The sequence below is a fragment of the Ixodes scapularis genome, unplaced genomic scaffold, assembly GCF_016920785.2.
Source record: "Ixodes scapularis isolate PalLabHiFi unplaced genomic scaffold, ASM1692078v2 PGA_scaffold3__209_contigs__length_174095766, whole genome shotgun sequence".
NCBI classification, from domain to species: Eukaryota; Metazoa; Arthropoda; class Arachnida; order Ixodida; family Ixodidae; genus Ixodes; species Ixodes scapularis.
This window is the reverse complement of record NW_024609868.1, coordinates 161,690,896-161,762,984: the sequence shown is the minus strand read 5'-3', so window position 1 is coordinate 161,762,984 and position 72,089 is coordinate 161,690,896. Positions and strand designations below refer to the sequence as shown.

General features: G+C 46.4%; 1 protein-coding gene across 1 annotated transcript; it reads right to left on the bottom strand.

Annotated features, from left to right (window-relative positions):
• Positions 1–40,610: 40,610 nt before the first annotated feature.
• LOC120840251 lies at positions 40,611–41,902 on the bottom strand. Its single transcript, XM_040210663.2, has one exon. The coding sequence runs from the start codon at positions 41,896–41,898 to the stop codon at positions 40,999–41,001; it is 900 nt and encodes a 299-aa protein (XP_040066597.1). The 5' UTR covers positions 41,899–41,902; the 3' UTR covers positions 40,611–40,998.
• Between the last annotated feature and the right edge of the window lie 30,187 nt (positions 41,903–72,089).

Below are 72,089 nucleotides of genomic sequence, written 5' to 3'. Positions count from 1 at the left end.
ACGAAATCCACGCGTTTTGCGTAGCACAAAGAAGAAGTGTACGGCCAGTACTCCATTACCTCTTTGTGTCGAGCGTGCCGACCTTTTCGCGGGATTTCCCGCATCGCCGCAAACAAAACCCATAGTTGAAACCCCACCTCGATTGAAATGCAGATCGCGCGGCGTGAGACAGGGACGGAGAACACGGACCACCCCGAACGTCGCGGGATGCAGCCCGGCGCCCGGCAGGTGACTCCATCTCGCGGAGGTCTCGAACGTCAGCGACACTCCCTCCACTCCGAGCTCTCCCCGGGGGCGACCGGACCGTTCGTCTTGAACGGCATGTTTGGGCACGGTGGGTGAACCGGAGTTCGAACAATGGCTGGGGGCGGAAAGCTGCACGGCGCGTGCCCATTGTCGGCGCCAGAAGGGGAAAGCGTCGGCGAGGGGCAAGCTCGGCACCCGAGGTCGGGTTCAACCGGGCTTGTGGCAGCTTGGCGAGGCGGGTTCGGTGTTCGCTTGCCTTTTAATATGTTTGCCGCGCTACTTGAAAGTCAAGCCGACCGTGTTAGTAGCTACGGAATCCGAGGGGTCTCGTCTCAGGGAACTGTTGGCACAGGTACTCACGGTGGCTTGCGCGTGTACACAAAACTCCACAATCCTTTAAACGCGTTTTTGCTTGTTCGGGATTCATCGAGCACTGCAGTGTTTGCTCAGGGGATCAAAAGGCGTTTCGGAGTTGTCCAGACTAGAGGCCATCACGTTTCTTGTACCAGGCTGTGTACAGGCTGCATCTGCCACGGTTGATTTTTTATAATGTAATCTTGAAGTATATATAACGTTGGAGTTACATAAATGGTATGTAAAAACTTGTGTTAGAGGGATCTTACGTGTTCCGGCATATAATTGACCATATTTTCAACATAATGATTCCTGTCTTGTTGACAACTAGCGGCGTGGAGTGAGCGAATCCCGTAGCGCTCAACGCAATAGCAAGCCACATCTGTCTTAGGCCAGTGGTTGAAAAAAGTAGAAAGAGCAAAATACGCTCTGGTACCCTTATCTGATATCTGCTTTCTGATATCTGATATTTGATTGCGCTCAATTATTTTCTAAATTTCATCTGACAGACTCGTTTTGGTTCAGTGAGCCCGCACGTCAAAGACGAGATGTTGTGAATTTTATTTTTTTTATATTGAAGTGCTATGAATGTTTCGGGGCATAAAAAAACAAGGGCTTGAGATGATTTGAATGAAAAAAATGACGAGGTTAAAAGCGGAACACGAACACAGCGAGTGCTAAGAAGGAACAGCTACGATTGCCAACACCAGAGTATTTACTCCCCCAGTGAAACTGATAAATTCATTCCTTGGCTAACCAGTCCCTAATATGAATTACGTAAAGATGTAATGGCGCCGAAGCCCAAAACTGCAAGCCAGGAACGACCCAGCGATAACAAAGTCGGTATCTGAACGCCGTCAACGAGCGGACACCATTCACTAAAGTTGATCGAACCTCGGAACGAGATCGGGGTAGGTAGGCCATTTCATCAACGGAATTTTACGCTATTTATTTATTTATTCAAAATGCACTCAGGGCCATGAGGCGTTACAGAGGCTAGTGAGTGATGATTCACAATGATGACTATAGATTCACGAAATCTGATGGGACCATCAATGGTAGCGTCGTCTTTAGCATGGCCATTCTAGTCCACAATTGAGTCGGGGAGAAGAGTGTTTTGGTGTGCTGTAGAAAAACATCGCCGTCGGGTAATTTTGTTACTATAATCTAGTCTTGCTGAAGAATAGGTTTGCTGGAAAGAGAAGATATGGATTTAGCACTGGTGAAGAAAAGACTTTGTGTAGAAGGCAAAGACGACAAAGTGTTTGCTAGGTAGAAAATTGCGGGAGGGAAAGATTTGACTTATTTAGAGAAACACTGGCAAAATGTGATAATCAGGTTGAATGAATAATAAAGTACGGCTTTGAACCGTGTCAATACTGTCCGTGAATGTAAAAAGGCGAGGTACCAGATTCAAAATGCGTATGCTAATTTAGGTCGAACCAAAGAAATGTAAAGGAGCCGTTTTACGTAAGAAGGGGCGGGTCTGAAGTAACCACGAGGGTAACTCAAACTTAGGTTGGCAGAACACACTACAGAATGAATATGGCTCTCCTAAGAAAGGTTTGTAATTAGGAGAGCAGCGAGATATTTATATGCATCAGTTTGTTCTAAAGGAACCCTATAAAAAGTAACAGGAGGAACGAGAAACGAGGAAGGAGGGACGAGAAAGGAGGAACGAGAGAAGCGCATGCCTCTACATTTGTTCGCATTGAGGGATATCTGGCAAATTTTAAACTAGCTAATAGTAGAGTCAAGGTAATTTTGTAGCGTTATTTAGTCATGGCAAGATGTTGTTTTATCATAAACGACAGAGTCGTGTGCGAAAAAGCACATTGACGAAGCTACGTCAAGCGGAAGATCCTTGATGTAGATGGGGAAGAGTAGTGGGACCAAGTACTGGTTCCTCGTGGCACGCAAGATGCTAATGGAGCAAAACCAGAGGAAGAATCTTTAGCATAAACAAACTGATCACGTTGTGAGAAAATATATAATCAAGAAGAGTATGTTTGTGCCGAGGTTTCATCATAGAAGTATAGGAGCAATCGGTTATGCAGTACTTTTAATAAATAAAGTCAATAGTTAGGCAACGTTTCAAGAGAGAAATTTCTACTGAAGTCGTACTGCGCTTTGGTGAAAAATAAAATTTAATCTGGAGGAATAGATAGCTGTTTGTGAATTATGTGCTCAAGAATTTTCGAAGGTACAAAAGTGTGAAGAAAGGCCTGCAATTTAAAGGAGGTGATTTATTACCGCTTTTGTGGACATTTGATGACCATGCCGATTCTCCATTCCTCACGAACGTCTGCCATTTGTAATGATTGCTGAAACATATAGCTGAAAAAAAGTCTCGAGGAAATTTTCCTGCAGTGCAATATTGCCACGCGCATGGCCGAGCAAGCAGCGCCCACTGACGAAATTCTAGAAGATTCGTGCTTATTCTTACTAAGGGCGTGACTTTTACCATTTCGTCTTGCTTTCTTGTTCTCGAAAGTGCCTGTTCATTCTCACCCCGAATGCTCCATGATCGAACCTTCTGGGACCAATTTTCGCGATGCCGACGCAAACCAGATAAGCAGCGACCCGTGACCTTGTGGAGTCAATCTCGCTATCACTTGCTTTTACGCCGGCAAATCACCGCCCCCTTTTCTATTGCCTAGATGTTCGTTCTTTATCCTGTTTGGCACAAGTTCGCCGATTAAACCTTTATTTTGAGTGCACAGTTCATCCTCTCGTCAACTTCATTCGTGACATTTCTGGTGTAGGTGCAATGTACCGAAATTTTCGGTACATTGCACCTACAACCGAAATTTTTGTCGGTTCGGTTCCGGTTCGGGTTCACGGCTTTCGGTTCGGTCCCGGTTCAGTTCCGGGGATCCAAAAATAACGGTTCAAACCGGTTCGAACCGGTTCGAACCGGTTTGAACCGCTAAATTGAGAATATATTTTCCGCGTTCTTTTGGCAATATACACTATTTCCGTTGTGAAACGATTAACTATATAGTTTCTTCGATCGTCCGTGCAATTTACTTTTGTTCTTAGGTACCAAAAATATGAAATTCAGTTATTTAATTTTGACGCAAGAGTAGAAGAAAATCTACATTAACATACATAACGTCGTGTTCATACGACTCAATATCTATTTGTTTACGAGTAAAATATATTTTGCCTGAATCAAAATGTTTAAGTACAAGAGTAAAGAGTTGAGCTTGTTGGTACATACCTGTAAAAGGATCAGCTTCTAATTTAGAACTATACTGTATTTTCTTGTCCTTTCTTCGTGTTAAAGTAAAATTCTCAAGTTCAAGCTGATCTATTTACACGGTATAAAATGTTGTCGCGAAGTGTGGTATTTCGTCTAAAATACCCGTGATTGGTACAACTTTGTGTGTCAGTATTAAAAAAGAAATCATGTCATTGAACTAAGGAATTAATTACATCACATAAATATATGAAATGAGCATGCACCTCGTGGCCATATATCATGAAATAAGGTTTACGAAATACACTTCACAATATATATATATATATATATATATATATATATATATATATATATATATACATATGACGACCGAACTGAGCTAAAAGCAATGAAATTTTCGAAATGTAACAAAGTTTTAGGAGAACTTTTTTCAGGCTATCTTTTATAGAAACACCGAGCGGCAATCCAAATGCCTGTTGTTCTAACCAAACATTATTTACACTCAGCACCGCACGCATGCGACTAATCATGGAGCAAGGAGTAATTGCAATTGTTCACTCTAATATATACGCACCTTCCCACTCAGATCGAATCTGGCCCAAAATAGCGCTTGCGCAAGTGAACATTTTCTTATACAGAATAAGCTGGCATAGCCTGGCTGTTGAGGTTTGTTGTTGACAAAATGCCGGACAATTTAATTTGCAAATGAGCATCACCCTTGCTAATTGATGATTTTAACACGATAGCATTAACGAGCACATGTCGCAGAAAAACCGATGTCGGCGGCGTGACTCGAAAATCCTGATGGGTCGATAGGTTCATGACGTCAGAGCTACATACCCTAGCACAAGAATTTCAAACAACCCACAATGCTTACGTGAAACGTGATATCACGCGTGGAATGATGGTCATTAAAACATGATATTGTCACGGGTGGTGACCAATAAACAAGAAATAAACAGGAATAAATAAACGTTTAATGTGGCAAACTTGTGCCAAAAATAAAAAGGTACAAAATATAATATGAGAGCGTCGCGGGCGTCGAAGTCGGCGTAACAGCAGAGTCGAACGCTGGGGCGAAAAAACTGACTCCGCTCGCCTTGCGGAATCCCTCATGTACCCTCGTGGGTTTCTGGATCGTTCGGCGTAGAAGGTTCGGTGTGTAGAACATTCTAACCTCGAATCAGCAAGACGGTTCTCGAATTCACTAGAACATCAAATTACACTGTCAACAAAAATGTGTAGACGCGGCCAGGAATCGAACCCTAGCCTTCTGCGTGGGAAGCAAGCGCGATAACCGTTAGGCCACGCGCGCGCTGCCTACTTGGCCAGCGTCGCCCGCGGCAATATGTAATGCGAAATAAAGGTCACCGTATGTTTCATATGATTTCACTTTTGATAGTAATTCCTTTGCCTTAAAGAAAAAATTAAAAATTTTAGGCAGGATTCGAACCCACAACCCTTTAGTTGCGAGTCAGACGCTTTTCACTAGGCCACGCGAGGCACGCATGCGCGGCAAATGAGAATGCGATGCAAACGAGGCCCGCTGACGCGATCGCGTTCCACTTTTAAAGGCGAAGATTGAGCGTCCTTCAACATTCTTTTTTGTTTGGTAAAACGAAGTAGTATTTCACGTTCTGCTCGACACGGCAGCTACTTAATTGGACACTTTCTGACGGTTTGCGTGCGTAATCATCATAGTTCCACCGCGGGCCCCTGTTTACTTTCTTTTCGTCCAGCCCACAGACACATAAAACTGATGTTCACCAGATAAAAAAGGCAATAACAGACGTCCATATGTTTGAGAATTTATTTAAATTAGCTTCAAAATCAGAAATGTATGTAAGGCCGTCCCATATCACTTACAACGTGCCTGTCGAGGATAAAAACGCCGGAAAAGATTGGCAGAACCGCTTTCAAATAATTTGGGGGGCATTGTAATAAAATATATTTTATATTGATAAAAAAATGTACTTTATAAAGTTCACATAACCGCTTGAGAACGACGCGGAAGGACGATACTCGAAACTACGCGAGCTGTGGAGTCTACGTAAAAGTGTTTTTCTGTTTGCTGATTGGCAGTGTGAAACATCGGGTTGCAGGGTACGCTAAAAAGAACTCTATGCTCACATGATGAATTGGAAGTCAAATACACAAAATGTTCAAAAAGAGAGAGATAATTAATGTTATGTTTTCCAAATAATCCCTTCCAGAACGCCTTACTGCAAAAAGAGATGCGTAAAGATGCAGGCAATGATATTCATGATTTTACATAAATAGCGCGAAGGACAGACAAAGATTCTTGAAATCTCAGTATATTACATTTCATCAGCTTGCGTGAGCTCGAAACTTCCGAAATACTGTCTCGGGAGGCAAATGTTATATTCGGTTTTACCTGCACTTGTTTTGGGCCCTCACTTTACAGCGCTATGCTAGAATAGTCATGCGTTCTAACATTTCTCTAGGCTGCCATATCTCATCGCGAGACTGCTATAAATACTTCAAAAATTTACAATTAGGACATCTATGGGTAGTGTTGCGAACATTATATTTCACCAGAAAGCTGAACTATTTAGCATGGTATGCACGTGACGTTATCACACTATAGGCTGGTGGTCATTCTGATTCCTTCTTGCTGAGAAAGTCGAATTCGACGGTGCAAAAGGCACGCTGCAGGAGGTGCAAGCTCAGTGAAAGCAAAGTATTTGAAAGGCTAGTACCATTATTTTTAGTACATCGTCGTGAGGAACGGCGCCAGCGTCTGGCACGACAAAAACGTGCTTTTTGGCAAGAGCGCTTTTCCAATCAAAGTAGTTTCCAGGGTCACGCTTTTTGGTCTGCGCCAAAGATGCAGGGAAGAGGAACCTTTACAACACAGTATGTTTCTAAAACTCCCCCCCTCCCCCCCCCCCGGCCCCACACACAGACGCACTACTTTATACAGTGGTGCTGTTAAGGGCTAGTCATGCGTTACCGCCATCTATAAATGGCGACGGCAACCAGACAGCCGGCTTGCCAGTTGTTTGGTTGCCACCGTCGCTCATAAGTGGCGGCAACCCCTCCAGCCTTTCCAGTCTGGCTTGCCGACTTGCGGCCGGCCGTTACTTCATTACCACCATAGTACAGCATTTCTGGCCGTGGAAAGGCTGAAAGTATTCCTGAGGAAATGCCTCCTTCGTTTGTGTCTGTTAATTCGACAATTTTATTTGACACTTGTTAACCGCAACCTTTCATTGCTTTTATCTTGCACCCCGTGAAGTTTAAAGGGGTCATGAAACGATATTGGGTTGGAATGTGCATGACTTTTCCGAGGCATACTGGTCCCCTGGTCCAAGTGCACTCGCACAGGGCGCCACTGATTCAGAAGCTTCTTTGTCGCGGTGAAATTGCGAGGATTGAACGAGACTATTTTTTTTAGTCTTGCCTTCTCAAAGATTGATGTCGTAATTGTGGGGTCAAAACCACCCGCCTGTCGACAGTCGAGCGCGACTCATGGATTGGGCAGGAGAACTGTGTGAGCACCGTACATCGGCTCGTAATATCAATGCCTCGGCGGACACTTGGGTAGTGGCTCGTGTCCAACCACTGTGGTGATGAGAATATTCGAACTCTAACATAGCCTGGAGCTCCAGCACGCGTTTTCTTCCTTTAAAACTCCAGCGCGGGTGTATGATTAACGTTGGCGGCATAAGATAGGCACCAGGCCACGTGGCCGCTTCTGGCTCCGAGTTGAGGGGATGAACGATGCTCATATTTCTCTAATTTTTTCGGCGACTACCATTGCCTAGAAAAAAGAGCAAAGCCAAGTTCAATCAGTTATTAACGTTAGGGACTGATTCTGAGTGGTATTTAGTAATGTATAGAAATATGTTATAGCTCATTTAAACAAAATTCAGAGGGGTCGAAACTTGGGCAATAAGTTGAGAACGACGCTCGTGTGAGACTTACAGCGACTGCCACCGTTCGGCTGTTCCTCTCACGTCGCTAAAATATCTTTTTTTAGGTGTTCCTTCCGTACACACGTGTAGTTCTATGTAACGTCATATTAGTAGGTCGCATTTAGTCATTTCAAAACTTCTATTCTCAGGGACATCTTTCGGATATACTTCAGCAACAACGAAAAGATGTTTCAATGCCTCAATAATGTAAAATTGGTCTTGCTACATTTTTTTTGTACTTTCAATAAATAGTGTTAAGAAATAACCCGTGAAGTTGATAGGTTGCGGAAACATCCATTATTTTTCCCCTAATAACAGATCCAGAAAAAATGAAGGACAGAGACCAGCTCTCGATATCTCCTCAATTCGCAATTTGAACAAGCGGCCACGTGATCTGACCCTAATTATATACCGCCAGTGTTCATCACAGTCATGCCCTAGGCTGCAAGGGTTTGCAAAGCAAAAGCTTGGGCTGAGCTTCAGATATTGTTAGTGTTGGGCTATTGATTATCATATCTAATTGACATGAGCCGTTACCTTAATATTTGGCCATGCTGACTGTCATGAACCCGAGCACTCGACTAGGGGTTATGAAAATCGCTTACGTCACGGTGTCACGTGACTCTCGGTACGAAATCGTTATGTCATGTTACATCATGCTGTCAACAAGGTTAATACACCTAGTGACTTCCTCAGATTAAATCGATTTAACGCAGTGAGTTACTTGACATCACGAGGCCACGTGACATTACTTGACAACATGTATTGACACCATGACGTCACGTGACAACTTGACACATGATTAATCATAGTGCCAACAAAGGTGCCATGAAAACCCACGATTTATCATATGTTGCAATTATGTATATGACGATTCGATCAACAGATAGAAATACAGCCGCCAATTGTTTATTCCCATATGTTCATTTTGTGATACTAGCAAAGAAGAAAAAAAAATATTACTTTGAACCGTTTTGAACTGGTTACCGTTATATTTATTTTCGGTTCGGTTCCGGTTCAGTTCCCAGATGGCGGCGAAGATTTCGGTTCGGTTCTGTTCCGGTTCGGCTAAAAATAACGGTTCTGTTCCGGTTTTCGGTTCGGTTCGGTTCCGGTTCGACACCCTGCCGCGGACTCCTAGGACGATCACATAACTGAGATTATTTTTCCTTCGACGTGTATTGTCTCGGGAAGGCTGATCACTTTTAATATAAATACGATGAAACTGATAATGACAAAATTACTTCCCCTTTGAATGGTGACCCGAAGATTTCTTCATAGAAAGATAAGCCAACAGCTTAAAAGGTGCCATTTGTATTTTTATAGTTTTTTTTTCATTCGCGCTTGATATAATGATATACAGTGAATGCCTGGATTGTGAGACCGATCTGGTTCCACATTTTGCGGATGCGATTTGGATACGGATACAAAGTAGGCAGATGCGGATCGGATACGGATACGATAATGTAAAAAGTTTACGGATGCGGTTCGGATGCGGATAATCAAACTGTTATCCGAGCAGGGCTCTACAGAACTGAAATCAAGGAAACTAGACGAAGATCGCCCTAATTGTTGTCCCTCCGCTCCCGGTCCTCCGACGGGGTATCTGTCGGGATGTTGGGCTGAATTAAGTAGCGCACGTTCTCGGTAAGTTCTATCCAGAGGTTTAGCGGCCGTACTCCATGTTAATCTGCTGTGAGGTAGTCGAGGCTTCGTCGACTAGCTGGTGTCGTCCATTTTCACAAGCTAAACGGGGGTCCCCTCTTTCGTCTCGTTGTCGACTTTCTTCAAGTGCTCCGAGGTACGGGTTGGATTTCATGTGCCGGGACCAGGGTGTCGAACCGAAATTTTTATCGGTTCGGTTCCGGTTCGGGTTCACGGCTTTCGGTTCGGTTCCGGTTCAGTTCCGGAGAGCAAAAAATAACGGTTCAAACCCGTTCGAACCGGTTCGAACCAGTTTAACCGCAAAATTGAGTATATATTTTCCGCGTTGTTCTGGCAATATACACTATTTACGCCGTGAAACGATTAACTATATAGTTTCTTCGATCGTCTGTGAAATTTACTTTTGTTTTTAGGTACCCTATTAAAAATAACCCCTCAGCCTTGATGTGTTATGGGACCCTCTTAGCCCTTCAAACCCTTTAGACCCGTCAACCCTTTCGACCCGTCAACCCTTTAGACCCACAAACCCTTTAGACCCGTAAACCCTTTAGATCCACCAAGCCTTTAGACCTATCAACCTTTTAGACCCATTAGCCCCTCAGGAATTGAGTTCTGTATACTCCGTTTCATAATTAGTGTAAAACACTGTCAAGGCTACTAACACGCGCATGTGGCTTCATCAAGTGCAAAGGCGTGCACAAAGCTCATCATATAGTCACATGCCCGTGCCAGTAGCCTTGACAGCATTGCGTACCAAGTATGAAATGGAGTATAGGTGGTCACAAACCTCTCGAGCCAGTAATACAGCTTTAAAAAAGCTGCATGGCAGGCCCAGATGAATTCAAACAATTGACCAAGACAATATTTCAACGCAGGATGGAAGCAAAATTTTGTTTGAATGTTATACACAGAACAAACATTTGTACTTAAGTTGTAGGTCACACAACATAAAACGTGATCATATTCTAACGATTTGTTACAGCAAGTCGAGATAAACACAGAGATTTAGTGGCAGATGCTGCACGACGATGACCTAGCTAATTATAATGTAGGTAAGAACTCGGAACTTCTACACTTTAAACTTCTGTTTGGGTTCAGTGCCACATGTTCAGAAACACACTATTTTCAGCATATTCACTGCTATGCTGCAATAAGAAGGCATCAGTCAGCACTGGTTTACTAAAATAATGAATATCCCACTTTCGATGGCACCATCTCTTTAAAAACCGTAAAAGCCCAGTTTGTCATTCTGGAATCTCACTAAAAAACAAGTTAAGATGCAAAGTACAAAACACGAAATTATCTTCAATCAATATTCACGACCTGCACATTGGTTACCAAGCTCTGTTAAAATATTCATGACTGCTGTATCACATAAATTAATTACCATTAAAGGGACATTGAAGTGATTATCACAGAAGTTTGGGCTATTTGGTGTGCAGACATAATTAAAAACAAAACAGTGCAAAGACAAGGACAAAGTGAAAAGTCACCGACAGGACACAACACTGACTGTCATGTAAAGATTTATGTTGGCATTCAATATAAATAGCACACATGGCATACCAAATAAATGAAGGAAAACAATAAATACATATCACGTGTTCAATACAAGATTGTCACTGATTTGCCCTCCTCGCTTTAAGTATTGCCGCTCTTTATCAGAGAGCACGACTAATTACAAATGTACAGTTGCAATAAAAAAGTTCTTCTCACAATCAGTCCCGTTGACGGTAGGTTTGAAGTTGACCTCAGCCTTCAGGTTCTTGGTCGATATTCGAAGGTCCTCACTTCCGCACCTGGTCAGTTTACTGTCGAAATCCGTCGCTTCGGGAATTGGTCAGCTCACCGTCGAAGTTCGTCGCCTCGGGAATTGGTCAGCTCACCGTCGAACTCGGTCGCTTCAGGAATTGGTCAGCTGACTGTCGAAGTTCGTCGCCTCGGGAATTGGTCAGCTCACCGTCGAAGTCCGTCGCTTCGGGAGTTGGTCAGCTCACCTTCGAAGTTCGTCGCCTCGGGAATTGGTCAGCTCACCGTCGACGTCCGACGCTTCGGGAATTGGTCAGCTCATCGTCGAAGTCCGTCGCCTCGGGAATTGGTCAGCTCACCCTCGATGTCCGTCGCTTCGGGCATTGGTCAGCTCACCATCGAAGTCCGTCGCTTCGGGAATTGGTCAGCTCACCGTCAAAACTGTGGTTCAGCCCGCCGGTGCCTGCTCGGAGCATCGCCAAGCACAGCCGGTCGCTTGTTCGGATCGCAGCCAGATAGTCCTTGCCGCGAGCTTTACCAGCCCGAGCCTCTTCGCTCTTCTTCCACCTCTACTTCTTCAACGTCTTACAACATGACAACCAGCGTGCGCTTATATTGCTACGGTTATTGAGTTTCCTTGAAGTTTTTCAGTGAATGTATCGGTGCATTTTATGTACCTTGATTTTGTTAAACTCGTTAAATAAAACTGACTGACATATGCACACACATTGAATCAGGCTTGTGCCTATTACTTCAACTATGTAGTGAATTACAAATTTACATTAAAAGTAAATTGATACAATTCCTGGTTGTAAACGATAATTGATTATTTACATTGTTACTTAACTGAATTAGTTCTTGTTACTTTAAAATAGACACGCAAAGTCATAATTTTTGCTGAGTATTTTAGGCACTAATGATGTTGAATTGGAAATTGCATACAAATACAACTGGCAGGCTACAGTTTGTCTTACTTTAACAAACTTCTGTGAGTTGCTTGTAATTGTTTGACGGGTGTGTTTGAAGGCTCCACAGGCATTTAAAAAAACCTCTTAGAACTTTCTAAAGGGCATTTCAAACCCTTTAAGAAAGATTCTGACGTGGCCCAGAACGCATCGAGGAATTTTAAATAGCCCTTTAAACCTTTTAAGAAATCTATGTAGTCCCCCTTAGACCTTTCGAAAGGTTTTGACGGGCCCTTTAGACTCCCTTAAGGGGTACGTCAAACCCGTTAAAAATTCTTGAAGGCCCCCTCAAACCCTATAAAAAGATTTGAAGGGCCATTTAGACTTAATTTCAGTAGGGTACCAACAATATTGACATCAGTTATTTAATTTCGACGCAAGAGTAGAAGAAAATCGACATTAACATACATAACGTCGTGTTCATAGGACTCAACATCCCTTTGTTTACCAGTAAAATATATTTTACCTGAATTGAAATGTTTAAGTACAAGAGTAAAGAGTTGAGTTGTTGGTACATACCCGTAAATAGATCAGCTTCTAATTTAGAGCTTTACTGTATTTTTTTGTCCTTTTTTCGTGTTTAAGTAAAACTCTAGCTGATCTATTTACGCGATATAAAATGTTGTGAAGTGTGGTAGGTCGTCTAAAATACCCGTGATTGGTACAACTCTGTGTCGCAGTATTAAAAGTGAAATCGTGTCCTTGAACTAAAGAAATAATTACATCACATAAAATTATGAAATGAGCACCTCGTTTCCATATATATCATGAATTGATGTTTACGAAATACACTTCACAATATATATGTATATGATGACAACCCAATTGAGCTAAAAGCAATGAAATTTTCAAAATGTAACAAATGTTTTAGGATAATTCTTTTCAGTCTATTTTTTAATAGAAACACCGAGCGGCAATCCAAATGCCTGTTGTTCTAACCAAACATTGTTTACACTCAGCACCGCATGCATGCGCCTAATCATGCCGCAAGAAGTAATTGCAATTGTTCACTTTTATATACGCACCTTCCCACTCAGATCGAATCTGGCCCAAAATGGCGCTTGCCCAACTGAACATTTTCTTATACAGAATAAGCTAGCATAGCCTGACTGTAGAGGTTTGACAAGATGCCGGACAATTTCATTTGCAAATGAGCATCGCCCTTGCTAATTGATGATTTTAACACGATAGCGTTAAGAAGCTCATGTCACAGAAAAGCCAATGTCGGTGGCGTGACTGAAAAATCCTGATTGGTCAATAGGTTCATGACGTCAGAGCTACATACTCTCGCGCAAGAATTTCCAACTCACAATGCTTACGTGAAACGTGACATCGCGCGTGGAATAAGTGATTAAAACATGACATGTAATGCGAATGCCGTATGTTTCAAATGATTTCACTTTTAAAAGTAATTCCTTTGCCTTAAAAACATATAAAGAATTTTGGGCGGGATTCGAACCCACGACCCCTTAGTTGCGAGTATAAGACGCTTTTCACTAGGCCACGCGAGGCACGCTAGCGAGGCAAATGAGAATGCGATGCGAACGATGCCCGTTGACGCTATCGCGTTCCACTTCTAAAGGCGAAGCTTAAGCGTCCTTCAAGATTCCTTTTTTGTTAAGTAAAACGAAGTAGTATTTCACGCTCTACTCGACATGGCAGCTACGTACTTGGACACTTTCTGGCGGTCTGCATGCGTATGTCATAGTTCCGCCGCGCGCCCCTGTTTACTTTGTTTTTGTCCAGCCCACAGACACATAAAGGTCATGTTCACCACATAAAAGAGGCAATAGTAGACTTCTGTAGGTTTGAGAAGTTATATGTGTGAGGAACACATAGTCATTTAAATTAGCTTCAAAATCAGGAATGTATGAAAGGCCGGCCCATATCACTTACACCGTGCCTGTCGAGGATAAAAACGCCGGAAAAGATTGGCAGAACACCTTTCAAATAATTGGGGGGGGGGGGGGGGGGCAGTGCTTTAAGGTGGTCGGCCTTCTATTTATGTTGTCAAATATCCTGTTAGTAATTAAATATCTTTTACATTGACCAATATATTTTACTTTATAAAGTTCACATAACCGCTTGAGACCGACTGGGAAGGACGATACTCGAAACTACGCGAGCTGTGGAGTCTGCTTAAAAGTGTTTTTCTGTTTGCTGATTGGCAGAGTGAAACATCGGGTATCAGGGTACACTAAAAAGGACTCTGTGCTCACATGGTGGATTGGAGTCAAATACACGAAATGTTCAAAAAGAGAGAGAATCAATGTTATTTGTTTCAAAAAAATTCCAAGCAGAACGCCTTACTGCAAAAAGAGATGTGTAAAGATCCACGCAATCAAATTCATGATTTTACATAAATAGCGCGAAGGGCAGAGAAACATTATTAAAATCTTAGTATAAATTACATTTCATCAGCTTGTATAAGCTCGAAACTTCGCGAAATACTGCCTCCGGAGGTGAATGCTATACTCGGTTTTACCTGCACTTGTTTTGGGCCCTCACTTTACAACACTATATGCTAGAATAGTCGTGGCGCTCTAACATTTCTCTAGGCTGCCATATCTCATCGCGAGACTGCTATAAATACTGCAAAATTTTATAATTAGGACATCTATTGCTAGTGTTGCGAACATCACATTTCACCAGAAAGCTGAACTATTTACAATTTAGCATGGTATGTACGTGACGTCATCACACTGTAGGCTAGTGGTCATTCTGATTTCTTCTTGCTGAGAAAATCAAATTCGACGGTGCAGAAGGCACGCTGCAGGAGGTTCAAGCTGAGTCAAATCCAAGTATTTGAAAGGCAGGTATTATTATTCTTAGTGCATCGTCGTGAGGAACGGCGCGAGCCTCTGGCACGACAAAAACGTATTTTTTGGCAAGAGCGTTTTTGCAAACAAAGTAGTTTCCGGGGTCACGCTTTTTGGTCCGCGGCAAAGATGCAGGGAAGACGAACCTTTACAACACAGTATGGTTTTAAAACTCCCCTCTCCCCCCCCCCCCCCCCCCCCCCACACACACACACAGAGACGCACTTCTTTATACAGCGGTGCTGTTAAGGGCTAGTTTCCCCAGTGCCGTGTCTGTCAGCAAACAAATGGTGACACTAAACTCTGGAGGGCTACCGCCATCTATCAATGACACAGGCAACCAGACAACCGGCTGGCCGGTTGTCTAATTGCCGCCGTGGCTCATAGATGGCGGCAACCCCTCCAGCCTTTCCAGCCTGGCTTGCCGACTAGCGGCCGGCCATTACTTCATTCCCACCATAGTACAGCTTCGCTGCTCTTCCTTCTTCACCAGAGTGGAAAGGCTGAAAGTATTCCTGAGGAATTGTCTCATTCGTTTTTGTTTGTTAATTCGACAATTTTATTTGACACTTGTTAACCGCAACTTTTCATTGCTTTTATTTTGAACCTTTTAATGGGGTCATAAAACGATATGGGGTAGGAATGTTCATGACTTTTCTGAGGCGTACTTGTCCCCTGGTCCAAGTGTACTCGCACAGGCCGCCACTGATTCAGAAGCTTCTTTGTCGCGGTGAAATTGCTAGGATTAAAAGTGACTATTTCTTTTAGTCTTGCATTCTCAAAGATTGATGTCGTAATTGTGGGATCGACACCACCCGTCTGTCGACAGTCGAGCGCGGCTCATGGATTGGACGGGAGCACTGCGCGAGCACCGTACATCGGTTCGTAACAATCAATGCCTCGGCGGACATTTGGGTAGTGGCTCGTGTCCAACCACTGCAATGATGAAAATATTCGGACTCTAACAATGCCTGGAGCTCCAGTACGCGTTTTCTTCCTTTAAAACCCCAGCTCAGCGGTATGATTAACTTTGGCGGCATAAGATAGGCAACAGGCCACGTGGCCGCTTCTGGCTAGGGTGACCACCCGTCCCGCGACTCGCGGGACTGTCCAGCATTGAGGGCTCGTGTCCCGCGTCCGGCAAGAAATTCCCAGATCTTCAAAATGTACCGCACTTCACATTGTTGTAACATTTACTGCTCAAATTATGGCGCTTCCGAACAACGGGCAACGAGGAACCGCGGAGGTCGCTGGTAAATATGTGAATCTCGATGGTATGTCATTTTCTTCCAAACACTGCGGGAAGGAACCGTCGTTCTTTCAGGAGACTGACGCACATGCGCCGTTGTGCCTCTCCCCTTGATGGCAAAATATTGCAAGCGAAAATTGCTCGCCAAAAGCTGAAAAATAAACTATTGTAATTAGTTGCAAATCATACTGTATCATACGAAAGGGTTGTTGTTGAAAGCTTTTTTTTTCAGTAAAGACGGCCACAGAAGACAAAAAAACCTGCAACTCACAACTGTCAAAAAAACTACATAAGGTTTTATTTTTGTGTACGAGCATGTTAATATAAGAGTAAGTATCAACAGGAAACAATAAGCCGAAAAATATTTACTGTTTTAGAGCGCAGCTCTTAGGGGCCCGTTTACAGCCTGTGCGGCGTCGCCGTCGGCGTCGCCGTCGCCGTCGGCGTCGGCGTCGGCGTCGGCGTAACCGCGCCCCTCCCTCTCCTCCTCCTCCCCCTCCTCCTCCTCTTCCCCTCCTTCTCCTCCTCCCCTCATTGTGTAGTATGGTCCGGGCGGGTCACGTGACCTCGGGGGGAGGGGGTCACATGACCCGTTTCCAGCCTGTGCGGCGTCGGCGTCGGCGTTGGCGTCGGCGTCGACCCTCCCCCTCCTCCTCCCCCCCGCTCCTCCTCCTCCCCCCTCTTCCCCCGTCCAGGTCACGTGACCCCGGGGGGTGACTCCCCTCCCCCCGCCGAAGTCACGTGACGGCCCGCCCAAGGTCATGTGATCCCGTCCCCTCGAGGTCACGTGACCCCCCGGACCTCTGCCCTCCTCCTCCTCCCCCTCCTCCTCCTCCCCTCATTGTCTAGTATGGTCCGGGGGGTCACGTGACCTCGGGGGAGGGGTAAAGGAGAGGGAGGGGGAGCAGGAGGGGAGGAGGACTAGCAGGCATGATCACGAGGGAGGAGGAGGAATATACCCTCCACTCCTCCTCCTCAAGAGCTGCGCTCCAATTCGGCGTTACAGGAAATTGTAAACGGCTTTCACTTTTTTTTTATTTCCTTTTGATGGATTGGGGTCTGGTGCCGTCGATCTTTATATGTTCAACTTAGATACTTTTAATAAAATATTTACCATTACAAATAAACAAAGTATATCACTGTGAGTGAAACTTATCTTAGTTTAATTGCCGCGGAAAATTTTCAGGTGTATAATACGCTTTCGGACAGCACAGAATTTCGGGGCGTGCGCGTTGGTGAATTTCCCTTAATAGTTATTTCTTGAGTCGCGAAACTACCGTCCTCTACTTACTCCCCCCCTCCCCCGGGTCAGGGAAAAAAATAGCAAAGTCAAGTTCAATCAGTTATTAACGTTAGGGAGTTATCCTGAGTAGTATTTAGGAATATAATACAGAAATATTTTTATAGCTCATTTAAGCAAAATGCAGAACGGGTCGAAACTTGGGCAATAACTTGAGAACGACGCTCGTGTGAGACTTACAGCGACTGCCAACGTTCGGCTGTTCTTCATAGGTCACTAAAATATCTTTTTTTTTAGGTATTCCTTCTGTGCGCACATGTAGTTCTGTGTAACGCCATATTAATAAGTCGCATTTAGTCATTTCAGAACTCCTATTCTCAGGAACATCTTTCGGATTCAGTTCAGCAAGAACGAAAAAATGCTTCGGTGCTTCAATAATGTAAAATTGGTCTTGCAAATTTTTTTTTGTACTTTCAATAAATAGTGTTAAGAAATTACCCCTGACGTTGATAGCTTCTCTAAACATCCATTAATTTTCCCCTAATAACAGATGCAGAAAAAATAAAGGACAGAGACAGCTGTCGATATCTCCTCAACTCGCAATTAGAACAAGCGGCCACGTGATCTGATACCGCCAGTGTTCATCACAGTCATGCCCTAGGCGGCTAGCGTTTGGAAAAGTAAGGCTTGGGCTGAGCCTCAGATATTGTTAGAGTTGGGCTATTATCATATTTAATTGACATGAGCCGTTACCCGAATGTTTGGCGGTGCTGATTGTCATGAACCCGAACACTCGACTAGAGGTTAGGAAAATCGCTTACGTCATGGTGTTACGTGACTCTCGGTGCGAAATCGTGAAGTCATGTTACGTCATGCTGTCAACAAGGTTAATACATCTTATGATTTCCTCTAATTAAATCGAGTTGACGCAGTGAGTCACGTGACGTCACGAGGCCACGTGACATTACTTGACATGTATTTACACCATGACGTCACGTGACAACGTGACACTTGGTTAATCATAGTTCCAATACAAAGGTGCCACGAAAAACCACAATTTATCAAACATTTCAATTCTGTGTATGACGATTTGGTCAATAGATAGAAATACAGCCGCCATTTTTTATTCCCATATGTTCATTTTTTGATACTAACAAAAACAAAAACAAAAAGAAATATTACCTTGAACCGTTTTGAACCGGTTACCGTTATATTTTTTTTCGGTTCAGTTCCGGTTCAGTTCCAAGATGGCGGCGAAGATTTCGGTTCGGTTCAGTTCCGGTTCGGCTAAAAATAACGGTTCTGTTCCGGTTTTCGGTTCGGTTCGGTTCCGGTTCGACACCCTGCTCGCGGCGCAAGCCCAGTCCCCGGCTGAAGAAGGCTGTCCGTGGAGACGTCCGACACCCGAGGAACCTGCCGTGTTCAAGGCTTGCCAACGGAATTCGGTCCACTGCCGAAGAAGACCCACCAGTCGACGAGGCCGACGGTGAGCAGCCAATCGTCGAAGATTCCCGCCGCTGCCTCCCCCGTCGTTTACTTGCCCGTCGCCCCTCGAACTCCGGCGACCTTCCAGGGCGAGATCTACTAAGACGTCCAAGGCTGGTTGCAGCGATACGAACGCGTGGAGGTGAACAACCAATGGACCCCCGAACAGCATCTTAGAACGTCTATTTTTCTCCCAAGGGAACCGGGCAATGCTGTTTCGAAAAGCATGAAGCGTCGGTTACCAACTGAGATCTCCTTAAGGCAGAGCTGGGACAAAGCTTCCCAAGCCAGCAAAGACCGGAACGCGCCGAAGAGCAACTGCAGTCGAGGGCTCAAGGGCTAAACGAAAGCATGGAGAGCTTCGTCGAGGACTTTGTTCGGCTATTCAAGCGCGTGGATTCTCAGGTCGCAGAAGAAAGGAAATTGAGGGTCCTTATGCGTGGAGTCAAAGAGACGATCTTTGATGGCCATGTACGAAACCCGCCTACCACCGTCAATGAATTCGTAAAGGAGGCAACGAATATCGAGCGGGCCCTTGAAGCCCGTGCCGACCACTGACAGCGATGCCGAACGTCGCTGTTCCTGCGCTCGCTAGCCCAGACGTCGGTTCCACTTTCGCGGGTATCCAAGAGATGATTGGCGACGTCATCCCCGAGAAGCTAAAATTATTTCTGCCGGCTGCCTAACACGCCACCTTGTTCTCCGTCGCCGAAGCAGCCCGAGAAGAGGTTCAGCGAGCTTTCCAGCCAGAAGCTCCCGTCGCCGTGGCAGCACCGGAAGAGCCCACTCCCAACTTCCCAGCAATTGCGCGACGACGGCCGCCTCTTGTTGACCCGTATACGGCGCCACCGCGACGTGTACCTCTATAGCCGCAGTACTCCCGACGTCATGAAAACGTCAGTAGGTGCGCCCGGGACAACCAGCACCCAGGAAGTCCGACGTGTGGAGGACGGCCGACCGACGCCAGTTGCGCTACCACTACGGGAAAACGGACCACATTTATAGCCGATCCCCCTATCGAAAACTTGGGATGCGCGGGTTCCACCAGAACGACCCGCGCCCAAGGTACGGTAAGCGCCAACATGACATCACTGAATATATTCGCCGTCCACCGTCTCCTGTGGCTGCTTCACCCCGAGTGGCTCGGTTACCTTCACCACAACGCCCTGCATCGCCTCATTGTAGGTCCCGCCGTGGAAAGCCTGTCCTCCCTGCATCGCCGGGATAACTCAAAGCACCAATAACGGGAGGTGGTGTTGCCGAGCACGAACAGAGCCAATAACCTCCACCAACATCGGAGGGTTCCCATACTAGCGACGAGACGCATCGGAACGATGCTTCTGTGGTGTCGAATAACCTCGACGCTACCATCGACGGCCACGACGCGAAAGCACTCATTGACACCGGAGCAGACTATTCCGTTTTGAGGGGTAGCTCTCTTGTCGCCTTCGAAAAGTAGTGACGCCGCGGGATGACCCGAAAGCATGAACTGCCGTGGAACATCTCATCACACCAGTGGGAACGTGTACTGCACACGTGGACATCTATGGGAAGACCTGTCCAGTGAAATTTGTCGTCCTCAAGGACAGTTAGAGAGACGTCATCCTAGGCATATGCTTTCTGTGTGAGTACGGTGCCGTGATCGATCTTGAAGCAAATTGGTTGTCGCTGCGAAAGCCCGCCCAACCTCCGGAGGGATGCAAAATGACGCCAGCAGCCTTCCGAGTGATTGCGGACCACGTGAACCTGCCGCCGCGGTCAAGTGTTCTTGAGCCCGTCGTCACCGATGCATTCCCCTGCGGGGAAGTTCTTGTGGAGGACGACGTCCAACTGCTTCTCAGAAGAGGAATAGGCTTCGCAAGGGGCTTGGCAGAGCTGCAGGATGAACGCACTGTGGTGCTCGTGACGAACTTCGGGCAGGAGGCGCAGCACTTCACGAAAAGTGCCGCAGTAGGACACGGCGATGAACTTCAGAACACCGCCGAAATCGCCGCGATCTCATTTGAGTTTGTGGCGAGAGCGCATCTGGCTGATCCCGATCTTTCTAGAAAGCGAGTCACGTGATACTGTGTGCGTTATATATGCCGCCTACCGAAGAATGAAGGGTTCTTTCTTTCGTTTCCCAAGCTATCGGTGTTCCTGTGTGTCATTCTTGCAGCTACACCAGCGCGCGGCGCAGGCTATAACGCTACAAGGCGTCAGAAGCGGAGCACGACTAATCCGTAGCTGGCTCATTAGCGAAGACTGGGGGCATCGGCTCGCAATATACGAGCGATGGCATATGGCGGAAAAACCACGGTTCAAAGAACCTGGGCGGAATGTTCGCCGTCCACGCACCGCCAAGCTTCGACTTCGAACGGATTTCGGAGTGGCCTGCCTGAAGCCAGCAGTTTGTCGATTACCATCTTGGACAGGGACTCAACGAACGAAGCGAAGAGGCCCAGTGACCAACTTTCCTCTATACCATGGGAAAGCAAGCGCGACAATTTTTTCGAACCTTTGCTCTTTCCGTGCTGACGCGAAGAAGTACGACGTGCTTAAGAAAAGTTTCGATGACAACTTCGTCGTTGCACGTAACCTGGTGTACGAGAGCGCATGTTTACACCGACGCACCCAGGAACCAAGAGAACCTTTCGATCAGTTCGTCACCACTTTACACACCCTTGCGGACCACTGCGAGAATCAAGAATTTAAGGAACGTATAATCCGAGACCGCTTTATTATTGGTCTTCGAGCTGCGAAGTCCGGAGACCTCGGCGCCGTCAAGAAACACGGATGGCCCAAGACAAAAGACTGCTCACCCCCTCAGCGCACCTACAATCAAGTCACGGAGCGAGACGACGACGGAAAGTGTTCTTACTGCGGACAACGTCCTCACGCCAGGGCTGTCTGTCCGGCAAAATTGGCCAAATGTTACTGCTGCCTGCCGTAGCACCCAACATTTCGCCGTAATCTGCCGCAAGGAAACTGCTCCTGACCCAAAAGAAGGTACGACCTTCATGTCTCCAAAAAGGTGATGGCGCGTATTTTGTTCGGTCGGTGAGCGGTGCAGGTTCGAACGCAGCTGGGGTTAATTCAAGTACTCGTTAAAGGTACCTCAGTATTTTCTAAAGTACACCCTGGCGCGGAGGTTTCTTTAGTGGCGTCCACAATCTTCGGACTGCCTTCGGCTTTAGAGAAGTCTGACGACGTACTGACAGGTCCTAGCAATGAGCCCCTGAATGTTCTCGGGAAGTTCACTTCCACCATACAGTGGAAAAAAAAACTCAGTGAAACAGTGCGTATATGTAGTCACTCTGTTGCGCTCCGTTCTACTCGCGCTCCCCGCTATCGAAGCGTTAAATATGATTAGGCTTGTCAACGCGGTCACCACGAGAACGTCAGTTGAAGCCTGCTACCCACAGCTCTTCAACGGCTTGGGGACGATGGCGGGAGGCTATAAGCTGAACTTAAGGCTCGATCCTGTTCCGTTTGCGATTTACACGGCGCGTCGGATGCCTTTCGCTTGCGAGACGCTGTTAAGCAAGAGTGGGAGCGAATGGAGCGAAACAAAGTCATTCGCAAGTGGATGAACCGACAGAGCGGTGTGCAGACATGGTACCCGTCATGGAACCGTCATGAGAAGTACGAGTTTGCGTTGTTCTAAACCAGCTAAATAAATGCGTACGCGGAGAACGGTGCGTTATGCCCACGATAGACGACACCCTGGGTTTGCTAGGTGGGGCTACTGTGTTTTCCAAGGCCGACGCAATTTCAGTCTTTCACCATTTTAAGCTGTCACATGAAAGTGAGTTGCTTACGACATTCATAACGCCATTCGGAAGGTACTGTTTTGAGAGAACTCCGTTTGGCATAACTTTAGACCATGAGTACTTTCAAAAGAGAATGTCTCAAATATTAGGGGGCATTCCAGAAGTGGCTAAACTTGGTGGATGACGTGCTCACCTTTGACTCTGAGAGAGCTCAACACTACTAGCGTTTGCGTTGAACCCTGGATATGCTTTGTCCAGCTGGAGTTGCCCTGAAGAAAGAAAAGCGCGGATTTGATGTTACCAAGATAACATTCTTGGCCTGTGTGCTGAGTCATGACGGAATTAAACCAGACCCGCAGAAGATCCGCACCATCCAAGAAATTAGAGCACCTGCCAGCACCACGGAGGTACGAAGGCTACTGGGAATGGCCAATAACCTGTCTAGATTTATTTCCAACTTGGCCGCGAAAACAGAGCCCTTACTTCAGTAGCTTTTAAAAGACTCGGAGTGGGTCTGGGGACCAGCCCAGGTAAAAGCACTGCCATATCTCAAAGACGTTATCTGTTCACCCAAGGTCATGGCTAACTAGAATGCCAGTTATCCAACCATTCTTTCTGCCGAGCAGCAAAAAGATTCGGAGGGTACATCACTGGTTTCGATGTGTAATTCGAGACCGGTCCTAAGCCACTGGTCACGCTTTTTAGGGTAATCGCCTATAGACCTGTTGCCGCCTCGAATTCAACATTTCTGCGTGAGATTAATGCGTTTAAACTACACCGTTGAGAATGTGCCCGGTACTAGATTTATGTCGGCGGACGTAGTGCCTAATGCACCCCTTCGACATCAGCGATTCGGTTGTAATTTTCTTGCTGTAAGCGAAGTGACCAAGTACGTCGAGGGCTGTGTGGTCTATGTGGTTGAGCCCGACAACTTCGAAAAAGTCTAGAAAGCTCAGGCAGGGGACGAAGTCTGCCTGACCTTGGGGGCATTCTGCAAAAGCGGGTGACCGAAGTCTTTTACGGTGCCAGGCGTCTTGAGACGATATGGGAAACAAAGAGCCACGCTGACTCTTTGCGTAGGGATGCTCCTAAAAGGGAGAAGGCTTTTGATTCCCATGAGTTTATAGATAATGTCTCGAAGCATTTGCACGAGGGCTATCAAGGGATCGGGATATGTAGAGCGAGAACTTGATACTCAATGAGGTGTCCTGTCTAAGTTCCCAGCTTGGTAGCTTTGCAACCAGTTGTCGAGTATGTGCTGAGTGGCGCGACCAAAACGCTAAGCCGATGATTTCGACAGAGACACCGCAAAGACCGTGGCAGAAAGTAGAAGTAGATTTGTGTCAAATGAGAGGGTCCTACTACCTAATTGCCGTTGATTACTTGTCTAGGTACTAAGAAATCGCTCTTCTGTCATTCACAAAAAGCGCCAATGTCATTCTGCATCTGAAAGGTTTTTTGGGACAGAATATGTTTCTGGAGAATTTAAAGCGTTTGCTCGCAAGTACGGCTTCCGTCGTGTGACATTAAGCCTGAAGCATGTTTATTCCAAAGGGGTAGAGATATTGTTCAAAACTGTAAAATGCGTTACTGCAAAGGCAGATGACGCCTACCTTGCACTGCTAGCTTACAGGGACACCACAGGTCTCTTGGTAAAAGTCGAACAGAACCACTGATGGGCTGGCGCCTGCGTATTACACTTCCTTTGCACTCTCAAAGCCCCCCAAGCAGTGAGCCAAAACAAGGCGAGAAATAAGGACTGTACGTTTCCAGAGACACCGCGCTCACGTTTTGACCGCCGCCATGCAGCCTGTCAGCTCCAATCCCCGAGGCCAGGAGCCTCTGTTTTGGTAAAGGAATGCAAGCAAAAGGCAACAGTCCTTCGTCCGGCCAATATACTAATAAAACTGAGCAGGTGCACCACACGGTCACACACACACACACTGGCAGTAGCACGTTTAGCTAAAATCACGAACGCGCACCAACATCCGCCGCTGTTGAGAATAAATCATGGGCAGAGTCACGATGTCGCCACTGATGCCGTCGCCGCGGGTGCACCATGCGGACACATACTCACTGTCAGTAGCGCGCTTAGCGAAAACCACGAACGCGCAGAACGAACATCCGCCGCCGTTGAGAAATCCCGGGCAAAGTCACGAAGTCTCGGCGTCCTATTCGCTCACTGGTTGCTTCTGAAACCGGACGGACAAAGAGGCGTAAGAAACTGGTCTCTGAAAGATATTTTCTTTTTATCCACACACCCAGCTGCTCTGAATGATACAGGTCGCACGCAGGGAACGGGAAGGCTACACTGAGCATCTCTTCGCGGCCGCTGCTCGTTGACGGAAAAAGGAACCGGTTTTCTTTAAAAGAGCAAAACGACCTCCTCACATTCTCCCCATGAACCCAATCCGAGAAAGAGAGTGTGAGTGGGGACTCGTTCATAGTACGTTCTAGGCACCAAAATTACACACCCCGTCCTCGGCTTCTCTCGGCTTCCCCCTTTCCTCAAATTGGCTGCCAGTGAAATTCGGTAAACGGGGAAACAAGTCACTCGTTTCCGGCAACATTTCCAAGAAAACCGGGTAGTCTGGTAAACGAAAGTGGCTGTCGGTCGCATTCCAGCAAAATCTGGAAACCCGCTGCCCGTGAAGTTCCAGTGAAATCTGTTTGCCGGCAAATATTCCAGCAAACACTGGTAAACTACGCTCGTTTCGGATGAAAACGGCTGAACTTTAACAGCTTTCATCGGATGTCCCTGGAAGTTCACCGGTTGTCAATGGAAGTTCACCAGATGTCACAAGATGTTTTTACAGCATTTTTCAATAGGGCAGACCTATTAAAGTGGAGATTTGGGCCGGTTGGTTCGTTGGAAACAAAAAGCACCGAAAAAATACAGGGACGCAGATGAAGGGAAACAGGACAAGGCGCACTCTCAACTGAAGTTGAAGTTGCGGTAGACCTCTGTTTTTCGTGGTCGAGACGCGCTCAGGAGTGATTCTTGAGAAACAGCGTGGGTGTCTGATTGTCTTGAACCCTGCAAAAAACCACCATGAGAGTTCCGACGGAAGTTATGAGATCCGAAGGGAGGTACCAAGCTATAATGTGCAATCTTTGTTGCCTGCTACTCCTGAAACTCGTGTCGCGCGTTAGTATTCGTTGCGTGCTACGTCTTCAGACTATATGTCAAGGTACGGACGCATGGTCCGAAAAAAGTTACGCTGCGAAGCTGGCAGCTAGTCTGCTCAGTAGGTGTCAACTTGCTTGCTAAAAAATCTTTTTTTTTTTTTTGGTACCAGGCAGAGTTTCATAAATTGATATTTGCGCGCCAGAAATAGCTTTGTTTAAAGTGTTTGATTTAGGCGCCTAGCAGTCGGGCGCCTCAAGATTGTTGGGATACGACCTTAGCCTAGAAGGGAGAAAAGTATATGACGACAACGCATCTGATTTACCCCGATGTTTTTAGAATGCGAGTCACGTGATACTGTTTGTCTTCTATATATGGTTTTTCCCCCGACATCCAAGACATGTAGTATTTCATCCCACATGCAAGCCTCGTGAACATACATCGGGAGTCCCTTGATGAGCAAGGCATAGCGTTATTCCAAAACAAGGCGGGGATGTCCCCAGACGTCTTTTTATTTTATTTTTTTTTATTTTATTTCAAAATACTATCAGTCCCTACATCGGACTATGATAGGGAGGGCATGAACAAGAACTTGATAAACACTGAAGGAAAAAAGTAATAAGAACACAACAAAAACTTTACAACTGCATTCGTTGCAAACCTGTCCTAAAAATATATTACTGAAGAATCATTCAGCGCTGGGAAAGAATGTAAAATCAATACAACAATGAAAGAATGACGCTGGCAGGAAATCATGACGCGACAAAAAGAGAGAAAAGTAATTAAATAAACATGCAATTTCAAGGATTGCTGCCCACGTCATCAAATGCAAGATATGAACAAAAAGATTCCAGCGATTGACACGATACTGCTTGTTCTGGGAGAGAGTTCCACTCGCTTATCGTTAGGGGAAAATAAGAATACTTAAAACAGTCTTTTAAGCAGCAGGGCTGGTGAAGGGCACGACTATGTTTGTTACGTGTAATTCTAGACGCATCGGGAATTAAGTAAGCTGTCTTGTCTATCTGTAGAAAATCATTAAGAATCATGTAAAGCAATTTTAACTTTTTTCTGTTTACACCTAGTATTTAGTAGCGAAAATTTGGCTCTCGTGTACAAAGCCGTTGGCAAATCTAATCGACGATATTTAGAAAATATAAAGCGCAAAGCGAGCCTCTGCACTCTTTCTAATTTAAGGACGTCTTGCTTAGTGTGGGGGTCCCAGATTTCGCATGCATATTCCATAACCGGCCTGACGAGCGTTTTATATGACAAAAGTTTCGTGTTAACTGAACTCAGTTTTAAGGACCGTCTTAAGTACCATAATTTGACGTTCGCTTTTTTAACAACATTATCTATGTGCGTTCCCCACCGTAGATCGTGAGAAAAAGTCACACCCAGATATTTGTATTTGCTAACCTTTTCAATCGGGTTTCCTTATAACTCATATGCAAACACACTGGGTTTAGTTTTCTGAGTAACTGTCATAAGGTGTTACGTGTCGCCATAAGGTATTTATGGCGAGGGTAGTAACCCATCAAGAGCATCAATTTGCTCAGAAGAGCGGGGTGAGCATTGACTCTAGATTGTCCTCTTACCACAGTTACGTATTCCTGGCAGCATGCGGAATCGCCATCCAACAAGTTATAAAAGATCCCCGGATTTAAGTCGTATTTTGGTATGTTGACGATTCCTTGATGCATTGTAATAAGGAAGCGGACGCGCCAATTAATGGATGCCAAGAATACGCCATGATATGCGTTGAACAAAGATGAATGGGGATTCACGTTCACCCGTGAACTACCTGTTAGTAAAACAATTAGGTTTTTCGATCTTAACTTAGATTTCAAAGCAGGAGACATTTGTTGGAGACGTGAGGATTGTTCCTGCAAAGAAGTTCTACCGTTCGACTCCGAACTTTCAAAAAACGCAAAGAGAGAATCGCCACCACAGCACTAACATCCGCCTGAAAAAATTCATGTGCGCATCAGGTTCATAGAAGTCTAGACATACAAATATTAAGGCTACTAAACTGGATATCCGAACGCGCTTCTGACCGAAATACGCGAAACGAGTCTGAAGAAGTTAAAGCGCGGTCCGGGAGACGTACAAAAAAAAAATGTCTGAAAGCCTCATAGTCGTAGAGCAACATCTTGAAAGCATTACCCACAGGCTAAAGAATTTAACAGGCCGTCAAGGGGTGCATGTCGTGTGTTCCACTCCGAAAAAGGACTATTCCATATGCGGAAAAATCAACAAGTCACAAAACGCAGACGAAAAACAATGTGAAATAGCTCACAAGAACAAATATGTCCAATGTCAAAAACAGGTCATCCATAAGATTACTATGACTAGCGCGAAATGTTCTATAGGCCAAACCGAACGCTGTATAAACAATATAACAAGAAATCCTGCAGCTTCTTTACGAACCTTAACAGCAGCAGGGCACCCAGCAGCTCACTACCGTACTATCGTGGACAATATGAGCTGAAACAGCGCTCCGGCCTGTGCACGGTACTACCTGCGCCGCCTGTCGCATCGCTCCCGAAACACGGCGGACGCTGAGGCCGAGATAAATTATCACTTGCGCTCACTGCGCCACTGCGCTCCTCCGGCCGTCTGCTAGCCCAGTGTTCACGTCTTCAGCTACCATGAATTTCAGTTTAATTCAAGAAATCGCCGAAGTGGAAAATGCGCTGTCACGCTCGTAGCTCCTCGAGGAGCGCTGCCTGACGAAGCTGCCTTGGCCCCTAAAAGGAGCCGATATGAATATCATCGAAAACATTTGGAGGCGCATCAAGGTAGCTATGTCACGGCGTCCCCTCCACCGCGCCACTGCCTACAAACTGTGGAAAGCAATGGGAGGTGAGTGGGAGTGGCTTCGGGGCTGAGCCAGACTTCGTGGCCGCGCTCTATGATTTCCCACCAGACAGGATGAGAGTCGTGGTCCGGAGTCAAGGGAGAATGACGCGGTATTAAATTATTTTGCAAGTTTTACTGCATTTTGGGACCCCTGAACTGGACTTCTGCCGATTGGAACAAAGCTTGATCTTACGGTTGTGGCACCCTGTTTGACGCCGTTAACCACGCATACTTTTGAGGGGTGCCTCCTTCATCCCGATCTTCTTGTATAGTGCAGTTAAACTTCCACGTCGACTATTAATCTTTTATGTCTGACAATGTCCTCTGCAAATATTTTTTTGATTAAGTTTCAATCTCCTTCTCTTGACAAACATATGACTGTTTTTCCCACCTTATTAAGGCTAAAAATTCGTAAACAAAAAACTGGTGTCTCGTCAGCAACTTGTTTTGCTTGAAACAAACATGTGAGCCCAGTAATGAAGAAATAATATTTTTATACCTTTTCATACTAATCAAGGTTACAAAACCTTCTCAGTAACTTGTATGCTTACCGTTTTTTGAACATATGTGATCAGTGAAAGGGAAAAAAATAATAAATACATTGGAGCCGGACTAAATCCGGCATACAGATTTTGGCCTCTATTTTACGATGTCCCCGTTTGTGCATGCACCTATAATCAAACAAAAACAACCTGCAGCGTATTTTGATATGACTTTCAAAAACGGTAATCGCAGTTGAAATTTAGGACACTTCAATATTTTTTCTTCCCGAGTCAGCGTTTTTTCTACGGGATTTTACGCGATACAGTAAAGTAAATCAATCCCAAAAGGGGAACGACAAGTATAATCTTTTGTTCTCGCAAGCCGGCCGTGTCGCGGCGGTCGCCTATTGTTCGCCGGGACCTGGCGGTAGCCGCCGCAGGAGCATCGGGCAGCAATGGCGACGAACAGCAAGGCGGACAGTGTCCCCGTAATGATTACGACGGAATTTAAGGTAGTTACGAGTTCGGAAAATTCCTTCGGAAGCCGGTGCCGCCGGCTCAGAATCATCGCGAAGTAATAGCAACGAACAGCACAGAGGACAGTGGGCGACTAAGAATCCAGAAAGCTTCTTCGGTAGCCGGTGCAGAATCATCGGGGGGAAGCAGTGGCGATTAGCAGCACAGCGGACAGTGTTCCCGGGGTGATTACGACGGGGTTTAAGGCAGTTACGAATCCAGAAAGCTTCTTCGGTGGTGCCAGTATGACGAAGAGAAAACTGTTTCATGAATCTGGCCGCGTGTGCGACGTGAAGGAGGTCCGTTTCGACGGACAAGTGGATGTCACGGAGCGCCATACTCTGCAAACAAAATTAAGCGCGCCCGCAAAAAGGTTTGTTGGCGTTGAGTGGACTGCGGTAATTATTACATTTATTTCTGAGTCAGCTTGACAATAACTGGGCGATTTTTTTTTCGCGCCGTTCCGCGATTCTTTTTACTCTCTTCCTATAGGCTGTTGGAAACATCCAACGGTAGGCTTAGGAGGGCGACCGCATTCCGCTTCTCGATTTCGGTGAAGTATTTGCAGCATACTTTAGAGTTTGCCGTCGGTGTCGATGCTGTTCCATCGTCGCTAGAAGAGAAAAATATGTTAATTGTAATATTCGTCAGCAGCTTAAACAAAGCGCGAACTGGAAGTTAAGAAACACCATGCACTAACCTGTATGGACGCACAAGTCGTACCCAGGTCGCGCAGTACTCCGCCTCGTACGGCTTCGAAGGAACGATGTATACTTCGTGCCGTGCGCGATCTTGCCGACCACGCAGCAATTGTTGCGGCTTTCTTGGTGCAGAATAGCCATCTCAGAAATTACAGCCCTAACCCACTACAACGCACAACCAACGCAGCGACTGGAAGAAGATGCCCGATGCAACGGACCCGTTTGCCACTAGGGGCGCCCTGGTCGCATGCCCGCTGTCGCGCCCACAGTTGTCGCGCCCACAGTTGTCGCGCCCACCCTCTCGCTTGCAGACAGCCGGAAGAGCGTTGTGGCCCAGCGAGCGCAAGTGAGAAAATATCCCGGATTCAGGGTGCGCCATGTGTGCGGAGCAAGGCGACAGGCGGCGCAGGTAGTACCGTCCGCCGGCCGGAGCGCTTTTTCAGCTCATATTGTCCGCGATAGTACATACCAGCGTGAAGTAAGACTAGACGAAGTTGACATTGTTGGGCGAAACAGAAACCAACTCGCACGCGAATTACTGGATGTTATAGCCATCAGGGACGATGGGGAGGAATGTCAGTGCCCCTTTAGTTTCACTCCACCACAAGGGTAAAACCGCCTCATCCCAAAAAGCAAGAATTAAAATGTGGCTTAAAGGAAAACAAGGATCTAAAGAATAAAAGAAAAAGATTCTGAAAAACTTATTTACTCGAAAAGAGAAAAAGAAAAAGAGGAGCATAAAACAGTTGGAAGTCCAGCAGTGTGAATGGTGTTTTTTGTGTGTGATGTCATATTTATTCAGCTGGCACGTTGCCAACATAGTTCGTACTCTGCCTTTTTCCCCAGCAGCCAAGGCAGCTATACAGTGTCTGCTAGTGTCATGCTGGAAGGACTGGCAAACCTCCTACTAGAGTACGCAGATCTGCTGCTGCTCTCTTTTTTTCTATCTTTTTCGCTGAGCTTTCTTATCTAAGTCTGTGGTGTTCGTAGCTCACTTCTGTTGACAGTGTTTCGGCGGGGGCGCTAGTTCGTACAGCTCAGGCATGCACACCTTTTAACAAACAGGCCAACTTTCGACTCCCAAGGACTATAAAAAAAACGACTGGGTGCCCACCCAGCGTTGGGCTAAAGACGCGGTAAACAACACCCGCCCTTTACGAGACTCTTCCGCTTGCATACTGCATGTTATAAATCTTTTGAGTTTAAAAGTTCAGTGTACTGAAAATGCCTTTCAAAAGGAAACTTCGTGGTGTGTCGTGCATGCGAACGCTGTAGCATATGCACTATACACACCCCATAGCGACTGCGTAGTCGAGCAGCACACGAGCGGGGAATGCGTCCGCGTCTTCTTCTCAGCACCTGGTGATGGCGGGCAGTGGGCGGGAATAGGGGATGTGACGCCACATGAAAATTATGTATGCTATTAGAGTTTTACAAAGGTCGACCATCGATAGTTTTACAATAGTCTATTGATAGCATACTGTCGATAATAGTACCCATTGTATACTCTTGTTATTAGTATTTAGAGTTTTACGACAATATACCATCAATAGTTAAATTTAGCTTCTACTATAGTTAGTATCGATAGCACTATCGATAGTTTTGCATCACTACATGGGAGTCCACGTCATTTGTTGTTCACATATCTGCGCTCTTGAACATACACGGCGAAGGTTCAAGTGGTTCAAAAAATTTCGCTTTGTGTATAATGAAAAAGCAATAATTCCCACCTAGCAGCCCAACGGTCTAGGCCCTAAAATATATCTGTTGACCTTTGACCTGGAGTGCAATGAGAGTTACGCGCTCGGCGGAGCAATCAAAGGTCTCCCTTTCATCGCCTGACCCGGCCCCCTGCGTCTGTGTATGGACGAACGCATAATCACTTGGCTAAAGATAGATAAAGTACCGGTCCGACGACCACTTAACGTCCACTGTACTGTCAGCTGAGGAATGAAAGGAGTACATGGTCCTTCCCGAACTGAAAATCGTGAGCCCGTCACAAAATAACCTGAAAATTAATCCACGGATCCGAACCGAGAGATAGCATCAGTCACTTTCGCTACTCATTTCCTTCCAGAGTGACTAATCCCTGCTCTTCGCGTTTAGGGAGTGGTAGACAGCTTAGACGCTTAACACGCAAGAAGGACGTAAAGAAGTGAGATGAAAATTGAAGGGGGAAGAGAAGGAAAGGCGATAAACCTACTACCAGTTAGAATTTATTTTTGCGCGTCGGGCCTCAACCGAGCTTTCGGTTTCACGTAAAGAGATCCCCAGGTGGCAGAAATTAATGGTTAGTCCTCCGCTGCGAAGTGCCAGATGTCCATTGTTGGGTTGGCACGTAAAACTCGCAAATGAGATTTTGGATGTCTAAGTTTATTTTAATGCATTGTTTTCAACGAAGGTTACTGACTAACAATTGCTTGGTAGTTGTTTCGAGTCCCGTCGAGTGTTTCCCTTTTATATTCATTTCTAATGGGCCTTATAGGCTTATATATTATACATGTGACTTTGAGCTCTTTAATTTGGCTGATAAAACATTAAGTAACAAAACAGAATAAACCTACATTTATGAACAAGCGATGTAAGTCCTCATTATCCCCGGTATTTATTCTTATTTTTTTAAAGTAAGAAACTGATACTTCCCTTCTGGATTTCGCGCATAAAAAAAGGTAAAGCTCAGAACTTGGTCCTTCGAAGAGCCTCTGTCGACGACCCCAAAGTTCCTCAGTTTGACTTGTCCATGGTTGGATGCCCTTCCCCAACGTAAGCGTTAAACAGTCACGCCCTCCACAGTTTCTTTTTTTTCTCTCGCGCAGATTTTGGTCCTCTTTTAGTCTTGATTAACGATCGACTCGCAAATCTAACGACAAATGTATCCGGATCTTTGCGTAGCCAAGCACCTCGTCGTGTCCGAACGCGAAGGCACTCCGTTCGGATTTGCAAGGATCATTGAAATCTCGAAACAGAGCTCCCCTGCCTTCGAGTAGGGCGTTCGGAAACCTCAAACTGTATCCTACTGAGATACGGCCACATTTGTTTGGAGAAAACGGCTAGGGTGCCCGTTCTTTGTTTTAAGCTAGCACTGGTTTGTGGTACATAAATAGAGGGCTAAGACTCTACCGGAACGACTCTCCTTTCGGGAATTTTATTTCCCCCGGAGAAGGCAATAAAAAATAAAGCAGTTAAAAATAAATTGGTACGAGGGGTTCCTATGTAAGTAAGTGACATATTGGCAGCACTTGAAAACTGCCTATGTTCAACTGACGCGCAGCCCTCACATCTGCCGATGTTCTTTCGCATCTTCTTAATTTATGTATACTAAGATGCGACGTGCATTGCAAATGCATATTACCTTGGCAATATTATAACCCTAGTAGCTTTAGAACGGCCGGGCATGTGATGCTCCCGCTCCCGGCTTCATGATACGTTCATCGGCATTTTCGTCAGCTAACACGCCCATTGTCTGCCAATAAATAATGAAATATCCCCGGGCATTGCATTTGTGGAGCTGCCGTAACTAAAAGTGTTTCTATCGAGGATTGCCTGCGATATTCAACCGACGGCCAAAGTCTCAAAATGGCTATGTACAACTTTCGAGGGGAGCGCAAGTGGCATAGGGATAAGAACAACGTTTCGAAGCAACGACGCTCGTCGCGAAACCGCCCTCTTTTATAGCCTGCGACATGGCGAGATTGGTGTCTGCCACTAATTTTAGGAACGTCAAGGACCAACTCTTGGATAGCGGAAGGAATTACACTCTCTCCCTGCCGTGCCTACGCTTTCCCAGCCGTACCTAAGTGGTGCCAACTCTTTCACCGAGTGTATGTTTCTCCGGCAACTCGAAAAAATTTCCTGATTTTTAGCTGAGCAACGGCAGCCATCCTTTTGCGAGCTTGACCGTCGCGTCGCAACTATTTTAAACTAAACGTCCAACAAAACGCTCCTTTTTACGTAAAAATTGTACCTAAACACAGAGTGCCATGTAAATAAAAACTTACATGCGGGGCTGAATCTATCGTGAAGGTCGTTCCGAAGGTCCGAGTCTCTGCATCAGATGGTTCGAAGCATGACGAACGCCCCATAGAAAGCAGCAAAAACACTTTTGCAGAATTGTGGACCGAAGTGTATTGTTGTTGTGACACAACCTTGCCTAAAAAAGCTACTTCACAAAACTAAATCAAGAACTCAGCGACTATCGGGACCGTGTTTACAGTTTCCCGGATCACGACTTCGCCAGAATAATGTGGCGAAGCGCCTAAATATAATCCAATCTTGCTTTCCCAAAATCGTACGACCAGAGGCTGACACATTCTCCACATACACTAGAAAAAAAAAAAAAAAAAAAGAACGGAGTATACGCCTGCGATCGCGCTGCACTTGCTGGGACAGTCTGCTGCCTTTCAGTTAACTGAGAAAACACAACTATTACTAATGTACTATCTTGTATATTCGCTAGCGCGGGAGGGTGAGCTTGCTAAATATCGCATTTGCGCAAGCTCTCTTTCAAGGGCGAGCAAAGGTTATGAGCATCATCTCCTTGTTTTTTGAGGTTCATGAGCACCTGAAGTGATATGAAGGCGGCGTAGAAAAACGTGTGATCGCCGCCGGCGCGGTTTACTGTTCTTCTCTATATGAACAACTGGGCACAAGCAGTGAGGAAGATAACAGAACACATTGCACTGACTCCCAACTCATGTATTTTGAAAAAAGATCTGTCTTGAATAAGATGACATCGTAGCATCTAGCTCAACTGTCCTCTTTACTATATTTTCTTACCAGGTTCAATTCAGGGACACAGATAACAGCATCACCTAAAGGACAGTCTGCCCGAGATGCTTCCTTGCATGACATCACATTGGCCATACTCTCTGCAGACATGTTCCAAGTATGACCAAAGCTTCGAACATGCTTGACGCGTCTCCGCATATACTGCAGCAAACACTGTGTCTTTTGTATGTTGTACGAGCAGTGTGGTTCTGTTGTTCTATAAAAAAGCATGCATCCTCCGCGGTATCTGTAACCGCTTCGCAAAGCTAGCACCTTATTCACAAACTATAGCCATTACGCCTCTTAGAAACTGTACACGAAAGCATTGTTTTCTTTGCGCATTATCTATTCACGACACTGCTATATTATTAACAAGCATTCGAATCACCTTTCACCTCCTGTTTTATGGAAACTAATTACAGTATTTTTAGGTTTGCTAGTAAGAGCTGTGTCAAGCTCAATTCACTGTTGGTATAGCATGTTCACTACTCCCTATGGGATGCACACATAATCATGTTAAGTGATGTACGCTGTAAGTCAATAATTCTTGTCTTACAGTTATTTTAAGCTGAGTGATTGCCCAGCCAGTGTGACAAAAAGACAGAAGGTTTCAGTCATCGCCCAGATATTCGAGCTCCAATTAGTAGTCTTCATTCCTGGGCCGTCTCGAGCTTCAAATCCTGTTCGGCCATTGGTCTCTTCAATCTATTAACCTCAAAGTGCACACATTTTGTGAACTTTGGTGTTTCACTGTGTCATGGGAGTTAAGCCAAAAAACCCTCCCGTGAAATTTGAACCTTAAAGCGTCAAGCTATTTGCAAGCAAAGCAGAAAAAGTAACGACCATCTTTTAATAAAATAACATCCAGAATGGGTATACTCTCATTTATTTCGGACATAACAGACGGTAGCTCTACTGGCTGCTGCTGTCACGAGTGCCACACCACGGCTGTCTGTCAAAGTGCCGGCATTTTTTGTAAACTCGTCAAGCAGCAGGAAGTGCAAACCTGACACTCTCGGACAACTGCAGATATCTGGGAGCTGAAATAACCAGAATGGGAGGGGGGGGGGGGGGGGGGGGGGAGGGTGTAGAAGTCTTCGGGCAATATGACGCACCAAGATCAAGGTCCTATGCACGACACCGGTCCGAGACTTGGAATAGATTGACACACGGGGCATCACTGATGTAACCTGCATAATTAATTAGAACACTCTCGTAAAAAAATTTGAGTAGATAGCATGACAAAAAACCTTGAGACTGCGAGTAAAAACGACACACACACTAAATTATATTTTTAGATACCTGTCATTTTACGTGTTCATTTTCCTGCATCTGTGTTTTTTTCCTTGTGCGTATTATTTACCAGTTCCTTTGCGCCCTTACAATCAGTTCATGAGTGACTAGTTCAAGCTAAAACCTTGAGCAGGGACCATCATGTTCAAGGACAGTTTCCATGCAACATTCACCGTCTGAAAATACTGTGCCATCTAGAACTTCTCCCATCATACAAATTCTCAATATCTGTGGTGTGCTGAAAGCATCTAGAAAATGGAGAGAAACATATTACTAGATAGGTGTAGATTACTTTGAATGCCCTAAAATGTTGGGACATCAAGCAAGCTTGCGCCGCGATTATAGGTGCTCGCGAAATTCCACTGTGTCGTGCTACAAAAGAGAAATTTGGAGCAGAAGAGAAAAATGTCGAGGAAGTAGGTCCAAGGAGAAGTAGGCTAAAAAGTGGAAGAAGAGATGTTCTTGTTCGGCGGTAACCCGACCAGGTGGAAGCACACCCGGCGACGTACCGAGGGTGCTACTGTCGGGTGAAGCATCAGCTTGGCGGTGTGCAAACCAAGGCGTCAACATCCGGCATGAACGAGGCATTCGGCAGCGACCCTAAGTAGCCGCTGGTGGGAACGATTAACGACTTCGGCGGTGTCCCTGAGCAGAACATCTCAGACCAGCCTCAGGGAACACCCAAGGAACATCACTGGGAAGGACTTGGGCGGTGTCCCGGAACAGAGCATTCCAGACCATCACCAAGGAACACAAGGAACATCACTCATCAACAACCAAGCTCTGCTGGAAACCAGACAGCACCAAGACCTTCAACCACACCACGACGGACTGAAAGTGAGACAGCTTCTGACTTGTACATTTGTGTATAACTGGAATGTTTATATATATATATATATATATATATATATATATATATATATATATATATATATATATATATATATATATATACATATCTTGCTCAAAGCTCACGGTGTGACCAAATACCTCCTTCGGCGGTTTGACCTGAACCCATAACATCACACACTGCAACGAATTTATATTAAATACTATTTTTTGCAGCAACTAATTTGCTGAATTGAACCGAATGTTTGAATGGACGGTAAAAGCAGCACCCGTAGCACGTCATAAATTTATTCGGGCACGTCCCAGACGTGGTGGCGGACTCCTTATTCATACAAAACTGCGCACAGGTCATGCACGCTTTCGGATTCCCATATGTCAAGCAAACATACGTAATATTACTGTTTCTATTAGTAGTATAACGAAAGAACACTAGTCTGACGACAAATTACTATTAATATACTCTTCGCTTACGGCTAAATCACTCATTGAACAGGGCACTAACTACGGAGAGAAATTACACGTACAGTGGTCGTGACGCCGGATGGCCGGTAACTCATCCGCAAAAGTTAGCACTATCGTGAACCCAAATACAGGGTCCACGGCAATTTCGATGTGCCCTGACGTCAACACTTCGTAGTATGTATACTTGCACTACCAAGACTAAGGGTAGAACAATATATTTTGTGCTACCTCTAGAAGTATCCCAGCATTGTATGCTACAGCTGTAAATATCCCAGTGAAACACCAGCGAAGCTGAGTGTTTCGTTGGAATATCCAAAATCGACGCGGTAACTACACGACACCAACACAGCCTTGTATGCATACCGGTTAAGAGGTAAAATGAACATGATCCAGCAGGAGACAGGCGTTGCGCCACAGCCTCGTTGGCCTCACCACTGTGCTGTCGACGACGCGGTAGCATAATCAATTTCGAATTACATTTTGCCAGTGGCAGATACTCGTAAAACATTCTTTTTTTCCTGTCACAAACCCCAAGAAACACAAGCGAGCCTTGTTCATGATACAAAAAGGCACCAATCACTAAAATGAGACGGAGTCCATCGGCTTCAAACCGAAAGAGACAGTCGATGAAGCGTCTTTTTTTTTCGACAACAGAACAAGGAAAAAAACGACATCTCCGAAGGGGGCGGCGCACGCGGTTTTCTGTAGCCGCCCTCATTTTCATTGTTTAATTTCGTCATTTCAGTCTCTAGCAAAGTAGCACACTGCCTCGGCCCACGTTTGGGCCAGACTGGCGTGACCTAGAGCTAACTTGGCTCAAGCCTGGCACGAGCTTATGAGCCGGGGACGCGTGCTGCTAGGGTATTAATCTGGTGTTCCTCAAGGATCGGTACTGGTACCTTTCCTATGTTTCATTCACATGAATGATATAACTCAAAACGTTACTGTAAGAACCCGCCTATTTGCTGATGATTGTATACTCTACTCATAAATTAAAAACGAGCAGGATCAAATCGACCTCAACAATGCACTTCAACGCATTGTACATTGGCGTCACGACTGGTAGATGATATTAAATTTAGATATAACTGTATCTATGAGCACAACTAGTAAACAGCAACCCGAATCGTTTTCCTCTCACATAAACCCCTCGCGAAAGTCACAGAGTCAAGTGACTTAGCTTTCATATAAGCCATGATCTCAGTTGAGAATTACACATCGACTCATAACCCAGAGAGCAGGAAATAAAGCTTAATTTTATAAACAAAAACTTTAAAAAGGAGATCAACTGAGATGATATTATCAGCCTACAAAACACTGGTCCGCCCTATGCTTGAGCACACCGCAGTCGTCTGGTTCGTATACATGGCCTCTGGGGTTAGCAAGTTAGAATGGAAGCAAATAATGACTGCAAGGTTTATACAAGGTATATGTATAGATGGTAGCGAAGCTTCCATAGAAGCCCATAGGCGCAAAAAATGGCGGCTCATGGGGCGCAGCGCCATCTGTTAGTTGCGCGGCATTGTCATTAGTCATGCTCGCCCGTGACGTACAGGAAGTGACGCTTTATTAAAAAGGAACAAAGAAACACGATATGACGCATTTTCCTCAAGATTTTGACGTCACGATTGTTTTCGGCGCGAAATTTAAATGATTTTCGCCGGTGGCGCGAAATTTAAAGTTTTTCAGATGTTCTACATGCCTGCTACCGTCCTCCCAACCTTGCTTCACGCATAATAGCCTTGTTTGTATCAGTCACTCCCATGTAATCCCTCTTCCAAAAGAACCAGTTTTTTATCAGTTCTGGGAACCACCAATAAGTTACTATCTTCAACTAAGCAGTGTGTTACAGCACGCCTATGAAGGCGTACTTATTATTGTAATACCGGCTTGTTCGCCAAGAAAGACAAAAAGGCACAAGCTTGGTTTACACAGTTTATTATATACAAACGTACAACACCACCACTGAACACTTGAAGATAGATATGGCATTAAAAACGAAGTGAAATAAGGTCGGGACAACCCTATGCAAGCACTTAATACTCTCAACGGGAGGCACGTTTACGCATTTATCTTGTACTGTTCACATTGAGAGCTCGTAACTAGATTTAAGTATATCAATCACAGGCGGAGGTGCGGGGCTATGCACGTCTTTTGCATTGAAATGTCCGCATGAATTAATGCTTCAAGAGATTGAAAATTGAGACGTTTCGTTATAGCACATGCGCTCGTCACACACATATTGTGCTCCACAGCTTGGCTATTTATGTGAGGATTAGTACGCAGGAAACTGCCACAAAATGACAGGAAAGAAAGCATTAGAAAAAAGATAATAATTCGCTTTGTGGCAAATTGTTAGCACCATGCTGATTCACTGAGTTACGTTTCATCGCAGTTTGATATACTTTTGTATACCTCACACAACCAAACATTAATCCAGGTTTATGTCTCAAGTCGTCACACTGCACAAGAAAACATCGAGGTCAACGCTTCTTCTCACACACTCCTCAATAATGCACAGGGTGTGTAGGGTGTCTACCAACCTGGAAAACTTAAAATATTTAAGTAAGGCGGATGATATTTAAAGAACAGGGTAATATAAAGGGAACCGTAAAAAAGTGCCTAATCAGTAAAAATGATACGCGAAAGTGGAACGGCAGCGTGCAACGAAGCCCGATGATTGCACAAGGATTTCACGGTGGTGCCGCTGCACTGAATAACGTTGCCCGACATGTCATTAGGCAGCGCAGGCCACTAGGCACTCCCTGAACCGAAGTAACGGTCAACATTTTATCGAAATAGAGAGGAAAACCTTGGGAAAATTGGGAAATTTGGAATAAGTGATTTGGTAGACCCTGTCCCATCATTCAGTGAGCGACGTCATCTAGCACTATACAGCGAGGGTCGAATGAATCTAACATATTTTACTTAGAACGAAAAAATTAGTTTTGCATGCTGTGACACTGAAATTTTGATATTGATTCATTGAAAATTCAAGTTCATCTAGCTGAACCTATACGTTGATTGCACTGTCTGAGCATGCGAAACAAACTTTTATACTTTATTTAAAGTATGATAGATTCATTTGGTCATCGCAGTAGACAGTTTCGGCAAAGCGTGTGATAATTTAAAGGTATGTACTCGCACAATCCGGTATGCCAGCGTGATCGTTGAATGCAACACGTAAGACAAACTAAAGGGACTTCCTGTGGGCATAACGCAAGTGATGTCTCATCTGCACAGCCTCTGGACTCGTTGCTGGGTTTTGCGTCTCACAGCTGCATCAAGGAACTCAGTATTTTTTTACGGGCGAACCAATGAAGCCTCACCCTTGTAAACAAAGCAAATAAATCACCATAGACATCCTCACTGCAGAGTGTCAGCAGCTTTTCGACCTTCTCACGAAGAGTGATGCACAACGCCTTCCCAACGCCTTCTTTCAAAACAAGACTGTCAATTGACGCCACAAAAACCTTCTCACAAGCTTGAACGAAAGAAACAAAGCAAGGTGAGGGGACCGAGAGGCTTCCAAAGTCTCCTTCAGCCGTTCCTATCACACTCAAATACAACAACACTTGACTGTCATCAGAAAAAGTGGCATTCTTGATTTGCAATTCACATTGCTGAGTCACGTTTTGACATGTGTGATATTTGATAAACATTGTTACAAGCCATCCAGCAAAGTAAACCATGTTGTTAAGTGATAATGAAGTGGGATAACTAGAGGATGTGAGGTCAGCTGCACATCGTGGAAGTGAGCTTCCTAGACTATGTGAAGCTGAGGGAGCTGAGAAACCAACCGGAAGAGCCGCTAAAAGAGTTGCCATGTCCTCTTCGCAGTTGCTCTTGTCAGACAGTTTAAACAAGTTGCTAACTAGGAGATGTCTAAAGGCTGCCTGAAACTGCCGGCAAGAGGAATTGGCGTTCGCACCAGACTTTGACCTTATTACGGAGAATGTGTTTTCGAGTGCATCTTGGTTGAGATGGCGAGTCAGGAAGTATCTGAAACCATACTCAGATGTCAGGTGCTCACAAATCAGCATAATCGACCGAATGGTCAAGGAGAATCCGCGAATGCAAGCAGGCTGCCGTGGGCACCCAAGAACGGTAAGGCTTTCGAACATATGAAGGCATTCTTTCAGAAACTCCTTGTGAACAGAGCCTTCGTGCATTGCAGACACATATGCAAAGACGATCCATTTTTTCAATAAACCGGGCCGTGTGGATAGCTTCAACTGGCAGTTGCTGGAAAGTTACCATGGAAAACATTGCAGCAGCACAGTCATTACTGAATATTTGCGCTGCTAGTTTCACTGACATTTTGGAGGCAAAAATCAAATTAAAATGCTTCTCACTGAGCCTTGGCATGGATCGGATTTCAAGCTGTTTGTCTTTTTCGTAAGCTTCCCTGAGGAAAGAGCTTCTCAACGTGTGGTCCCCAACTTGAAAATTGTACTTGAAGAACATATTTCGTAAGCACTTCAGCAGATGTGGAACATCAAATAGAAAAAAAGTGGCTTCTCATTCACAGTTACGTAGGGCTTCTCAGGGGTAACAAGGCCATTAAAAAGAGCAACATTTTGATTGCCTTGGTCACATACGACAGCTACTGGCTCCAGGCCGGCTTTCACAAGCAAATTGTGGCACTGGAAAAGAAGGTCACGCAAAATGTTGGCAGGTGTTCCCCCATGAGCAAAAAAATAGCCAAGTGGCTGCTTCCATGGCGTACGAATGCCTTTAGCGATAAACACAAGAGCTTTGTTTGCAAGGTTATGGCCTCTTCCAGCGTTACTTTCTTCGAGCCCTTCAAACCTGTCCACAGAGGGGTTGTACGAGAGCTCTTTCGTGACGTGCATCTCGTCAAAGGCAATAATGCATGGCTTGACTTCTGGTGAAAAAGAAGCTGCACGTCTTTTGACTAGTTCGAAAACTTCTGGGTAAAAACCAACCCTCAGGGGAACACGCTGAAGCCAAAGCTGTAGCGACCTAACGGATGGGAGCCTCAACAATTGCCTACAGTACCGGTAACCCTTAGGGCTGTGAAAGTACAAGCCCAAGGCAAAGGCTTTGTTCTGGCTGCACCACCGCCTACCGAACCTGCTCGCATTGGTCATCTTCAGCTGAGCTTCCACAAGGGCAGCAACGGCTGGAGAGACGAGGCTGCGTACACTTTCAACTATCTCAGTGACAGTCAGCATATGACGCCGTCGCTGCAGTCGTTGCTGGAGTCTCTTGTTATGTTTCCGAAGCTGTCGAAGTCTGGCCCTCAACACGTCCATCTTCCCCTTGCCCTCGGTGTGGGTGGCACAGGACCCTGCAAGGAGAAAGCAAAAGCATTTATGAAACATTTCGAGAAATAATGAAATAAACAATGTGCCTCCACTGTAGAAAATGTGGAAGTACAAGTAAACCTTGTGCATCATGACGGACACCTACGTTGGTGAGGAACCGCAGAAGTCGAAGACACCGACGCATCATAATCGCTAGGGGAAGGTTCAGGTGCCCACACATCGTTTCCTCCAGACGGCGGGCCATGTCCATCCATCGCGCCTTGCATCGCGTATGTGTGATCCACTACAATAAACAAAACAAAGGAAACAAAGTGACAGAGTGGTTGCAAAAAGCTGAACCAGCTATGACTGGTCAAGTACTACGCAACAAAGTAATCTTCAAAGACTGTCCTAAACAACGCACACTATAAAAACTTACCATGAACTCTGGTTGGAGGGCTAGTCTTCGTGCCAGAGGTCGGAGCCGTGAGACTGCTCCCCACATCTGCAAAGCAATGGCGAGGCAATTAAAAAATCTGTCAAAAACATCAGTCATTGTATTGTTTCAGGAAATTCCTGCGGCATGTGACAAGCTGTAGCCCGTTGCAACCTAAGAACGAAGGGCGAGGGTAGGACGGGCCGGGGAGGAAGAAGCAGACGGAACGCTGGAGAAGAGAGAGGAGAACCTCCTTCTCTCTTTAGCGTTCCGTCTGCTTCCTCCTCCCCGGCCCGTCTTATCCTCGCCCTTCGTTCTCAGGTTGCAACGGACTATAGATTAAAAACATGTTCATACATGTTTTACATGTTTCCCAAAGATGGCTACTACACTACAGTCCGAAATATATAAGAAACAAGGCCTGCAACACTTCTCTGCCAATATGCAATTGCTTTTACCTTCTTCTGTAGTGTGGTACGTGTGACACCGTGATGATGTGGGCCCATCGGTGCTACTGCTGCTGGCCAGTGTGGGCTCGCCCTCGCTAGTCAATTGGCCAGGGCTGCTGCGCTGGACGGCATCTCCGGCACCTATGCAAAGTTAAGCACACATGTAATGTACACTAAAAAAGTTCCCTGTATCTGCATGTAAAATACTTTCTGAATAAGCTCATCTTTTCAAAGTTGGTCAAAAGACCAACTTTTCAGAGAGCTGCGTGTAGTGAAGATATTTGATCACTATGCTTTCAAACTTAGCATAAAGTATAAACAGGAATGTCGCGAGTTAAACCGTTTTTTATTGTCATTATCATCACTTCGAAAAAAAGCTGCAACATATTCCACCCGTCACTCCGATGTTTGGGCAGTAGAAACATCACGAACAGATTATGGCCTTAAAATGAATAAAATAAGCTTGCCAATATTACTGAACACTCTTATGGGCTCTAATTTTGATGTCGAATCTTACAATATCTGTGCGCTTAGGGATTATTTTCTTTATAATTAAACAATCCTTACTGCTGTTGATTAGCTAGAAGATTTTTGCTTTTGTTCTTGTTTCGTTAATTTTTTGCTGTTAAGTATTTTGTATTATATAAATTCTTGTGTATGACTTCCCCAGTGCTGTGTACCTGTGGGGGGCTGAGGACCAGTCAAGCTGCTTGCACAGCTTTTTTCCTCAGCTCCCACCATACTTGTATGGTAAAATAAAGTCAATGTTATTCTCAGTAATAATGAAAACAATATTTCGTGCTCACCCTCAGTGGTCAAATATGCTGGTATTGCATCACGACGCAGCCTTCCTCGGTAAAGAAATGCAGAGGGTTTGAAGTGCCTGGAGCATACCGCTCGTTCCCGCAGCTGCTGTGGTGTCTTGTTCTCTAGGCTTCTGTTCCGGCAGAACTCAACCCAGACCCTCCGCCTGAATGTGAAGCAGTGTATTACTTTACATACCCTTGGCTAAAGTGGACATTTAAGAAAGAAAAGATTACACGATAATGTTAGCGATAAACTAGTGACACCATTGTACTTGGTCTCCCGTCTGGGTCCAGCGAACGCCATGAGCGAGGAGCACACCTCTGTGCCCGTGAGGTTAGATAATTTCACAACGCAGACGATTACATTACTAGATTCCCGAGCACGACATCCACAGCAAGTAGACCTGATAGTCGCCAGCACGTTAGAGGGACGACACCAAACACGTTTCAAGCAGAAAGGATGTTTTAGTGTTATTCACACCATAATATGAAAGTTCGTTAAAACTGAAATGTTCAGTCATTGTTTCTGATTAGGTTTTTGGGGTCACGCAGCCGTTCAGCAGAGATCAAGCAAAGCCGCCACTAATATCTAAGATTAGTTTCGTCTCGCGAAGCTTGGAACGGAGACTGGGCCCAAAAAAGCTCGATCAACGGGTGGTTATTACTAAATGAGCATGCATGAGGGCCCATAAAAGAGGTCAAGAGCTTACCAGACATCACCGGACAACGGACATCAGGACATCACACATAGCTGCAGTGCACACAGCTGCTACAAGCTTCACCTTGCAGCGTCTACAGGAAAACGATGGAGTGTGATGCCAGCGGTGCAGTCATCACTTGGGCATCGCGCTACCGCGCAGCGCCTCTTTACATGGGGCGGGCGTATAGTCCCGACGACAGAGCTTTGAACGCGCCCGTCCGGCGCTCGACGACAAAAGCAACAGAACGGCGCAATAGAATTCAACTAGTCCAGACCGTTCTTTGGAAAACTTAAGACCACGAAGTCGTTTTAAACTATTGCAAAAAGTGAAAGTTCGACGGGAGCTACAGAAACGTAGGCACACTGGCGAACGCAAACAATGCAAACACGAGGCGTATCAGGACTGCGAACTTCTGCCGACGGCGAAACATAGCGACGTTGTAGATGTCGCAACAAGTATGCACAGCATAATACATATTAAACATAACCTGAAAAATTCACCACTCTAAAGATGTTTAAACTAATTTATTGTTAATAAATAATACTTTGATTTAAAGTCAACTATATAAGACACTGAAAGTGTGTCTTTAATATTTTATCAGCTTAGTGTTTGGCCGCGCAAAACATAGTCGCGCTGCAGTAGAGCGGCCTCCAGGGTGATGAAGCTAACGATTGGTTTTGGGCCGCTTTTTTGCTCCACTTTCGCGACCTATATGAATTGACCTTGGTTAATATGTAAAAATTATAGTTGGTATGATTCCTCCTCTGAGCGATGTAAGCGATTGGAAATGTTGTCACTAAAAAAATTGCGAAAGTTGCAATGCTCAAGTCTTGATATGAATTAGCTAAGAGCAACTCCAACGCTCCCACAATTATCTAACCCCTACTTATGAACGGTTTTCAAGGTATAACCATGGTAATCTTTACTAAGATCTTCCAACCCACAATAACTGCTTCAAATATTCCGTTTTGCCTCGCGATACAAATAAATGGAATCACTTGCCGCGAAACAATGCACATTCCACTAGTGTAGAGCATTTTGTGATTAACTTGGAAGTGCAGCTGTCGACATAGGCTTGCATAACATTATATTTATTAGTGAATTAGAAAAAAATAACATTCGGCATGTTGCAGAACTTTAGAACACTCCCAAACAAGATTACTAGTATTCGGAATAAAAAAAAAATGAAAGACTTTTACAACTCCCTCTAATGCCGAATTAGAGCGCAGCTCTTATGGAAGAGGAGGGGAGAGTACGGATGGGACGGTAGGCCTTTGCTGCTGCCTCCTCATGTACTCCTCCCCTGCTCCCCACCTCCTCCCCTCATCTCCTCCCTCCTCCTCCTCTCCTCCTCCATCAGTCAGTGATCAGGATCTCCAGGACATCATGCCGAAAGACTATGCACTCGACAAAAATCTTGGCAGTTGCCTCCGGAAGAGCTTTCGTTCCGACGTATCGTGTCAGGTAATCGGTTGCCTTGAGTCAGCGGAGGGAATAGCCAATCCATTTCGATCTTCTTAAACGGTGTGGTTGCAGGCAAAATCGGCTACAGGAGTGCCGCCGGCTTGGTCAGTGGTTTCTTTCACCGCTCGCACTCATGGCACGGCCGGACGTAAAAATGAACCGTCTTTGGGAGCTCGGGCTATCAATAGTCCTCGCGACTCCTGGCGAGTGTTCTGCAGTATCCGAGGTGCCAAGTTGCAAGATCGTAATGGCAGGAGGGGAACAGGCCTTCACGAAGGCCACTGGGGATCAACAAAAGCCGCGCTGAGTAGCTGGTGCCGAAGTTATCTTTGTAGAGTACACGAGCTGTACCAGCTCAAATGTTGGCAAGATCCTGGAGAAGATACTGGCGACTGCGCCTCCTCGGCCCCCCCAAGTGCTTGATCAGCACGCGGAGCAGAGGGTCGCCCCGCTGTAGCTCTGCCATGTCACTCATGCTTACGGTACCGATGAAATCCCCGTCGTCGTAGTCGGCAGTGTAAGCTGAAGTTTACTCGACGGGGGCTCTCGAGAGACAGTCAGAGTCACAAGCTTGAGGACGGATTTATGCACGACAGTCATGTCCAATCCTTGCTATCAGAGAATCCCGCGAGCGAGGTGTCCTGACAGGTCTTTAATATTAGCGAGCCGACAGAGCGAATGGTCGTGTGTGGTCAATCGGAACGGGCTCCCGTACAGGCACGGGCGGAACTTGGTTATCACCCATACGAAGGCAAAGCATTCCTTCTTAGTCGTCGTGTAATTGCTCTCGACTTTAAAAGTGCCCTACTGGGGTAGGCAACTACTCGTCCTGTGTCCTCTTGCTTATGAACCAGCACCGCTCCGAGTTCCGTATTACTTGCGTCCGTGTGAATTTCCGTCTCCATGAATTGATCGAAATGGCTGAGGATGGAAGGAGCCTAGAGTCTTCGCCGAAGGATCTTCACTCCTCTTTTGTCCCCTCGAACTCTGCGGCGTCTTTTGTGAAAAGTGTCGACGAAGCAGAGAGATTAGCGAATACTCGAAGAAACCACCTATAGTATGCCCAATGTCCGAGAAATATTCGTACGGCCTTCTTATCGAACGGCGTCGAAAAACCGACCGGAACGTCATAACGTTCCGGCACTTCTTTTAAGTAATGAGAGACCACGTGAATGTCAGCGATGACGGCAGGTCTTTTTTCTTTTTGTTTGTTTGCCGTTGACAAACATTTATTTCAGCGCCTCTAAATTTTTTGAGGCTGTCAGCAGGATCAACAATTGATTTCAGTGGAAAACCTGCACTCACAAGCCAAGCTTTTCAAAGGACAACCTATCACGGAAAACCTACCTATTACGGAAAACCTGCCCTTCTATCCTATTTTCATGTCCCCCTCACTCTTTCCAGCCAACTCTTACTCTCGTTAAATTAATGGCCTCTCTCTGCTGCCGTGCAAGAGTGTACGCGTATGCCATTCGCACTGGATACTTGCTACCAGAAGTGCTGGTGCCCTTTAATGACTGTCCGCCATCACCTGGCCATGCCAAAAGAATGTGCGAGGTCATCAGGTCCAAGACATGGAAATAAGGGGAAAGCTCCTAGGATTTCCTCAAAGTGTTGGGCTACAGAGGGTGTCAAGATCGAGCAGCTGCTGATAGAAGCTATGCTTCGCACCTTCGAAATTTGAAGGATGTGGCATTCCAAAGCTTCGTTCTAACGACAGCTTTTAACGGGTTTGTATGTCGTGTTCGTTCCTTCTCGTCGTCTTAACAGCTTCGTTCGTCCTGTTTGTTCCCTCGCGTCGTCTTCGTTTTTGAGCTGTTTTTCACCATGAATACCAAGAATGTGACTGAGTTTGAAGTGTGAAAATAAACTCTTTTCTGTTGTTTATCGTCCGCCTTCAACAGATTTCGGCAAATTTTTTTTCTTTTTTAGACACTTATTTGGAATTTGCGTCTGCAAATAACTTATCGGTTATCATAGGAGGTGATTTTAATGTGAACATGCAAGAAAACTCGAGTCTGTCAGAGCAACTAAATAACATTATTACTTCTTACGGTTTTTTAAACGTAATCACGTCGCCCACTAGAACCACTGATTCGTCAAAAAGTGTGATCGACCTTTTTGTTACAAACGAAACTACACAAGTAAATAGTGCTGGCACTATTTGTAGCGACATTAGTGATCATACTCCAATTTTTATATCTTTCCGTGATTCGAACACAAAGGCTAAAGTAAAAAGAAATGTTTTTTCTTTCCAGTACATATCTGATCAAAGCTTACTGTCGTTTAGAAACGAGATTGCAAGCATAGATTAGACGCCAGTTACGTTACAAGCAAACATAGATGACTCCTACGATAAGTTCCTTAGCATTTTAAAAAAGGTTTATAACAGATGGTTTCCTTACAAAACAACTTCTGCATCAAAGAAAATTCGAAAGCCTTGGGTAACGCCTCTTCATCTTAAAAAAATCACGCATAAGAACCGTTTGTACAAAAATTTCGTTACTACAAGGGACCCGAGTAAATTGATAGTATTCAAAAAGTATCGCAATGCTCTGACGTCGGAACTCAAGAAGGCCAAACATGATTACTACAAAGCTTTATTCAGTGAATGTGCAAAAAAACGTCCAGATGTCGTCTGGAAATCAATAAATGAAATTCTCCAACCCGGCAGACAACATAATTTTTTAGGAGAGCTCCAGGTAAATGGAAAATTGCTGTCTGGAACCTCGCTTGCTGAATGTTTTAACTCTCATTTTGTCAACCTGGCCTCGAGTTCATACTGCGAGGATGCAGTAGAAGGCATTTATCAAAGGGTTAGTGAAACCCTGTTTCTTGATCCAACAAGCGAACATGAAGTGTTTCGGGTATTTATGGGCCTAAAAAACAGCAAAACGTGTGATATTGACGACCTTCAAATAAAACCAATTAAATTTGTTCTTGATATAATTACACCATGCCTTGTACATATTTTTAGTCTGTGTTTATCGTGCGGAAAATTCCCGCAAAAAATGAAGCTTGCAAAAGTGTCCGTGATATATAAGGGTGGAGATAAGAATGTTCTGTCAAATTATAGACCCATATCTGTTCTGCCTGTTTTTTCAAAGGGACTCGAAAAAATCATTTTTTGTCGTCTGAATAGTTTTTTGTGCAAACACTCTGTAATCACAGAATCTCAGTTTGGCTTTAGAAAAGGAAGATCTACCGAATCTGCGCTTCTTTTGCAAAAAGAAATCATATTACAAAATATAGAAAGCAAACTCTTGACACTTGGCATCTTCATTGATTTTAGTAAAGCCTTCGACTGTCTCAATCATCGCATACTCATTGACAAACTAAGTAGGTATGGTATACGCGGTCCATCACTTTCACTTCTGTATTCTTACTTATATGAACGTAGGCAATCTGTAATCATCGATGGTCACTTCTCATCACTGTTGCAGATTAAGTATGGCGTGCCACAAGGTAGCATTTTGGGTCCGTTGCTCTTTAATATTTATATCAATGATCTTGTGAATATTTCCGAAAATGTCAAATTTGTCTTGTATGCCGACGACACCAGTCTGTTCCTCAGTGACGCGGATGCGGATAACCTAATAACCAAAGGAAATTTAATTTTGTCTAGATTTTTTTTGTGGTCGCGAATAAATGGCCTATATATTAATGATACAAAAACAAAGGCAATTTTATTTAAACCGTCCAATAAACAGGTAAATATAAATGAAACTCTCCATTTTCAATCCACGCCGATTGAATTAGTGAAAGAACATAAAACATTAGGTATTATATTTTCAGATAACTTACAGTGGGATAAACACATGAACCAGGTCGTCAGCAAATTATGCAAAATTGTAGGTGTGCTTGCACGTTGTCGAGCCATTCTCCCCGAAAAAATAAAACTACAAATATATCATGCATTATTTAAATCCCAAATATCCTATTGCCATCTCGTTTGGGGCACGACCACAAGGACAAATCTGAACAGAATATTATTACTACAAAAAAAAGTTTTGCGCTTTGTTGGAAACGTTCATTTCTTAGCCCACACAGAGGCTCTATTTTCACAATACAAAATTATAAATATACATCGTTTTTATGAGTACCTTTTGACTCGATCATTTCTTTTTTCTTCCCCTGAATCTATTAATTTTCTGAAACAGACATCGGGATTAATCAAAAACATACCCACCATCTGCACCCGCTACTCCGAGGAATGGAAAGTGTTTCCGTTTCGCACGAACTACAGTTACCAGTCTTTAAAACATAATCTACCCTCATTGTTAAACAAATATTGCGTAGATGACGTGGACATCTACAATATAAACCCTAAGTCATTGTACTTACTTTTTGTATAGAGCTGTTTTCGTTAACCTGTGAAACCTAGGTCTCTTTTATATATGTATTTTACGTATTGCTGTAATCTCTGCAGTTATTTTTGTATCGCCATAGCTGTCTGCCAAGTGCACGGGGCCCGGACCCCGTCAAGTCAACATTTGTTGACTTTTTGTCCGTGGCTCCGGCGTCTGTAACCCATACGGATGCAAAAATAAAAATTATTATTATTATTATTATTATTATTATATGGCAGCGACAGCTTTTCTGACTGCCCAAAAAACGACTGACCAGCATTAAGAAGCAAGAGAGAGTTATATTCCTTGGTGGAGCCTCTCTGCCGGTAAACTTCAAGGCTAAGCTGGAAAAAGAGCCCAAGTTCACAGTGAGCCTAGACTGCCACCACCAGAACAAAAAACTATATCTGGTCAGAAACTTGGCTGACAGGGTACTGCTTCAGGATAGGAATCGGTGCATCGCTGATGGAGTTGATGAATACCGCCAAACTGCTGGTCAACGCGCAAAAATTCAGAAGTTTGTGGGGTTATCCGCGTCCAGTTACCCCACCCCGAGTGACACAACATCACTTTAAATAAGCACATTTATTCACTCATAGCAGTGGTTGATAAAGTCGTCCTCTGCGGTCGTACACACCACACTCCGTCATTTCCCCTTCGAGTTCTAACGACCGCTCCCTATCTTCCCGCCCGACTCCCTCGAGCACCACCGGTTCTCCCTCACACCCCTTGTCACTCGGCGCCAAGTCGACAATTCCTCTCTACGCCATGGAGGTCCTGGCTCCTTTGAACATGGCCACGGGCGTCCGCCATGGCCACCAGCTGGCCACGGCGAAAGGCGATCTCCCACCGAGGGTGCCGGCGGCCCGTCCTTGAGCTACCTTCGGGCGACGGAGTTTTGTAGCCATTAGGTGGCGGCAGAGCGAATCCCAAAAAGTTGACATCCATTGCTGAACACTTCAGAATCAAAAATCTCAAGCTGCTTGCGCCCGCTGAAAATGGGGGGCTTCGTTGTCCTTTTTCGGGAACTGTACGCGTGAAAAGCCAAGCAAGCCGTCTTCGAGACTTCATTCGGGTGAAACCAGGATCCCTGAACAAGCTGAAGGTCAGGACGAAGGCATTGTGTTGTAAACTATTCCTCTCTGTTTTGGGGAGGACGGTGACTTTCAGTAAGAAACTTTCCCTGAACATGTTCTTCACGGCGAAAACGCATAAAACGGACGTAACTTTTAGAGCAATTGTTACGGAAAGAGATACGTGGCAGATCAAGATATCTTGCTTTCTCACAGTCTTGGGCAGTAACTAGTTATTAGTAACGCGTCACCCGTAAGCAGTTATATTTTCGGTGACGTTTACCTGTAACGTGTTACTCTTTGGTGCTGGTAACTTGTAACTGTAACACTGTTACTTTTTTATTGGTAACTGTAACTGTTGGGTAACTCTAAGGTTGCACTTACCTTTCAGAGCGTAGCTCTTAGGCGCTCGTTTCCGGCCTGAGCGGCGTCGCCGTCGCCGTCGGCGTAACCAAGGGCACCCCAAGGTCACGTAACCCTCAAGGTCACCCCGGGGTCACGCGACCCCTCTCAGGGTCACCCCAAGGTCACGCGACCCCTCCCAAGGTCGCGTGACCCTCCAAGGTCACGTGACCCCCAGGTCCCATGACCCCCCGAGGTCACGCGACCCCTTTCAAGGTCACCTCAAGGTTACGCGACCCCCAAGGTCACCTCAAGGTTACGTGGCCCCAAGGTGACCTCCACGTGACCCCCCGAGGTCACGTGACCCCCCGAGGTCACATGGCACCCTCCCCGAAGTCACGTGACCCCCCCTCCCCCCCCCCCCGAGGTCACGCGACCCCCCTCCCCCGAGGTCAGGTGACCCCCCGGAGCATATTAGAGAATGAGGGGAGGAGGAGGAGGAGGAGGGGTCTACCCTCCCCTCAGTACACTTCCCTCCTCCTCCTCCAGAGCTGCGCTCCAATTCGGCATTACAGGGAGTTGTAAACGGCTTTCACTTTTTTTCTATATAAATTAGAACCTACTGCTGCGGACATGGTGAAATTGTCATCTTGAAGTATCTTTCTCAAAAGTCCTCGGTGACAAAAAAAAGCGTGGTTACGCATTAAACAAACAAAAAAAAATCCTAATTTAGCCCACGACCGAGAATGGACGGCGAACTAGTCAGCACGAAACCGGGAGATAAAAGAAGCGGCGCTTGAGGTGGTAGGGGGCAGCAAACAATATCTGTTTTACCATAACCTCCCAAATTCCGAAGCGCGCGGGCGCGCGCGCTTCGGGATCTTGGAGCCCATGGTTTTACCGATTTTGGCTCACTCTTTTCTTGTGGGGACAAACTGCGGGTGTCGGTGGTCGTGCGAAAATGTCTCCGAGTAGTCGGCCTGGGCTGTGCCTGCACCCCCCTCCCCCATCCTCCTCTCCCTTTCCCTTTGTCGGATAAGTCCGTGCACTCGCTTTTACACCCAGCCGGTCGCCGTTTCTTCTTCCCTATTCGTTTTCAAGGAAGTCGTCCCCATATTGTGCAAAGAGCCGGCTCTTGTTTAATAGCGAGTTCGTTTCACACGCACTGGAACCGTTCGAGTTCTCTCCCAGAATGCATCGCACTCGCAGAGTGTTGCACGGAGAACTGGACTCAAACGAGCTCGTCAGATGCACCGAGACAGAAGACTGATGCTGTCGCCATCTATATTGTAGAAAGAGTACCGCCTTCAAACCGAAACTAGCGTCTTTCTGTTGAACGTGATGGGTGGGAATGCGAGAGTACATTCGCTGCCAACGTTTATATATAAACGTTGGTCGCTGCAACCTGTAGTTTATATATGCCCTGACTTCAAGCAGCTCGTTTGTCGTAGAGATAATTACAGACGGCGTAAATTTCCGCAACCAGCTGACTACAAAGCAGCTGGTTGCGATCTTTCGATTCTCATAACCGTTCATACGGGAGAAAAATTATAATGCTGTCCGCGAGCAAGCTTTATTCGTTTGAGCATGGTATTATGCGTGAACCCCTACGATATTACGGCTTAAAACAAGTCTGTTGTAATAATTAGCAAAACGTTTGGTGGGACATTCGATTTCGATCGTCGTTACAGGTCGATCAGATCTTAGCCTTGGTAAAGGCGTCGAGAACGAGAGCTTTCTTAAACAAAATACGACGGGGAAGATAGCTTAAGTAGGTAAACGTTAAACATGTTGCCCAAGCCTCGGGTATAGTCACTATGTTTGGCTTTCTCGGTTGCTTATTGGGCAGTCGCAGGTTACTGCTGGGGTAGCTTTGTAGGCAAATGTTAAATTTTTCACCCGCACACGGATGGTGATAAAGATATCGGGGGCCGCTGATGCGTTTGTTCTGAGCATTTCTTTATACACTGGTATATTTCAGCGTCTGTACGGCAAGAGAGCGACTAAAAAGTTGTAAATAAAGCATGGGTTGTCAATTGCTTCCTCCATGAAGCAGCAGACGCTCAAACTTCAAGCTCGCGTTTCATTCAGTTACCCGCGGGAAACGATTTCTACCAGAAGATCTATTTTTTTTCCCATTCCGTTTTCTGCACGAATGACACATCATAGCAGACGAGCCCTCGTCGTCTGCTCCCGCTCCTGGCCCGAGCGAGGCATGACGGGGTTGCGTTTCGGCGCACGCTCGATTTTATCGGTGCGGTGAGTGCATGCACGCGCGGGGTGCCGGCGCTGAAACGAACTCGGAGGGTCCAACCACTCGTGGAGTGCCGGCCGAAACGAACCCGCTCCAAGCTGCGAGTGGGCACGCGTGGACACGAGTGCCGTGAAGCGAACTCGCTATAACTTATTCGTTCTCTTCGGAGCCGCTCCAGTAAGCACGAAGGCAGGTTCGAGTGTAATTGTCTTTTTGGAACCTATGCAGTGCAGAATTGGTTCTCACTTCTCTCCCCCCCCCCCCCCTCCTAATTTCCCTCCACAACACCTACACACACACGAGGTGAAGCGATGATGCGTGTATGCGGACTGGTCTTCCACAGTTGGCGTTTCCGACACAGGCGCCGAGGTGCTCGTCGTACACTCGTAGAACACCAACAGGCCTCACTCCTTTTCCCTTATATTCTTTCAAAGCTGTTTGACCTGCTAAGTTTAAGCCTGCATCGGAGTATATCTCATAAAGTAATTATGTTACCAACGGTGTCCTTGTTCGTTTCGGAGTGAAAAATAAACGAAAACGTTCACTGACGCGGGCCGATGACTAATTTGAAAAACAGTTGATTCTAAGTTATGACAATTATTCCTAATGAATTATTCGTATCAAAATGCTCAGTCAATGACGCTGAAAAGAAAAAGGAAGAAGCACCCTTCGGGTTTAAGTTTTTCTGATCTCTCAGCTAACCATTCTTCTCACCATAGTGTAACAAGTAAAATAAAATGGTTTTGGTTTGTTATTTTTATTGTGTCCAATTTTCGCACTGTAACGAGAAAGTAACAGCGTTGCTGTTTTTGCAGTAACTGTAACTGTAACACGTTACTTTTGGAAGCCGGTAACTGTAACTGTAACAGAGTTGCTTTTTCCCCCTACGTAACTGTGACTGTAACAATGTTATTTTTTACTAGTAACGTGCCCGCAACCGCTTTCTCCGAACCCATCTGTCGAGTCTCAAACTTGCAGCGGTTTGGCCTAGTTGTTCCCCGTAGGAAGGTACGACGTCCGGAATCCGGTGCAACAAGAAAAGCGTTTATCACTTTTGGGGATTCCCAGCGGCGACTGGCAGCTGGGCAGAGTTGGCCCGACTCTTATGCCTCGTTCACACTTGGGAACCGGCGGCCGGATCCGCGAGAATTCTGACGCCCGGCGACGAAAGCAGGCAGTATTTCCAGCGGAGAGCATGTTGGCTCTGAGACCAATTTTGAATGCCGGAAAAAAATTTTCCCTCGCCGCAAGCCAGTCAGAACGCACGGGAGAAGTGGCGCTTGCTGGCGTCGGATCCCCGCTGACGAGCTGGCAACGATGGCGACGAGACGCGCGCGGGCGAGGAGGAGGTTTGGGAACTCTCGTCATCTCCTCGTCTGTTCGGGAAACTGCGAGACGCATGTGCCGCGCACTCCGCAGACGGCAACAAATGTGAACGGCCCGATTTCTTTTCGGCGAGCGAATCCAGTCGGTGGCGAGTGCGTATTTCGGAAGTGTGAACAATCCATTAGATTGGGATTTTCAGCCCCCCTCTCCCGCTAGAGCGCCCCCACAAACTGCAGGATAATTTTTAATGCGAAAGCAATAACTCTTCTTTGAAGGGAATTGACGTCCTCAGCTTTTGAAGCCTCGCCAAACGGCACGTTCTCCTGTCACAAAAGAGCGACGCCTGTCGTTTGTAGCAGAAATATGACTGATAGGCCCCCATTGGCTGGCGCGCATCATGGTTTCAAAAAACGAGTCTCCAATTTGGTTCTCGCACGGCGGAGTCGGAAAAACACCACCAGGGAATCCCTTTTTGTGGCGGCGCAGCGCACGCTGCTGCCCGGTCGCCTGTAAGTGGTGTGGACCTGGCCGCTGTTAGAGGCGGAGTTTGAGCCGCACGTCCGGAGGCCTCCTGGCCCTCGATGACGTCCATTCCCCGAAGTGAAGAACCCAAGGGTTCAGTGAAGGAGGGAAACTTGGTAACGTAATGAAAGGTTTAATTACAGGGCTGCGATACAGTCGTCAAAATTAGAGAGAACCCTTGAGCAGCACCTCGCTCCGCCTTATATAGGGTCCGTTTCTCCCTCACTCCCCGCCAGGGTAGCAGAACTGCCGCCAACGGTGATGCAGCAAACGTCAGAGCGTAGCTAGGCCATGCCTCTCTGCCTTTCCTGAGCGCACCAACACACACACACACACACGTGTCCCGTTGACGTCACGGACGCGTCGACACTCGTTTCCGCAAACGCACATGCCCCTACAGGCGGGTTAGCTTGTCATGACGGTCCCGTTTGTTTGGGGAAAAACCTCTTATTTCCCCACCGGGGAGAAGCGTTGAGCTGTCCTCATCTCAGCTGCGTTGAAACTCGGAAACCATATTGTAGTAATCTCTTCTACACGGCGGTACGAAAGGAGAGGACGCTAACAGCAATCACATGATGTGGCCGGGTAGGAAGCCGCGGCCCCGCGCGTTTGGGGCTTACGAAGAATGAGACAAAGACATGTTGCCTGGTGGGTGTCCCGTAGTTCTCTGACGTCGCTGACGGACGGCGGCTCTTTTATTAACATTTATCACGTGACATCATAGATCCATAAACACACATAACGCAAGATAAGACAACCGGATAAACCCACCATCAAATCATACTAGACAGAACACACGTTGCGCCACCTGGTGGCAAAATCACTTATCACAGATCACTACATTCTTTCCTCCTTAAAATTTTTAAAGAGAAACGGAGGGAAACAAAGCACAAAACACAATTCGAAGTTCACCACAATAAAGACAACGCTTGAAAAACATTCTCTTTTTTCTTTTCTCTCTCTCCCGTTGTCGGTTAAAAAAAGATTGTAACATGTGGAACCGGGTATCGGCTCACAGCGGCGTTCCTGGCAACGAAACGGCCGATCGTCTGGCTGTCGCTGAGCAGTAGTAGCTCTTTTTATTCATGTCACCACAGTATGACAAAAACTATAGACAGTTTCTACATCAGATACAAACACAGTCTCCGATTTCCTATAGCCTGCCTCGAGATGCTTCAGATTTGGACTGAAGTTTGTTTGCCTTTGTTTTCCTGTTTTGATGTCCGCGACACATGTGTAGTGTATGCTAGTAATTGTTAGTGTGTATTTAGGTGTTGTCAAGAGTCGGTGTTCGTCATGGACATCTTTTTACCTTGGCCAAGGATACCTAAAGTGTTTTCATTATTCACATGCTATGACATAGTGCTATGTAAAGATGCAAAACAAAGACTCATTGGAGACATTTGGAGGAATATAAGAAATCCGTGGAGAGACATCTCCAAAAACAAGCTCATGGACCTGAAGACTACACTCCACACGGGAACTCCGAACAGTCTCCAAAACAACAACTATGCGTTAAACAATGTCGATAAATGAATTCTGTTCACTTTCCATATTTGAGTCATCTGAAGAAATGAATGACATGACATAGTCTTTCAACTTTGCTGGGAGACGTTTCTTTCGTTGTGGTCGTAGGGGAGTACTAGTAGCCAATGGGTTTGCCAAAGTCACTGACGGCTGGGATACGAAAAAAAAAATCAAGGCTTGAAGGGTCGCACTGCACAACTACTGGGTCACAGGGTACCTCCACTTGTTGGGGAACCCCACTTGGTTCGTCAGAACTTGGCTCCTCTGGGGAAGCAGGCTGCATGTAATCTCCGAGCGCAGCCGGAGGCTCGGTGTCGGGCCACCAGGAACATCCAGGTTGCCGAGGCGTCAGCCCAGACTCGCCAGACAGTGGAGATTGAGGAGGCCCAGGGTCAGGAGCATCGGGGACGAGCAGTGGCCCCGGATCAGGAACTGTATGACTTTCAGGTGTACTGTGTGGAATACTATCATTTTAATCTATACATGGTGCGAGGACATTTGGAAGTGGAAGTGAAGGAATACTATTGGAGAGTTCACGAAAACCTTCCTCGTCTGAGTAGATGTCAGAATCTCCCTCACGAGGCCGTGCAGACGCCTTCGTCAATTTACTGACGTTCCAGGTCCTTCCATCATCGAGCCTGTACGTGGCTGATCCCAGCTGGGCCTCAACCCTTTTCGGCTGTGTATACCTTGACTGAAGTTTGCCACGAAGTGTGGGCTTGAACACGCGCACGGCCTGACCGGCGGAAAACTGTGGCCGTTTGGCAGCCTTCCGGTGATCCAATATGACTTCATGTTTTGTTGATAACTTTGAACCCTCTCGGGAAGAAGAGCACGTTGTTGTAAAACGGAATCAGGAACCTGCCTGTAGGATCCCTTGGAGGTTTAGTTTAGACCGGTGGATCCGGCCATGCAATAAAATAAGAAGGGACAAACCCCGTCGTAGGATGTACCGTACGGCGGTACGCTTCGAGATGGTCTCGAACAGCGTCCATAAAAGAACGGCCTTGAACTATAGCTGCCTGAAAGCACGTCTTGAGAACACGGTTAAATCTCTCCACCTTACCGTTACATTGTGGATGATATAAGGACGTTTTCAAATGTTTGATGCCATTTTCACGAAGGAAATTTTGAAATTCTTTGGACATAAACTGTACCCCGTTGTCTGTAACAAGCTCACAGGGGAGTCCTTGATGAGCAAACACATTTCTCAAAAAGGAAATGACAGTTGAACACGTTACTGCCGTGGCAGACTGCACCTCAGGACACTTCGAATGATAATCTATCAGGACGATGAAAAACCGTTGACTCTGTGGCGCCCTGTCGTAGAGACAACGATATCGACAGCAAGTTTTTCCCACGGCTGGTCGCGGAACTTTATGGGCTGCAACGGAGCGGGTGCGGCCTTTACAGGTTTATCAGTCGAATGACACACCGTACAATTTTTCACTTTTGTTTTGATCTCCTGGTTCATGTGGGGCAACCAATAGTGTTCACGTATGAGGCTTGTTGTTCGTGATATTCCTTGGTGTGTCTCGTGTGCGAGATGAATGATGTTGTCACGGAGTGTTGATGGTGGCACGAGCCTTTCTCCACGGTACAAGATACCTTCATACAGTGAAAGTTGCTCACGCACTTGAAAGAACGGTCGCAAGTCGGTGTGGATGTCATTACCCTCCGGACAGGACGTGGTAGAGTACCGGAATACAGATGGAATGATAGTGTCATTAGCCGTAGCCTGTTGTAATGCGAGTTTGGACATGGGGACTGTGATAAGAGAAACGACCTCCTCGGTAAATTCCATAGCATTCTCTGTGTCGTTAACGGGTAGCCGTGAAAAAGTATCGGCAACCAGGTTCGCAGATCCCTTCTGATATTCAATAGTGAAATTATAATTAAGCAACCTGGCCGTCCACCGGGTGATCCTCAAAGGGCGGATCCCAGACCCTATGCTAGAAAGCAGGGCGACTAGAGCTTGGTGGTCTGTTCGTATCACAAAGGACCGACCCCACAGATATCCATGCCACCTCTCACAGGCCCACAAACAGGCCAGCGCCTCCTTTTCACCTGTTGAATACCTCCGCTCGGCATCAGTCAACGAGCGCGAAGCGAAAGTGACAGGACGCAGCTGACTTCCGTACTGTTGTTGTAACACAGCCCCAAGACCATAGTTAGATGCATCCGTAGCCAAAACGATAGGATGTGTTGGATCAAACATCGACAAAATCGGAGCACTTTTTATGGAAGCCTTTACATTTTGGAAACTGGCCTCGGCTTCCGGGGACCAGTGAAAGCGAACTCCTTTACGGAGAAGACGACGCATGGTCTCTACGACAGCTGAGCAATGAGGAATAAATTTACTGTAATATACAACAAGTCCCAGAAATGCTTTCAGCTTAGCTGGTTCGGTAGGGGTTTCAAAATTCAGGACTCCATCTACCTTAGCGGAAAGGGGTGCTGGTCCTTCCGCGGAAAGATGGTGTCCCAAAAACGAAAGTTCTGTAACTCAAAAAACACCTTTACGTTTTAGCTTCATCCCGGCTCGGGAGATACAAGAGAGGACCTGACGCAGATTCTCGTCGTGTTCTGCCTGCGTAGCACCGTAGACTATTATATTATAAAGGTAAAACTGGACCCCTTTGCGATCCTTCAGGATTTTTGACATTATGTTTTGAAACGCTGCGGGTGCCGAAGTAAACCCGAAACAAAAGCGCTTGAATCTGAACAGTCCCTCATGCGTGATAAAAGCAGTGAGATCACGACTCACCGGGTCGAGACGAACTTGGTGGCAAGCAGACGCCAGGTGCAGCTTGGAGAAGCAATTGGCACCACGCAAGGAGCCCAGTAGTTGATCGATGTAGGGTAGCGGGAAGGAATCGATGACCACCGCTTGATTTGGCGCACGGAGGTCGATACACATCCGGATACGTCCGTCAGTCCGCCGAACGACGAACGACGATGATAGGTGAAACCCATTCGGAGGCATCCGCTCTCTCGATCACACCTTCTCTCTCCAGTCTGAAAATCTCTTCCGAGACAGCATCCCTCGAGGTCATCGAAGACGGCGCAGCTTGGACTGTACCGGTGGTACATTGCAACGCTGCTTGATAGTATTTGTGGAATTCTTGACCAAACCCAAACCTGGACTAAAGGGATGTTCAAATTCTTCGAAGCCTTTGGGCAACTTGGACTGATCTGGAAGCAAATGACTCGAAACTTGCGATGCATTTGTATTTTCATGGTGTAGCAATTGTGCTGTGATTTTATGACTTCTATTCTCAGGACTTGCGTTTTCAGGAAGATGCGGTTGATGGAGCCCATGGCTCTCAGGATGGCGTCGCGGAATCGCGGCTGTCGACGAATGGTGAACAAAGTCCGCGGGAACTTTCGGAGTGGTCTCTTCCGAGACCGATGACGATGTAGACACGTTGGCACCCGAAGGTACAAAAAGAGAAGATGACCGGGACCTTGCATCTCTGGATCCGGCCGGGCCGGTTGGCGGTTTTGGCAGGACGTGATAGTGAACGGCCGTCGCTGCAGGGGAACCGCCGACTTCACATACTGCCTTGGAACTCCTCCTCCCTGAGCTGCATCAACATGTGAACAAACATAATCATTTTAATCTCCTGATAATCTCATGCGCAACGCTCGGACGGCGTCGACGCCAAGTAGCGATCGTCCAGTCCGGGTGACAAAAAACTCCAACGGTGCATAACGATCTTTAAAAACAACTATAGCGGTGAAGCATCCAAGCACAGGGATAAGGTCTTGCATGTAGTGAACAAGAGTTTTCGAGGGCGGACATAGTCGAATGTCGGAACTCCGTTGTACCTTATTAAACTCTCGTTCATTCAGGATGGACACAAAAGAGCCAGTGTCGACAAGGAGACGAAGAGGAGTTGTATTTACCTTGATGTCGGCCATGAAGGCATCCCGACGATAAACACCTCTCGCTGCTTGCTCGGCCGACTCAACGGGGACGCTCGGCAGCATCTCCGGCACTAGGGATGGCCCAACAATGTTCACAGGATTGTTACCTCTTGACGACACATTCCGTGAAAACGGTCGGGCAGTGAAGTAACGGCCGGAGCCCTGGCCACGGCTCGGGAACGACGTTCGCCGCGGGTCACTGACGAAGGCCGCCGACGGTGGGCGGCGACTCCGACAAACCACCGCAAAGTGGCCCGTCTTTCCACACAAAAAACATGCCACACCAGACGCTGGACACTCGTTGGGGTTGTGGCCGCGTCGACCACAGCAGTTGCAGGGAACACCGACTCCTTCATCTCCCTGCCTTGAAGGAGGAGGGTAGCGCAGACACTGGGGTGTGTGGTGTTGTAAAGTTCGGGGCACGTGACTGGAAGTTACGGCGGACCGGCCATCTTGCCACCGACTTCGGGATGGAGCCGGCCATGGACCTCCATCTTGGACGTCGGGCGTTCCAATGGGCACGTGCGCAAAGACGCGCTCGACGGTTGCCGGCGCCGCACCGCTAGCACTGGGAGCTCGCAGGCGGAAACTTACTGTGGTGCGCGTAAGTTTCTCGTACTGTAGCGCGAGCTTAACGACACGGGTTAAAGTGGATACCCCCGTCCCCACACACTCAAGAAGGATGCGGTCTTGGACCCGCTTAGAGTCCAACCCCTCCAAAAAGATCTCAGCAAGCCTCTCTTCCAAAGCGTCTCCATAAGAACAAAAAGACCCTTGGTGTCGCAGAGCGGTCAAGTACTCCGAGACGGTTTCTCCCGGGCGTTGGACGCGAGCGCGAAGCTTTTGGCGTTCCAGCGCGATACACCCAGAAAACTCAAAGTGCTTCTTGATAGCACTCAAGAAGACTTCAAAAACATCGCCTTCCTCGGAAGCGGAAGTCTCATAGAGCTGAAAAGCGTCAACAATTCTCTGGCCCTCAGCCCCAAGCATGGAAAACAAGATCGCCTTTTTTGGACTAGGCGCAACACTGTCCAAGCCGGACGCCTCAAGGAACATCAAGAAAGCACGTTTCCACGCGGGCTGTGCACGCTCGGGCTTGCCCGGCACTGGCAAGAAGTCGGGCGGTGATAGAACCGGCGCGAGCGCTGACAAGCCGGCAGCTACAGGAGGCTGTGTTCCATTATCCATTATCTATGATATGTTGTAGAAAATTCTAGGAAACGATGCAGCTGTCAGGGCCCACTCTGATCAGCCATCGAACGCGTTCCAAGTGGAACGAAATGGATCGAAGAAAGAAAAAAAAAATCGCGTCGGCTTTCACGGCCAATGCATCGAGACGCGGAGAGAACTACGGTTAACCTTTAACCACCTCGTCGCCAAAATTTGTAGTAATCTCTTTTACACGGCGGTCCGAAAGGAGAGGACGCTAACAGCTCTCACATGATGTGGCCGGGTAGGAAGCCGCGGCCCCGCGCGTTCGGGGATTACGAAGAATGAGACAAAGACATGTTGCCTAGTGGGTGTCCTGTAGTTCTCTGACGTCGCTGACGGACGGCGGCTCTTTTATAAACATATATCACGTGACATCATAGATGCATAAACACACATAACACAACATAAGACAACCCGATAAACCCACTATCAAAGCATAATAGACAGAATCTACGTTGCGCCACCTGGTGGCAAAATCACTTATCACAGAGCACTACACATATCTCGTGGGCTGGGCCGGAAAGTAGGTCACTCCTCATCCTCTTCTAATGGAGTCGTCTTTGTCTCCGAAGACGGCCTTGGAGCCGGTCAACAAAGCAGCTCGTCCAGGATCCTTCGCCCGCGCCCAAGGGTGTGGCTGGAGGCGAAGATGCTTTGTCCCCTCCTGTGAATGACCTGGTCGTTTTCGCTCCCAATATGGAGATTTGTGAGCTCTCCTTGAAATCGCCAAACCCGAAAGGAGGTCACGGAAGGTTCCATTCTTAACACTGCAGACCCTGCACGGGCAAACTCTGAAGAGGCTGCACGGCCGAGCTCTGCGTGCCGCGGCCACTCATAAGAGCGCGCTCTCAGCCGTCGGCCGCTCTCTCGGCAGTAGCGAAACGTGGCCGTCCACAGAAGTACGCCGCAGACGAACAATGGGAGCTGAAGAACGAATTCATTCTTTCGCATTCACAACTCATAAAAAGTGCTTAGGCATCATAACAGTTTTCTTTTTTTGTACAAAATTCAGAGGAAGTGTTTGAATTTTTGCGGCGCTTTTTCAGTCGACGTTGAAGATCTCTTTTTTTTTTTATTCCGTATACCATTCCCCGCTGGAATTTCATTGACAGCAGCGGACAACTGGCCTCCTGGAGCCTTTGTGGGATGAGTGTGGGAGGTTTTATTGAATTTTAACCTTTTGATCTTGACCACACAAATTTCTCCTTTGGTGGAAACATTTTGTGCAAAAACAAGGGATATACATTGATTCCTAAGTGGCCCCTCTTCTGTACGACATCGTTTTTTTCACACCGCGACCAAGCTGTTTTTGAGAGGCTCGGGGGTGACAGGGTTTCAGAATATACAGGTATGTCAATGATTATCAAGTCACCGCCCGCCCAGGAAATGAACTTACGGGCAAGATGGTGGCTAAAGTGATCGGCACGTTTCCGTCCTGCTCTCGTGGTTTAACGTTCGCTCATGAGAGGACTTCGGGAGGGTTATTAAAGTTTCTGGATTTAAAACTAAAATTCTTGGATGATCACGTGTTCTGGGCTGGCGAGCCCCGCTCCAAGAAAGGTGTTCTCTCTTTTATTTCCGCTGGCTCCAAGTTAGTAAAAAGAGGTGTTGCTTCTTCGTGCCTCTGAGCTGCTCTGAAAACGTCCTGTCCTGATGAAATGGAAACGAGCTTCCTTCGATCGGCTCTTGAGTGCAGGTTTTCCGCTGAAATCGATTGCTGAAGCTGCAGAGGGCCTTAAAAATAAGATTAGAGGTCCTGAAAGAAATCTTCGTGAAGGGCAAGAAATAAGACCTGCCGTCATATCTTACATTCACGCGGTCTCTCATATTCTGAGATAATTAACGAACGTTACGACGATCCGGTCGTCTTTCCAACCCCTAATATGCTGTCTACGTTACGCAGAAGATGTAATCATCTTGTGGGGGAAAGTGACGAAGCAAAAGAAGGCTCGAGGTACACCTAAGCACTTCTTATGAGTTGTGTATGCAAAAGCATGCATGCCGTTCCCCCGCTTCCTTATTTCGTTTTCGGCATGCTTGCGTCGACGGTCGAGCGCGCGCCCCCCTGCCACGCTGGCCTTCGGTGTGGAGCGGTGGAGCCGCAGCCTCGCGGACACGCAGCGCCATGGGGAGGGCTCTAATTGAAACTGACTCGCGGCGGCTTCGTATTGCTGCGCGCGCAGCTGGCCAAGTAGGCAGCGCGTGCGTAGCCTAACGGTTATTGTGCCTGCCTTCCACGCGAAAAGCTATGGTTCGATTCCTGGGAGGGATGCATATTTTGTTTATTCCTGCAATTTAGTGTTCTGGTAAATTCGAGAATCCTGTTGGCCTGTTCGAGGTTCGAATGTTCTACGCGTCGAACATTCTATGCCGCTCATTCCAGAAGCCCACGCGTGTACATAAGGGGCTTCGCGTGGCGAGCCAAAGCCTGTTTCGCCTCAGCGTTTGGTCCTGCTGTCTCGCCGACTTCGACAAACGCGACGTTCTTTCGTTATCTTCTCCCTTTTTGTTTTGGGCACATGTTCGCCTCATTAAACGTCAGGTTTCCTCAGTTATTTTTGTTTCATTAACTGTTCTTTTGTGATGTTTTGGTGGAGGTGCGGCGTAACGCATGTCCGTGCAGCACTCCCCTCCGAGGTCCCTCACACTCTAAGAAAAAATGGAGGAGAAAAGTAGCAACGGCGCGTCTTCCTCCCTCCTACCGACGCGCCCCCAAGCGGACACGAGAAAAGGTGAGGAACGAAACGTTTTTCTCCTTCTCCAGGCAGACGGGAGAAAGCTTTCGCCCTCCCGACTCATCGTCTACGGTTTCGTTTTTCGAGCACATCGCGCACGTTGTTTAATAAATAGCTGTTGAGTTGATTGAGCTTCAGCGGCAGCGAAGCCGCCTGTAATTCCGTCTTCTAGTCTAAACGTGCAGAACATTTCGGTTGCATTGACGTTTTTATCACTAATTTTATCAAACGAGCGAACGAAGCCGCTAGAAACAGCGAAGTTCCGGAGCAGTGCCAGCAGCGCCACGTACACTGGGGGATGGCCGTCTCCGGATTGCGGGACTCGCGCGCTTGCGCGGCACGGAACTACCGTGCTACAGTAGCGAAACCACGCGGAACTGTGTCGACGTTTTCGACGTCATGAAAACCGCAGGAACTGCGTCCAAGACAGGCAGGTTTTGCTGCCGGCTGCCTGGGTGCCTTCCCCACTGAGTTCTGTTCTGTTTTCCGATGCCGAGTGCAACCGGCGTTCAACGTGGTTCTGTGTTTGTGCGTGTCAGCAACATAGCTGCAACGTCATCATGGCAGTGTTGTGGGTTGTGAACAGAACACTGGAATTATCGCCGATGTGACCGTGTGTTCGCGTATCAGTAGTGTAACAAGAAGATGAGATCGTAAAGTGTTGGGCATTGATGCCGCTGGTCGGGCCGTAATCGGAGGGGGCGGGGTGTCGCAGGTTGACGTTCCGCTTTACATTAAAAAGTTTAATACCACTTGAGGGATTACGTGCAATCGATCAACGTGCGGATAGTCATGTTGGAACACTGGTCTGAACAGTAGAAGCTCCTATCGTACAGTGGCCAATGTAACTGTGGGAATTGTCTCGTCCCCGAGAGCGATTGCGCTCTGGGGCAAGGACCGAACAGTACGAAATCGTGACGGAAAGTACGTATATTTACAGTATGGAATTTCGGCATTAAAAAACAATAGTAAGTAAATTTAAAAAAAAGGCTACCCTTTTTTTCTCTGTTTAAATATACTACGGTTCATGGAGAAACTGCCCTCCGTGGCGCGCTGGGATGAGGGCTAGAAGTTTTCGGGCTCGCCACGGCGTAGCGGCGTAGATCCGTACACTTAACACCTGCCGCAAGTCGCGGCTTCGACTGCATTCAAGTTGATTGAAAAGCGATTTCTCAGCCCGTGAAGCATCACTTCCAGCTGAGTGAATATCCGATCTACAGAGTTTAATTCAAGACGGCAATTGCAGCTTTGCGCGAACAGCACAAATAGAAAAACCAATAGAAATACAGGCTACGACGTGCCGTGTGGGGAACCAAACTCATGGCTTCGAACGCTTCGAACCGCATTCGAGCGGCTTGATTTATTGGCTTTCAAATAATTACGGCATGATCGAGCGTTTACTTTTTAATAATAGATTCATCCCCTGAGCCATTCAAAATACTCTTAGGGGTATGACATTGCTGGGAAAAAATCAACATGCTGGGAATATTTTTTATTGCCTAGGGAGTCACCGAAAAGTTCCGTTCGTTCAAAACGACCAGTATAAAAGACGGAAACGCAGAGCACGGGTGTAGTGTTCGGGTTAGTGTGGTGTTCCGATATATTGATATTTGTGTGTGCCGTGTTTGTGCTCAATGTATGTTCACCTGATGCTTGAAATAAGCGTAATGTGTGTATAGTAGAGGATCCCCAAGCGCAGTAGTGGCCTGAGAGAAGCAATTTTTTTTTTTTAGAACATGAATTGGGCGGCATCTAGCGCCACCTAGCCTAGCTACTTGCAATTACTCTGCGTGACCCCGCCATCTGGTGGCTAGCGATTTAATCTTCTTTCACGCTACGCGATAAACAGCGGCTTCCAGTTTGTTCTCTGGAGAGCGGCTTTTGGTTTCGCGGATTGAGTTTACCCTTCTCCGTGATGTGCGGTTGACGAAGGAATTGTGACTCGAAGAACACCAAAGGTAAGACGCAAATTGCTCGAAGTAACTGGGTATCCGTTGTCTCCGTTTAACATCGCAGTGCTGTCGACGAGAAGACTGAGTAACTGCTCTCGAAACGCAAGTTTCTGTACCTGTGGGGGAGTCTTGCTTTGGAAATAAACTCAGTTTGCGGAAAGCTCGTGTTACGCTTTCATTTGCTGCTGCTCTCGTCCCGTACAAGAGACGTAGTGTCCTCGTCAAGCCTTATTGGGCTCGATTTGCTCGATTCGGGGCCGCCATATTGAGATGCAAGCGACGGAGGAGCTTTGCTCCCCTGTTTCAGGGACGAAAGTTTCTTCCTTTCTAAAGGAACATAGGTTACAAGACCGTTCCTCCCCTAATGGAGGACTATCCATACCCTTTTTTCTAAGAGTGCAGTGCAAGTCCGAACTCAAACCCCCAAGGACCCAACGAAGACCAGACTGAGATCCGATCAAGTCGCCGCGACCTTCGCCTATCCCTGAAATAAGGACGTTTGTCCGAGCCCTGTCGACCTTCGTCATGCGAAAAGGTGTCCTCCACAAAGAGAACTTAAGGGACAACAAGTTGTTGTGGCTGCTGCTAATCCTTACCGACCTTCGAGAGATCTTTCAACCCTGCCAAGACGACCCGATGTCTGGACACCTTTGTTACAGCCAGACACTGGCCCGTATTCGTGAAAAGTATTAATGGCCCAAGCTCCTCAAACCGTCCACCTATACACACGATCACGCCACGAGTGCCAGCGACGCAAGAAACCTCCGACGAGGCCGGCCGGACTCCTGCAGCCAATTTCTCCTCCAACTACACTCTTCCAGCAGGTCGGAATGTATCTAATTGACCCTTTTCTGCCGTCGACGTCGGGGAACCACTGGATCATCGTCGCCACAGATTATCTCACGCGGTACGACAAAACGAAAGCACTTCCTTCAGGGACTGCTGTGGAAATTACCAAGTTTTTCATTGAGTCCATCGTTCTCCGGCACGGCGCTGTCGAAGCCCTGATCTCAGACCGTGGATTATCATTCATGGGCCAGCTGACGCAAGAAGTCCTTCGTCTCAGCCACACCAGCCATCGTTGCACCACGGCGTACCACAGACAGACCAACGGGCTGACGGAGAGACTCAGCAACACCATCGCCGACATGATCTCCATGTACGTCGACGTGGAGCACAAAACAGGGGACGAGGTGTTGCCGTACGTCACATTTGCCTACAACAGGGCCGTGCAAAATACCACCGAGGTGACACCCCTTCAACTGGTTCAAGGTTGCAAAGTAACGAAAATGCTCGACGCGATGTTACCCACGAACCGGTTGTCAAAGGATGCGACGACGGCCGGAATGTATGCCCAACGGGCAGAAGAAATCCGTCAGCTCGCCAGACTTCGAATTAAAGCCCAACAGCGTGTCGACACCGGTTGCTACAACCTTCGTCGTCGGGACGTCCACTTCCAGCCCGGAGACAGAGTATGGGTGTGGACTTCAATTCCCAACTCCTGAAACGGTATTTCGGACAATACAAGTTACTTCGGCGACTTGGAGATCTGAACTACGTGGTGATGCCCGACGGAACAAGAACAGCAACACGCCGCCCACCATGACCCGAAGTCGTCCACGTCCCATGCGCCTGAAGCCGTACTACGTTGGATAGGACTGGGGTCCTTATGTGTTCCAAATTACTCTTTAGTTTCTCGTTATTTTTATCTGCTTTGTTTTGTGTTATGTTGCATTGGGACGATGCACTTTTGAAAGGGGGGAGTAAGGCCGCGTGCGCAGCTGGCCAACTAGGCAACGCGCGCCTGGCCTTACGGTTATCGTGCATGCCTCCCACGCGTAAGGCCAGGGTTCAATTCCTGGGAGCGACCCATCTTTTTGTTTATTCCTGCAATTTAGTGTTCCGATAAATTCGAGAATCCTGTTGCCTGTTCGAGGTCCGAATGTTTTACGCGTCTAACTTTCTACGTCAATCATCCCAGAAGCCCACGCGTGTACACAAGGGGCTTCGCGTGGCGAGCCAAAGTAAGATTCGCCTCAGCGTTCGATCCTACTGTTACGCCGACTTCGATGCCCGCGACGCTCTGTTCTCATCCTGTTTCCTTTTTAGTTTTTGGCGCAATTTCACCCCATTAAACGTTGAATTTTAGCAGTTATTTTTGTTTCATTAACTCTTCATTCGTGACAATATCATTGCCGTTTTGCGTGGCTTTCTGCGTTGTTTCAGAGCCTGGATGCGTCAGATCGCAGCTTGGCGATTCTATCTGCCCTTTGGCGCGGCTGATGACGTCGGTTTGCTCCGTAAAACAGTTAAATATTTCGCATAAAAAAAGGAAAACACCGGAACAAGGTTGTGGAATGTCAAACCGGTGTTTATGATATACCGCTTTCCTGCCGCGGCTCCTACATAGGCCAAACAAGCCGCTGTGTGAATGATCGCGCGAGCAAGCACGCTGCCTCCTTCAAATGGTCACCTTCTGGCCGTTTGGCTGTGCATTGCAGCCGATGTGTGTATACTATTGTTCAATGGCATTAACATCCTGGAGCATCAGAGCGAGCAAAAATACTACTAGGGAAATCTGTTAAGCGTATGTTCTAAAAAGAGAACGTGGAGATAAGCGTATCAGTGAGCAATCCTTTACCCTGACATATAAAGAGCGTTTATTTATAGATAAGAAGTGGGCACATGAAAAATGACGTGAGGCGTTTTATAGTGTATTTAAGACAGTGTTTTTTTAAATAAAATTTCAGCTGCGTTTGCGCCTTTTGTTGTCGTCTTCTTTACTCTGCCCCAGCTTTTCGCGCCCCCTTTTCTTTCCGCAGAATAAACCAACTAGCCCAACTCACCATTTTGAGAAAGTAGGTGGCAGCAAATTCCTCGACTCACCCACCCAACCCAGAAATTTGAAAACTCTCCTCGTATGCTGGAGAGTATAAAAATAAATACATAAATAAACAAATGCGAGCAAAAATTTTCCCTTTTTGTACCTTTTAAAAATGGTTGCTATTCTTATTTTTATCCCGGTGTGTCGGTAATATTTCTGTCGGCTAAGGCAGAGATGAAACTATCAATTGCAGATTATTGAGATAATTCGCAACACTAGCGAGCGATTCCGGCAGTCGCTGTCGTCTCCTCGCGAGGCGGTCGGATCGAAGTAGTAATGCCTGCCCTTTCCGTTCCGGTGCTCCGGTAGCCCAAACAAGCAGACTTTCAAGTTTGAGGTTTATTTATTACAAATCAACCGAAAGGGAAACAGAGACTAAAGGCGAAAAAATGCCTGACCAAAGTCCTCTTTGCAGTTCGTACATACGGTGCACTGTATAATACACTTCGTACAGATGCATACATCAGCGATTAAAAAAAAACAAAAAACGATGTGGCTTTGTATGGTATCATGAAGAAAAGATCAGAGGTAGTAATATAAATTTTCAGAGATACCTTTTTCATTAGTTTAAAGACATAATCGTCAATTTGTACATGTATAGAAATGGTTATAAAACAGTATCACTGCATACAAAAGGTGTCCCGAGCTCGTTCTTAAATTCAGAAATGGAGTTATAAAATCCACGAAGGCTGCAATTGAATTTAATAATTTTGTCAACTGATGATCTTTAGTTTACTTTCCGTAATTTATGCGAATCTGTGAATGTCGTCTTAAGGAGTGGCAAAAGGTGCACCTATGCGCTACGTCACTTGCAGGTGTAGATAAGGTTTTTCAGTTTGCATTAGCTGCATTAGCTCGAAACCACAAATTTGGTTAGCCTCGAATAAACCTTGTGTTCCAAAAGTGGCTCAGTGGGAAGGTCTTGTATGGTTCACGAGTAACTTTCAAATGTCCGGAAGATTTTCTCCTGTAATTTAAGAATCTTATTGTAGTTTGTGAGCGTTGTTGTACCCCATACTAAAATACTGTAGCATAACTTTGAGTAAAAAAGATCCACAAGCCCGTATAAAGAACTCCAACGTATCTAGCATAAGCAGCTTTGCTCACCATAATTTCCGAACAAAACAAGGA

Excerpts from the sequence above, each read along its gene's own strand:
- LOC120840251 (XM_040210663.2), bottom strand. The coding sequence starts at position 41,898 with ATGCACGAAGGCTCTGTTCACAAGGAGTTTCTGAAAGAATGCCTTCAT.